Source organism: Poecilia mexicana, unplaced genomic scaffold (genome assembly GCF_051168715.1).
Source record: "Poecilia mexicana isolate PSO_F unplaced genomic scaffold, ASM5116871v1 scaffold_17, whole genome shotgun sequence".
Taxonomy (NCBI): domain Eukaryota; kingdom Metazoa; phylum Chordata; class Actinopteri; order Cyprinodontiformes; family Poeciliidae; genus Poecilia; species Poecilia mexicana.
The window spans coordinates 16,145,788-16,201,797 of NW_028263386.1; the positions used below are offsets into that span (position 1 = coordinate 16,145,788).

Consider the following 56,010-nt stretch of genomic DNA (forward strand, 5'->3'; position numbering starts at 1 on the left):
AATCAGCTGAAAAGGTTGTGTTTTCCAATCCTAAAAATACTACTGGCCTCAAAACAGATAATTTGTTTTCTCCCATCCAGCCCTGTTCTAAAAGCCAGGACTAGATTTTTTTTTTTTTTTTTTTTTCATTTGACATTTAAACAGAAATGAATGAAACAAATATGAAATGTCAGGGGTCAAGCAGGACAATTGCGTCATCATACAAATGTATAAAAATAAAAGGGACAAACACTATCCAGGGCGAGCATAATGAATAGCAAAAATTTGAGTTATAGGCTTGCCTGTTTTCATGTCCATCATTTCACATCTCTATGTCAGAGACTATCACTCACAAAAAGACACGGTTAAAGTGTCTTTACATGGCTCACAGCCACTAACATCTAAAATATTTTCATCTTAGCCCTAATGAGAAGTAAATGAACTATTAAATGATAAAAGCAGTTCTGCTTCAACCCTTAACACAAAAATGTGATCCATCCAACCGAGGCAGTGCATTGTGTCTCACTACTTCCGCTTGAAACGATTCAGTCTTACACTGACACCTGGTGGACAGGATTTGAACTTCCTTTATTTATTTATTTTTCACCTTTTACTTTACAAGCGTAGATACATTAGAGGTTTTGTCTGCCACATTATGTAATAAACATATGATGATTGTGGGATTTGTGAGATTAACACTTGAGACACAGATACAGCTTGAGTTCAAAATGGTTTATTTTTCTTGAAAGAATGCACATATTTGTGATATCACAACTAGAAAAAATAAGAAAACATACTGACCTTGATTTATATGCATAAAGCTTATGGAATATTTAACACAAATTTTCAATATAATCACAAAGGTTGGGATTTTTATGTTAACCTGTAGATTACATTTGAAGGAAAAATATATAAAAAAGACAACAAAACAATAGTGCAAGTAAATAGGAGTCTCAAACAAAAAAAAACAAGCAAAAACACATCTAAATGAGTCATTTAAAACCCAAATTAAGACAGAAAAAGTGTTGTAATAATAATGTCAAAAGGCTTTCAGTTGACCCTTAGATTATCAGGCAGACAGAAGCTGTAAACTTTGTTCCCTTTAAATCACAAATGTATATATCACAAATCACATGTTTTCTGTGACTCGTCTATTTTCATTGGTCCTGACACTATGTTTACAAGTCCGGCTTGTTGCTAAGGTTAGGGTTCATTTTACGACATGCAAATAGTCATGTGGAAGTATCACTTCCTGCACGGGGTTCATCTGACCTGAAACTGATACTATTACATCATACCAAAACATTTCCCCCAGAGCATATGCAGAGGAGAAAGGGAAAATATATATGTAAATAATTATGTAATAATAAGTAATAGATAAAAATGCATTTTAAAATGTGGTGGGACTAAGATAAACTCAACCAGACAGATTATGTGTAATATTGGTCAATATACTATTAAGCAACAAGTCATCAAATGACAAAGCATGCCTCCTGATAATAGTTAACCCTTCCTCCACATCACCCATCATTGATTTTGAGTTGTTAGTTATTCAGATCTGCAGGCTTTATGTGTTATAGACATACAAGTGAACAAATGTGTAATCTCTCTGTATCAGTCAAACCTGAGATTTTCTTTGAGCATTGATAAGCCATACTCTGAAGAGAGACAATCAGACATATCACAGAAAACCAATACGAGATGTGCACACATGATGGAGGAGGAACACCGATGCCAGAACACTTTGACAAATATTCAAGAGAGCAGATTGCTGTAGGTATGAAGATGGTGGGCACGTTTTTGTCCAAACAGTGCCAATAGGTTTCAGTGTGCTGGACATCATTGAATGTTGAAGTTTCTTGCTTACCAAGCGGCATAAAACGATGACATTTTTTGCTTTGAAAAATCTAAATTATATCATTTATGTTAAAACTTTGAACACTGTCACAAAAATTATTTTTTAAAAGAACATTTTACAAAAAATTTATGAAAGCTAATATTTGAAATCTGTTTTAGGAGGCAATAAAATGAGAATACTTTAGTGACCCCCAGTGGGGAAAGGAGCACACTGCAGTTGGTCCAACTTGGACATAGCTTGAGTCCAAACATGCCGGGTTTGCCTTTTATTACGGTACACACTTTCAGGACACAGCAGCTACTGTTTTATTATTGAACCATCCCACTTTTAGGGTTGTTAGCCGCTCCAGGAGGGCAAAAGAGGTAGACCAACATTTTATTATTCCCTATATGGCAGTTTGTAGGGGCTCTCCTGAGACTTGCTTCCTGTATCTGCAGTGTTGTTCTGAGTTTAGGAGGAGAAATGCCACCAGTCGTTTCTGTCGGTCAGGTGAGGACTCCAGCAGCACAACAACTTTATTACAAAACAGAAGCTTAATACTTTCACCAGCATTTTATATCTGCATTTCTGTAGCTTCTTTTTAACGACACACATATCTTAATCGTTGCCCAGACATGTGCAACATTTTCCACTCTGCAGCAGAGGGATGGTAGAGATTAACAAACGAAGAGACAGCAAGAATAAGAGCATTGTGTGACTTGCAAAAGTGCGTTGTTTGAAGTCCAGTTAAATCCAAAAGAGAATATAAATGTATTCTTCTTCCACTTCATATACTCGAAATTTATTATTCCATATCTTTCCAACAGATTACCTTGATCTCAGACTGTAAGTTTACTGATCCTAGAGTTTCTGAAAGAAGAATGGAAGAGAGATCTTTTAGTATTCAGGCTCCTTTATGATCAGCTTCCAGGGATTGTCAGACAAGCCCTGGACAGGGTCCCACCTCAAACCGGCTCCTCAATGCTGACTGACAGACAAACTTTGATAGTTACACTGGTTTAGGTTACTAAGTTATCAGTGCATGCTGCTGTAGGATTAGGTTACTAAAGAACAAGCTCACCACTTCCCTCACTCTGCTACAGTCTCCTGTTACACTACAGCATTCATCGCAGTGACTGTTAATATGAACTTTATTGTCTCTGTGTTTCCTTTCCTAGATAAGATGTCTGACCTGGAGATCTTGTGTTTTACAATGTTTTTTTCCTAATCAAACCAACGAAACACTGCTGTAACTAACTCTATGGGTTTTCTTGTTTTCTTGTTTCTTGTATATTTATGAAATCAGTAATTCCATGTTCAGGTCGGTTTCTCTCCTAGAGAAAGTCACTAACAGATCGGCTGCTGCTGTACTCTCTGTATGTGTACTCAGTTTTTCTATCTTAAAAAAAAAAGCAAAACATCCACTCAAACTGAACAGGTTCTGCTGAAGATTTTTTTTTACTTTACCAGAGAGTAGTTACAGAGAGTAGACTGCTTCCTTTGATGCAGTAGCTTTTCCAGATAGACTATTTTACAAGCGAGAGAACAGGACTATATTATTATATTGGTGCAAAGCAAAAAACAATAAACTATACATTTCACTGCCTGGCTTGTCAGTCACATTTTAATCCTGTAACCAGCACACACAAAGAACCACAACAAGCAGGAAGTGTATGGATGCTGACAGTTAAATTGAAACATCTCTCTGTCAGAATGCAATGACTTGTAATTGTTTTCAGCTCCAAAGAGTTCAGGCAGCAGAATGAGAAGCGAGAGGAGAAAAGAACAGGGGGAAAAAAGAATGACCTTTCCACCCACTGGCAGCGAGAAGCGTAAGGAGGCTAATATTAGGCGGTCTGTTTTGAAAACTGGTGGACGAGTCTTTGCATTTGCTCTGTCTCTCCCTCAGTCTCATTTTCCTCCTGCCCACTTGCCCTCCCTCCACCCCCAGCTGCGTTACCCCCTTTCCCCCTCTTGCCTCTCCCCTCCCTGGGAAAACAGGGACAACAAATTAGCCTTCTTTTCTCGGCCAGGCCCAGGGAGGAGGACACTTGGACGGGCCTCAGAGTGTCCGCCTGGAGTTCCCATGGACCCCTCTTGCCCCTTCCCCTTTCAGCCGCCGAGGAAGCAGTCATTGTGCCAGCACCTGTCTCTGAGGAAATTGGTAAAAGTGATGGCTTTGTTAGCCATCTCCATGGCAACCAGGAGAAAAGAGCGGGGGCCTGGTTAGCCGGGATCCGGGCAGTGACTGTGGTGGGGAGAGGAAAAACAGTGGAAAAGGGAGGGAGGTTGAGGGGGATACAGAATGCAGTAGGCAGTTGCAATGCCTTGGCCTTGCCAAGCCTCTATCTGTGGATGGGGTGGTGGATATGGTGTGTGTATATCTGCAGATGAATGTGTATGTGCCTATAGTTTCCTTCTCTATTGTGGGTGACACTGTAACATCCACCTGGCAACGCTTGACTGTGACACGCTTGAAAGCAGCTAAAGCCAATTAAATCATATCTGATGCTGCAGCATCCACCCTCGGAGCAACAGATAAATATTTTTAATCATCAACCGGAAACTTTCAAGACAAGTAGAAGATTGCATGATGTCCATCTACACGGCATATTAGTTAAGGGTGCAATTGGCTGCAGTAAGTGAATGAAACCAAATTCTTGCTGACCTGAGCATTGGTCTACTTTAAAACTCAAGACAAAGTGTGAATAAATTCTGTGTAGTTCAGCACAAACATTGGTGTGCTATTAAACGTTTTTAAATGGTTAAGCAGCCATTTAATCATGAATCAAATTGTTATCTGTGTCAAAAATGAAGTCGAATATAAAAATACATTGGCACACATTTAGTAAGCCAAGAGTAATACATGTTTCTGACCAGCAGATGGTGCTGATTCACTGGTTCTTGATTATTAAAGCTTTTTTGGCACATTTTCCCTAGTTCTGGCTCAGGGTTTTGTACAACTAATTTCCTTGTTCTTTAAATGTAAATATAAGAAAAATATATGCTCACCAAACGATGGGTGTGGAAAAGAAAGAAACACTAAACAACCAACCTACTGTGCAATATGGTGAAAGATCTGAAGATATACATTATGCTCAACAGCCACTATAAGTTACACCTTTTGAAAAGCTTGTTAACACAAAATAGTGAATCAGTCAATTACAAAGCAACACTGAATTTAGACATATAGATGTAGTGAAGATGATTCCTGAAGTTCAAACTGAGGGTCGGAAAACTGGAGGGAAAGGAACTTAATGTGACTTTTAACATGGAACAGTTGTTGCTACAAGGTTTGAATATTGAAAAAAAAAAAAAAAAAAAAAAAAACGCTGAACCACTGTAGTTTTTGCCTATTACCATCTCTTGAGTTTACAGAAAATGTTCCTTACTGTTTCTGTTATGCAAGTCACCTGTATCCTGTACAAAAACCCCTTAATTTTGTCTCATTTTAAATGTTAAGGTATTTATAGAGTCTGGGTAGCATGTGAAACTCAGTTATCTTTCAAATAGTAAAAGACATATGTTGCTTATTAAATTCTTTTTAACAAAATCAGTTTTTGTCTTTTTTTCTTTTCTTTTTTTTTTTTTTGCAATTTATTATGAAGCCAAGAAGCTTTGTAAGGACAGCTTTTGATGAAAATAATAATTTTGTCGTGAACTTTCCACCTCATAGAGACTGATAAATATAATATGTAGGCTTATGCATGTACAAACCAAATGATGTATGACCGATGTTGGTTTCTGATTCCCATGTGGGGCGTCTGCTGTTTCGCTGCAGCCTCATTTGATCACAATAGTCTCATCAATCCATAACCTTAGAAGGACCAACAGGACACTCAAAGCCTACCTGATTGTTCAAACTGGTTTATGTAGTTAAAATATTTCTCATTTTAGCTGGTTACCAAAACAAATAACACAAAATAATTTTAAAAAATTGTGTAACCATAGATTCAGCACTAAAGTGCATTGACTCAGTATGTATGTGTGTGGTCCTTTGTGCTCCTGGAAATGTCCACATTTAGGTGCTTTTCTTGCTCAGTTGAGTTGTATAATTGTGCCTAAATGCAAACAACTGTTATTTTATAGAGCCTGGCAGAACAGAAATGCCAGGAGAAGCGTGATTGCTGTTTTTTTTATAGAAGAGGTTTACAGTTTATGAAGTTGAGTTACTACTTTTACGGTTACTTCGGGTTATAATTGTTTCATAATACTAACAGTGGTCTGAGATATGTAGTTTATAAGTGACTTTCTTGCTTCAGGTTCTTGGTTGGCAAAAGTTTAATGTCATCACACAGGTGTGTGATAATATGGTTCACTCTGGACTTATTGTTAATCTGCTGCAGGATAAAGCATCCAATAAAAAAGAAAGAAAAAACCTGAGAGAAAATTTGCACCTAGTTCATGGTGATCTATGTGACGGACTGGAGACCTGTCCAGGGTGTAACCTGCCTCTCAACCAGTGAATGCTGGGATACCACAACCCCTGTGCTGACCTTGAACAAGAGAAACCGACTCGAGTGCAAAAAAAAAAAAGAAAAAATGGACGCATATAGTTCATGTTGAACTCTTTTCACCTTATGTTTGACTTGAGGAACCTGGCAGCGAGCCCAAAGAAACACTGAAGAGTTCAGAAAACTCCACAATGTAAGCAGACTGCAGTAAAAGATATATTGGATGTGAGAAGGCTATCATTAAGTCGGTTCTTTTTAATTTTCTTAAAAATTCTTGGTATCAGTTTTGCTCTTGGAATCACACATTCCTGCAGGCATTTCAAAACAATGACAGTTTTATGACCAAAAGTGAAAAAGTGAGTTTTTTTTTTTTTTTTTAAGTCCAGATAGCACTTAGTGCTGAATTATTGGCAGCAATATACATTAGACTCTAGGTAAATGTTTAGCAGCATGATTTCTATTTATATTATGTGATTATTTTTGTTCAAATTAAGGCCTGTGTGATGTCACTACTCCTGATGTTACGCTATTGTGAAATGGTGTTTAAATAACATAAGGTGTATACTTTGCATTACTTACACTAGAAGAAACTTGCACCTAGATGTGTAATTTTTTTTTCAAAACATATAATTTGTGTTGAAATGATGGATGCTCACATTAATGAAAAATGCCACATAAATCCAATTGAAGACAACAATACTTTCCTGAAAATTTAGTAATTTACTGTTGTTTGCCATTTCCCTCATGTTAACTGTAAATAGGTCCTTTTTTAAAAAACGCTATTTAATTTCACCACACAATCACTTGGTCTGATTGCTACCAGACCCGTAGAATCAAGAAAACACATAAAGAATCTGCTTGACAACATGAAATACGCTAAAAGATCTTTTATTATTATTATCTTTTAAAAAGCGACACATCATGTTCCAGAAACCAGCAAATTTATAAAGGAAACCATCAAATTTGAAAAGCTGTGCTCCAATCAAATCCTAGGCCTGCTGCAAAGGTGTTTTCCCACATTGGACACCATAAACTATGAATAAGCAAGAATAAAGACAAACACATTGATAAAATGGTAAAACCATGAGAACTGCAACATGAGTGAGTGAAGCACCCACTTTGGTAGGACAAGGTGTGATGTGGAGAGTTTTCTGAGTTTTATCTTTCATTTACTAAAAGAGGGAAATAAGATTTGAAGAGTCTTCATTACTTACAGGTTTTATTAGCATTTTTAATGTGGTACATTTGATACAGACAAGACTCCTGTTCAGAAGTCATTTTGAATTCAAAGCAGTTTCCTGGCCTTTTGGCTTCACGGCAACTCATTAAATTGCAGCATCTAGCACATTTAGTAATTTACTGGATCAAGTTAATTACCCCTGAAATACTTACTCTTCCTTTATTCTCTTTGTTCCACTCTTTTATTCAGTGAACTTTCAGGAGTAAACATGGATAAATTCACACACACACACACACACACACACACACACATGGAGAGACAGCATGGACACTGACATGCTCACAAGCCAGCAGAAAAACACCTTAACCTCAAACCACATGCTAGGTGCAGACAGGACCACACATACTGTCTCGCACACAAAATGTTTGGAATGCTGTAAACATTTATTTCGGTTGAAAAGAACATTTTTGTGTGCGTGCGTGCTTGCGCGTGAGTGCGTGCGTGTGTGTGTGTGTGTGTGTGTGCATGCATGCATGTGTGTGTCTGTATATACAATGTGTTATTCAAAAGGAAAGGAAAGTATTTCTCCACATGTGGGCCACCAGATAGAGATCAAACAGCGACATGATTTAAGCTTGTTGTGCACAAAATTGGATAAGTTTATGTAGGAAAAGGAGCAAAGTCATCGCTTGTCAATGAAATTACCAAACCATCTGAGATTTGGTAATCTCAGATTACAGACAATAATCTGTAATTATTACAGACTCTGTAAGAGTTTTTTTTTTTTCAGAAAAAAAAAAACTCTTATGTTTCTCAGTTTTAGAGACCATAAAAAAACCCATAAAAACCTTTCTGTTTTGTAGACTGAGGTCCAAAATGTGTTTTAATGACTATGCGATAATATCAACTTTTGGTCTGATGTTGTTCTCACCTTTTCAACGATTTTACTTGAAATAAACACTAAAGACACAAGTAAGTTGTGAAAAATACTTACACCATGTTTTAGTGTTGTGTGTTTATTAAATACCAAGACAGTGTCTGTGCATGTTTGCTCTGTGCGGTTCGGGGACCTCCCTGACAGTCTGTCAAGCTCAATCTGGCCAAGGAAGGACACACAGATAGCTTCCTGGGGGTGAAACATGTGGTCAAACTCTGTCTTGTCTCCCTCAGGTTTTCCCTTTTTTTATACCTCCCCATGCATGATCCTTAAAGGAAAAATAAATACCATATAATTATCTTTCTGTAGTGCAGTCCCCATATAACGTTCCTTGCACAAGTATTTATTCCCTTTGATGAGAGACCAACACAAGGAAGAGCATTGCTTAGGCTATAAAACAATTTCCCCAGCTTTGAACATCCCACAGATGAATATTTAATTTGTAACTCCAAAATGGAAGCAGCATGGCAAAACTGTAAATCTACCAAGTCATGGTCAACAGAACAGAAGACCATGATATCCCAGGAAGAGCTGCAGAGACCTACAGCTCAGACAGGTGAATTGCTTAACTGGACAATTATTAGTTGTGGATCTTTTTGAAAGAGAAAAAGACATTACTGAAAGAAAGCCATAAGTAGTGAAATATAACATTTGTTACAAGCACCATCACCATCATCATTACTCATCACCACTGTCAACAACTCTTGCAATGAAAACTTGCTGAACATGAGTTACAATTACGTCGGGTTTCCCTTTGGGATTAATAAAGTACTTTTGAATTTAATTTGAGACACGTGGAAGAAGGCGCTTTGATCGGATGAAGCCGACTTTGAACTTTCTGACCTACATGCAAAAACAACTGAAGAGGCAGAAAATTAAAACTGAACATGACCCTGAATACCCACAGCGAAACATGGTGGCATCTTTTTCTGCTTAAGATTTTCTCCAGCAAGGACAGGGCAGTTAAGATCATGAATGAAGTTAAACACAAGGTAGTTCTGTTTTTATTTGCTGTTGTTTTTTTTTTAAACTATTATAGGGTGCATAAGACCTGAGACTGTGGGGTGGAGAGTCACTTTCCTGCAGAACAACCCAAAAACACACAGCTTTTAACTAGTATACAATGATTTAAGTCAAAGCATGTGTTAGAGTGGCAAGTCTTGAAAATTGCTGTTCACATGCACTCCCTCCATCCAATCCAACCGAGATTAAACTACTTTGCAAATACAAATGTGCCAGCATTTTGGGTTTTAGGTGTGGTAAACCATTAGAAACATACCCCAGAAGACTTGCAACTTTAATTGCAGCACAGTTGGCTTCTGCAAAGTGGAAGGGCTGAATACAAATACACATCTCCAGACTTTTACTTATCAAACAAAAAAAACCAAAAAAAACCTGAAAACCATGTATCATTCCCCCCCCCCCCATTTCAATTATTGAATACTCTGTGTTTGTCTGTCATATCCCCCTAAAAACATTGAAGTTAGTGTTTGTAGCATAATAAAATGTGAAATTAAAGAGACACTGTATCTGTGATACAGTAGAACTGTAATTTAGCCAAAACGTGGCAGTTTTGTTCTTGGCAAGAAAACTTTGAAGTCCCGTTCATTTGTAATAATAACTAAGCAGTAAGTAAATCATGTCTCTAATGTAATAAGTTTTTACTGTAAAAAAAAGAAGTAGTGAAGATTTTAACCTCTAAACTGCAACAAAGGACTCATTTTTTGACTCAGAGAGCAGGCCGTTTTGGTTTCCATGGCAGAGGTTACTGTCTGACAGAGCTCTGACGTGGAACAAGGCCTAAGCACAATCCTTGGTATGCTTATTTGTTTGGCTGCACATACACATTTGAGTGTCTAGGTGTTGCAATGCCCACCTCAGGAAGCTGGAGCAAGCCTTCAAACACACATACACACACCCATGAACACACACTGACTCATGCACACTTTGGCTCCGCACTCATCCTGGGTGGTCTGCGCTGCAAATGTTTATGATCCAAACCCAGCTAATCTAACTGGCTTCTTTCAGTGAGTTGAGAATGATTTACAAGATGCAGCAGCAGGACAGAGGAGGCAGAGGAAATCGTGGGGAGATCTCAAGGCTCCATTTCAAGTCACTCTGTGATTAGACCTGTTCCAGTGTCTGGAAGTCTGATGGCACACCCTTTTCTTTGATCCCGACAAGCATTTCAGCAGTCTTTTATGAGTTTTTCCTTTGCCTGTACTACACAGATCTGTGTTGTTGGTTATCACTGACGGACTGTTGTAACATAAATTTGTAATCCATCCATTTTTCATAAATGAATACTACTGTCTTTCTAAATAAGACTGACTGTTCACATCAAGCACATGGAGTGGCATATTATTGTCTTGTTTTGCTTTTTATTTATTACCAATATAATCATGAATAATAAAGCACATTTTAGGTATATTTTTTTGAAAGATTCAGTTCAGACCCACTTTTGCTTTTTCCACTGCCTTAAATGTTTCTGGTATAGATTCAATAAGTTGTTGCAAATTTCCCTCTGACAGATTGGTCCAGAATGACATCATAGTATGATGCAGTTCCACCACATTAGAATCAAAATAGTTTTATTGGCCAAGCTTGTGTCCACAAGCAAGGAATTTTACTTTGATTTGCAGGGACTCAGACTGAAGAAGCATTAAGTATAAATAGATACATTTTAAGGAAAACAAATTTTTTAAGCTGTATTTTACATATCCCGCAAATGATGCTTAGACATTTTTAAATCAAAGTTGAATTTTAACTTAAATTTAACTTTTTTATATAAACTTGCGTTCTTTAATGTGTATCTTAAATTAGTTTCTCTAATGTCCAGTGGCTGTAGAACAAATGCATAGTATTACTCCTATTATCCTGAAGAAACGCACAGCATTAGCTTTTTCAGGAGCAGGACTTTCTGCTGTCATCATAGCATCAATTTCATTGTTTTTGGACAAATAATAGAGTCAAACTACTTTTTCCCCCTTTTTACGTCCCCTTTTGCCCACCTGGTTATGAGCAAGTAATAATGAGCAGTCAAGCTCATCTCCTTTCCAGAGCAAACAAAACCAAAGCTACATTCCCCAAGCTCAATTTGCTGTTACGTCTCAGCTCTATGCATTGGGAGCTCTCAGTCATGAAGTCTGGAGAAATGGCCATGCGGCGTCTGTCTGCAAAAGTTCTCATACCACTTTTCAAGTAGATTTGCATGAAAACATGCTAAGTACAGTGTCAAAACAGTATTAACAGATTTTGCTAGCTGCCACTGTTATTTGTTTGACCACTGATGAAAATGTGTTTTTTTTTATTATTCAAATTACGACTTGGCTGGGCAATACATGACTATGATTATTTAAAAATCATGAAGGAATTTTTTTTTTTATTTGTGTTATTTAATGTATTTTTAAATGTTCAACTTATTGCAATAAGGTTGTATCAAGTTACACTATAATATTGTTGACTAAGCTGAAATAAAAAAAACACAAACAATATATTATTATTATTATTATTATTATTATTATTATTATTATTATTATTATTATTATTATTATTATTATTATTATTATTATTATTATATCTAAAATGTTTAGACGCCTGTAATGTGGTTCGAAGGAACCACATTACAGAGGGAGTAGGTTTCCTTACGGACATGTTTCACTGAACGCTCCCATATGTCATCATTCAATGCTATCCGATAGCTTGTTTCACATTCTTCTTCTAAAATAATTAAGGACATTGTTTATATTTTTTCTCACCGTAGCACAGTTAATCTACTGTTTAAGTCTGGAGAGACAAATTCTGTCGCATTTACACTGTCTATAGAGCAATGCTGTTTTGCAAATCGATGCTTTGTTAGTTAGCTAAGTGCTGACTGCTACGCTGACATCAAGAAACTTACATGCGTCTGCCACCGCTGTCATCCAGAGACAGCAGATCATCTTGGATCAAGAACACTGACACAGGTAGGCATCGTTTACTTAGTCGATTTTAGATACTTTATTTTCTTCTGAGTACCTCTTTAATGATATATTCGTTCACTCATCAACGTAGAAGACCAGTTACTGCCTGTTGAAATCATAATTGCCTGTATGTGCATGATGTGTCAATGCTTAAATATTTGATTGAAAGTGGCTGATTTACATCGTGTTCGTTCTTGGCACGTATTAGAGTCCCATCAAATAAGTTTAATCGAACAGTTTTTGCAAGTTGCGACAAATGTTAAAATAGTTTGTCCATCCTTGCAGTATTGAAGTCTACTTTGCGCAGCTCAGGGTCACAGCGTGCTGAGTCTTTTCCAGCTGTTGACACAAATCTATTTTTGGTCCTAATGCCAATAAATCGTAAATATTTGACTACTTTTATTATGTTGCGTAGTTTGGGCATTTATTCCACTAATTTTAAACATAAACATAAAGATGACAGATATGTATGTTCTACTCATCCAAACATGATATATAAGTGAAAGATGACTCACCCTATGAAGGCAGGGAAAGGCTCAGCTCCAATGGAAACATTCAAGCTCAATTATCCATATAAAACTGACCTTATATGATCATTTTTCCTTGTTTTGTGCCCACTGAGCAAAATACCTTCACATCTTTATCAAAAGTCTCAAAAAATATAACTTATCTCAAGATTTTAGGTTAGTTTTGACTTTTTTTTAATCAATTGTTTGTAAAACTTTGTGTTATTTCTCTATGAGCCATTAGTGTCGTTTGGTTTGTAATGTGCTACACCAGTGGTTCTCACATAAACATGGAGTTATATGGAGAAATGCTTCACTAAATATCATTTAGTGAAATGCTTCAATAAATGATATTTAATGGCACCTTAATGACTTTAAACCATATGCCAGATTAGAAAAGAATTGTTTGAAAGATTTTTTCAAAACATGCCATCAGGGTTTCCCCTAGTGTATTATAAGCCTGGCGGGCGCCAGGCTTTACTTGTTCCCCCGTCATTTGCTTTTTGTTTTTATTTAAAAGAAAAAACCCTGACAGCATCAGATTGCAGATATGGTAACAAAACAACCTAACTATGAAGGTTGTTCTGTAAACTCATTCGAAGTAAACTTGAAAATTGCATTTCTTTAAAATCTTAAATTTAAATGTTAATTTAAAATCTTTTAATTTAGCTATGCTGAAACCATTAAATTGCTGCCTTCAATTTTGCAGCATTGATATTTTCTTGGTTCATTTATGCCTTAGGTCGTTTCTAAATGTGATCAACATTACATCGCACTTTTAGATCCACTAACTGATGACTTAATTTTGATTTAACAGAAGTGCAAATGATTGATATTTATTTCAGTTGTATTCTTTTTTTTTTTTTTTTTTTTTTTTGATTAGTTGTTTTTAAGATTCTATTGTGGGTTTAAGTATTGTCGGCTACGTCTTCCAATAACGTAATTACCCAGCAATATTTTACATTTCCTGTCAACTTAACATATTTTAATACAAAAACACGGTGGACCGCCTCGGTTCCCTGACCACCGGGCTTAGCAAGTGTTCTGTGGTAAACCCTGCATGCTAATGTTTAAAATTAATTTGGACAGATAAAGGTCATTTTAGATCACCGTAAAAATTATTGACAGGATCGATTCATTGGCAGTAAACAGATCCTGCTGCATATTTCTGTTACTGTCAGTGCAGATTTTTTCAACAGTGAAATCTTCAATAAAACTTGGGACCTAGGGGTGGGTGAATTGTATTGTTTATCATTCATCATGAAAAAGTTCTTATAAGAATTTCTATTTATCACTGTCTCAATAAATTTCAATTCATGATAAATAAAAACAATATTATAATAAAATGTTATTTTTACTATTTTCTCCACAGTTTGTTCCATAGTAGCATCAGTAAATATCAGCAAATTCGAAAGTATGATTAATTGTAGTAATTGTGTGCAATTTAATTACATAAACCACACTACCTGAAGTAAGTGAACAAAGTGACGTCCTGAAGAAGCTTTTTTCCTGGCAATGTTTTTTAGAACAGTATTTGTAGAAAACCTGATAACCTTTGTTGTAAGGGTGTGAAGGCAGTTCACCAGCAGCCCACCGTGTTTTTGTGCTAAAAATGTTAAAAGCTACAAAAATTCAGAAGTGCATGAGGTGCATGAGCAGGCTTCATAATAATAGCATGTGAGGTAGATGCAGGAACGGCACGGGTGATGTGCAACCTCTTGTGCTCAGTTCATTGCGTCAACTAATAAACCTAGCTTAGTCTGTCTTTGCTGTTACTGGTGTATAAAAAACCCTATTTAGCAAAAAAAAAAAACAAACACCAGAGGCATCAGGCAAGTAAAGCCTGGTGGCCCACCAGGCTTATAATTCACTACTTGAAACTTTGATTTGTTTGTTTTATCGTTATTACAATAGTCCCACCAAATATTGCACTAAAATTGTAAGTCCGTGTCGCCCTCCCGTACCTGGAGCCACATGCTTTGTTTACCATCTAAAAACAAACAAAAACTACCTTTGTGTTTGATTTTTGCAAAGTCATAAATTATGTTGACAATATATGATCTTATTGCTCAACACTTATGGCTTTTAGTTTGTGTTCTTTAAAAATGTCCATGACATATAATTTTTTTTTGTTTGTTTGTTTCTTCTAGCCTTTTCCTGCAGACACCATGGAGCTCCAGGCGGTGCTGATGGCGGCTGGGGGTGGATCACGTATGACAGATCTGACATACAACACCCCCAAACCCATGCTGCCTGTAGGCAACAAACCACTGATGTGGTATCCCCTGAACCTGCTCGAGAGAGTGGGCTTTGAAGGTGAGAAGTAGGGTCAAACATTACATGTGGTCCCCACCCATTAACCTACTTTTACTACACCTTTTAACGTCTGAGATTCTAAATAACTTTCATCAACATTCATCTTGATTTAAAAAGTCTACGATGACATTGCAAGCACAAATAATCTGGCATCCAATTTAAGCTGCATAAAATACGGTTCCAGCAAGCTGTGTCTAATCCAACACACTCTATCAAACCTGGTGTCAGGAGCTCCGTGTGAGCTGTGTGCCCCGCTGTCAGATTAAATGTCTTTGTGGCAGGAGCTGGGGTTGTTACAGGGAGCTCATTCTTGGTTTCCATATAAAATGTAAAGAAACAAAATGCTGCAAGTTGGTTTATGTGGCCCACATGAGAAGTCTGGAGCATAGAGTGGAAAAACCTACCTTGAAGAAAAAAAAACTTTACCTCTCACTTACACATAAGGAATTTAACGTGTGTGTGTGTGTGTGTGTGTGTGTGTGTGTGTGTGTGTGTGTGTGTGTGTGCGTGTGTGTGGAGGTTTAGCTTTACTGTTGCTGTGAAATCCATGTTTTAAATCCTGAGTAAAAAACAAACAAACAAAAAAAACAATAAGATCAATGTTTCTGAAACATAAAAAGATAAAACACAACACAGCTTTTTAATACACTAATCTAGATGTCCCTTGATTGAATTGCACAAGAAAATTTTTAGTTGCTTGAGAGCTTCCTTTGAGTTTTCTCCTTAGAAATCTTAACTGTAACCAGAAGGGATCAGGTTTGAGTTATGTTGGCCTTGTTTCTCTAAAATAATTAGTTCGGTGAAATCAAGCAAATCGCACCCATTCCTTGTCCCCTATAAGCATTCAGAAATAATATTTATGTTCTCAATAATAATAATAATAATAATAAAAGTCATCGTTTAGCTTAAAGTCTGGCACATTCCTCATCTTGTTGTGATTCAGTATTTACAGTGATATGTTCGATAGAGAATGATCAGTGAGGTTTGAGAAGGACATGCACCATATTTGTCCAGATTAAGCTTTATATGTACGTCTAAGCTGGCAATTGAAATCTCCTCTGGTCGAAAGGCAGCTAGGATTAAACAAGAGGAAATTTTGCTTGGATAATTCAGTTTATTAGATAAATAAAATGTTGCAAATAAAAATTTTAAACAAAACCGATAAGAATTCAGGATTCTGCAGACGTCAGGATTCTGCTATCTCAGTGCAGTGTCATTTTCATGCCTTTTAAAATGTTGCACTAATTACTGGTGAATATACAGCATGTGCAGATTTATTGGCACCCCAGTAAAGATGTGCAAATCTTATTTTAGTTTAATATTTCAAAGTAAACTAATCCATCTTCTACTCTGATTACATCTCTTCAGAATAAAATCCTACATTGTTATGTTTACAAAAAGGAAAACACCTTTTTTCAGTCAATGTGTTTTTAAAATGCTTTGACATTTGGATGTTTACTACCAGTTCAACGACATTCAAATATTTTGTTAGTTTAACAAAACAAAAGTTAAGGGAAATTTCTATAAAGTGTAATAATCACTCTCACCTAAAATTACTATAATCACACCTAGACATAATATATCAGGTGGACACCTTGAAAACATTATTTAGCTATTACTCAGACATTAAGCAAGAAGATTGCAGCGGTTTACGAGTGTTTAAAGAGGTCTCAACAGAATTAAAAATCAGCAATTTATAATGTGCAGGAAGTAGTCTAAGAGTGGATGACGTTGAAAACCACTACACAAGTGCCGAAGCAAATTTACCCTCAGAGTTGTCCGCAAGTTGCTTAAAATAGTCTCTGAAAATTATAAAATATCATCACAGATGGGACTTATAAACAGGCTGTGGCTGCTGTTAAAGTAAAACCACATCTCAGAAAAAAAACAAAAAAACAACACATTTGCCTTTCATGGGAGTTATGCAAGGAGGAAACCTTTTCTTTCTAATTAACACACAAAGGTCGATTTAACAGAGACAATGGTTTGACATGTTTAATGGTTTAATGATCCTATTTAGAGAGATGCGTCTAAAATTTAATCACTGGGCGTTTCATGCATAAAAGAGTAAACAGGTTTCACACAAACACTTGTTTTTTTGTGCTTGCACACGGTTTAAACACAAGGCCTCTGGTCACTAGAACATACGTCAAATACAACATTCCAGGAAACGGGTCAAAAATCACCTGTGAAACAGGGAGGTGGAAGTATCATGATTTATCATCCTTTGTAGCACAAGACCTGGACAGCTCACCATCAGAGAATCCTCCATGTATCCTACAGTGTCCAGAAGGTGCTTGAGAAAAATGGACATAAACGCACAAAGCTTTATTCTGCAACGTAACACTGACCCATGTAAGTAAATTGCTGTAGATTATAAAAACTCCTGGAATAAGTCAAAGCCCAAACTTTGATCTGGTTGAGATCCTATAGAGTGACCGACAAGCTGAAAATTCAAACATCCCACAGCAGAAAGTGGTGGGGCCGTGTGTCTAAGTGAGATAGTTTTATACCCGACCTCAGGATTTTATGACAAAAAGCTGCATCACGAGACATAAAGCCGTAGCGTTTTAAGCAATGGTAGAATTGAACTGCTTAGGCACCATTGAACCAAAAGGGTCAGCACTGAGACGGTTTTAGGCAAAAATAATGCAGAACTAAACAAATTTACATGAAAATTTCAAAATTCACCCAAAAGCACAAAGATAGAACCATAAACAAATTATTTATACAGTTTATGAGATGAAAAAATTGATTTGGGGTTATTTGTCCCAGGAGGATAGCACTATTAGGATGTTCAAACGTTTTCCTTCGCTTCAAATTAGATTTTTGCTACATTTTCAAACATTTTTAAGTACAAATACACATTGTTTCTAGTGACAAGGAAAAGATTAAACATCAATTTGTGACCATTTCTTAAAGATCTGGATATTTAATAAGGTGTCCTAACTTTTCCAAGACTGTAGATGATAGATTGTTCTTTATAAAATGACACGTCAAAATTATTGGCACCCCTAACAATCCCTTTGAAGTACAAGTATCTGAAGCATGTTTGAAATGGTGAATGTGCCTGAAGTTTTGATTATCCGTTCACAACTTCCAATCAAGTCTGAAACCACGTGATCGGACTCGATTTCTGATCACGTGATTGGATTGGGACGTACCAAACTAGAATTATGCCAAACAAGAACTCAGGTTTTTAAACACGCACAGAGAGTAGGAGGTAAAATACAAGGTAAAAAACATCTCTGAAGCTCACTGTGATAAATTTTAAAATATTAAAATGATAATAAAGAAATTAAAAACATGGATTTGAATGACACATCTGCTGGGTAATCACCTTGGTTATTTCAAATATTTAGTGTTTATTTACTAAAAGAATAAGTGCTATTTCAGCAGATGTGTTAGAATAGATATGAAGAAATAAATATTCAGTTTCTCAATTCTCCTTGTTAAGAATAATGACTCTGTAGATGCTGCATGTTGTGAAACCAAATATTTATGAGTTCGTCTGTGCCTTGTGAGCATTGTGCAGTCAGGTGTGTTTTTCCCTTCTGGACTTAAAGGGCAGATTTCTGCCTTTTTACGCTGTTGCAGGTTCACAAGCCCAGCCTGATTAAGGAAAACCTTCTATTTTCCAGACTTGACAATAAACTGGACTGTTCATTACCTGTAGTTTGGTATTCCTCTAAAAGAAAGTTGCTTTCTATAAGTAATCACTCTGTGTGGCCAGCAGTTTACTATGTGCTGCCTCCTAGCCAGAGCGTTGCAATTAGATTTTACTGGGCTGACACAGCTAGTCTGAGCAAATGCCCAGTAGAAACGGCTTAGAGACGATGACTCTTATTAGAACAGGCAGACTCTGCAATCTTTGGATTTATTAAGTAGAGTAGCTTGGTTTCTTGCCACAAAGTCGAAACATTGATTTGAAGCTTGGTGTACTGCCACAGTAATATTTATTTTCTCGGACTTGTCCCTCTATACTCATCTAACAGGGGCTTGCTTTCTCTGGGTTGTGTTTTTAGAGGTTATAGTGATCACCACTAAAGAAGTCCAGAAGATGATGAGTACAGACTCTAGAATGAAGCGGGACATAAAGATGAAGATGGAGGTCGTTTGTGTCCCAGAAGACGGAGACATGGGCACTGCCGATGCGCTCAGACACATTCAGCAGAAGATCAAGGTTTGTTTGCTTCTTTTTAAAACATGCAAACAGAAACTTTTGTTGTGTTATAGTGCTCCTAGCACAATAATTATGTCATTTCCATAGTTAAACATATCACCATTTTGTATCATCCCTATATAAACTTTCAACCAAATGAAAACAGATGGATTAATATTTGGGTTTCTAATTTTGAGTTTATAAAAAAAAAAAAAAAGCAACGTGCTTAGTTGTGATCTCAAGACATTTAAAAAAAAGTTTTTAGATAGAGAGGAGGATAACAGAGAGTGGATGGTAATTTAAGAGGGTGTGTGTTCTGCAGAGTCACCACCAATCCTGTCTGTTCCCTCTCCCCAGTTGGCAGCCAAGGCTGATGCAGTGCTTCATTTTTCCTTCATTTTCAAACACGCACAAACATTCACATTCACCCATATAAACCCCATGCTTGGTTGCTATCCATGACCTCCCAACTTCAATTGCCAGTCCCTGCTCTGCATCCTGCCTGCTGATCCCACCATGCCTCCCCTCATCCAGTTCACTTGAAGCATATGAGCTCATTGTTACGACTCCAGTTCCCTTTGCTGCCAGTGCACCATTCAGTCTCATGCAGGGGATGTGCACATCTGTGCAACATTTGTGTTTGAGTACGTTGGGGTGATTATGCCACGGTTCTGACCTGCCTCCTCTGAACACATTTGTTTGACTGTTTGCGCGTTGCAGAATTGTGGGTTCCTTACAGAATCAGTCGATTTTGTTTTTGAGTTTTATGAAATTGGAAATGCAAATCTTTTAGGTTGGGATACAGAACGTTTACTGAGCTGATTAAAACCGTGTTCATCAGACGTCCATATATTTTTATTTCCGTTTATCAAGACGAAGACACACAGGACAAACAACCATGCACATAGAGGCTCAGTCCTGATGGAAATTTATAGAGGCCACTTCGCAGAGTGAATGTGGGAGAAACACACTACATGGAGAGAACCAATGCATGCACAAGGAGGACCTGCTTACAGCATCAGTCTTCTCATTATTCTCAGTTGTCATTTCAAATGTAAAGGTTGCAAACTACTTTCTTTTTTCTCCTATAAATATGCTTATAACTGCCTATTCTAATAATTTAAGCAACCTAATATACCTTAATATCCTTGTCTTTGTTCTTGGGGATACAACCATTGAAAATTAGTGGTGCTCCTCGATTGGCTGCTCTTCAAAAGCCAGCCAATAGCATGTCAAGTAGCATTCTGCCTTGGCATTTTAAGCTTCCCACACTGCATTTTCTTTAGAGTAACTTAGACATGCTCCAAAAAATAATTTGGGGCTATATTCTACAGAAAACTCTGTAAATAGGTGAAAATGTGAATACTGGACTGTGAATAGGTGAGGGGCCAGTGCACTTAAAGTTAGTGTGTTTCAATTATAGTGACTTTAAGTTGCATAGATGCCAAATTGCAAGGATTTTAAAAAACACCTATATCTCAGTTTTGAATGCAAAAAGCATGAAGCTTATGCTCGATGGCCGTTTCATTTTTGGTTCTTTTCGTTTTTAGATACCAGTAGTACATAGATTTTTTTATTTTTTTTTGTACAGATTCTACATTAATAAAATGTTATACTTCCATTTTATTTTGTAGAGTGTTACACACATTTTCCGATTCTGACATGTCTGTACAGATTCTTGTTACTGCTAAAGATTTCCTTGATCGAAACTTTGTATATCCTCATATAAACACACTTATGCAAAACTAGCCACTGCTTGCTCCTATTGAGAGTCGCTCAGACTCTAATCCTCCAAGCAGTTCACCAGATTAGAGGCATTGAGTTACACACACTCACACTCTGCGAGGTGATGAGTGAAGAAGTGTACCCGTGGCCTGCCAAATCCAAGCAGACAGATCTCCCCATCTGTCAAAGAGATGCATCAGTGCGGCATAGAAACCCCGACACACCTACTTGTGTCTTTTGGCAAACACCGTCCCACGAGGGGATTTGGTTGAATCTAAAAACAAAATACTTACAGGAATCAGTGTACACTTAAGAGCGAGTACAGTGGGTCATTCCTCCTGATTAATGAAAAGAGAGATTACAGGCAGCATATTTTGATTTGTTCACTCTTCAAACACTGAAGTTGCACAAAGGTTGACGGATATGCTGATTAATGCTTGGATCTTTCACAAAAAGCCAAACAAGTGAAAGGAGTACTTAATATGCTCTTTTTCCTTTGTATGCTTAAACCCTCTTTGACATTTATTTTTTATTTTTTTTTATTTTTTTTATTTTTTTTTACGATCATTCAGGTTTAATTATGTTGGAAAATCGGGCCAAAAGAGCCAAATGTGCATTGCGAGCTTTGTTTCAAAGTTCCTCCTTTGGTCCACAAATGTTAGTCAGCTTTTAAGACTCCAGAGAAAAGGTGAAGAAAGACCGGCACAAGAGATGGAGCGGCGAGATACTGCAAACATACAAGACTGAATGTCTGTTTTTATTGTATAGCTCACACCACACCCTCTGGCTTTTGTTTCCTCTTTAGGAATTGTGTGTTTAAGCTACACGGTTGCATTTGAAATTTAAATGGACATCTTTTGATGTGTCGAAAGAAAAATTAAGTCTTTGTCAAGACTTTGCTCTGTATAAATATGGATAAATATGGTAAGCTACATAGCAGTGTAAGACAAAATTGATCTGCTTGTAAGGATAGCTGGTTGCCATGGCAACACTAGCAAACAGTTCATTTGGAAGAGAAGTAATGTATTCATGTTTTTATCGTGTTAGAACGACAAACCTCTATTTATTCCGGATGATTTATTTGTATAAAATAAATCATCATGAAATGGCGAATAACTGTGAATTTTAAAGACATTTTTAAAATCAAGAAAATGCTTCTTGTGCATTTATATGTACCAGAACTACTTTTGCTTCAGTTACATCTGCAGTTCTTTTGTGGTTTGGCTGCACCAGCTTTGCAGAGGTAGTGGCAGAGATTTTTGGCAATTATTCTTTTCAAAATAGCTCAAGCTCATTCAGATCGGGATCTGTGAAAAACAATATTAAACTCTTGCCAAAAATTCTCTTTTAGATTTAGATCTTGGCCTTTCTAACACAGGGATGTGCTTGGATGTAACCAATTTCATTTTGACTCCAGCTGTATGTTTAGGGGAGTTTGCCTACTGTAAAATAAAATTCAGTCCCTTTCCCAAATCTTTTGCCTCAAAGATGTTTTCTTGCAGGATTGCTCTTTCTTCAGTTCCATCTATCTTCATTAGATTACCTCTATTTTTTTAAGCAGAGTATGACATTTTCATGGAGTTAATTAGGCTAAAAAGCTGTATTTTGAACTCATCTGACCAAAGCCACGTCTTTGTCAGACTTGCCGTGTCCCCTATGCCTGTGGAAAACTAAAATCAGGACATTTTATCATCATCTTTTAAATATTAAAAGATTATAAAATCACCAACAGATACTTTCACCTGCGGATCTTTGCAGCTCCTTCAGCTATCATGGTTTTCTTGGCTACTTCTCTGATTAATGCTCTTCTTGCCAGGCCTGTCAGTTCAGGTTCATGGTCGTGTCTTAGTAGGCATATAGTTGTGCTACTGTTTTCATTTTCATATTATGGGTTTAACAAACATTTGGGAATCAGCTTGGGAACCAAACCCTGACTTAAACTTCCTGTGTTCCTGGCACTTCATGATGTTTGTTGTCTAATGTTTTCCGGCGTTAAATTACACAATTTAACACATAATGGACTTCTGAATACAATTTGTATTTCGTACGTAAAGTATTAGAGAAGCTAAATATGTCTGCAAGTCATACTGCCCATGAAAATAAGTTTCATTCCATCTGTTTCCGTCCACTTCACAATTATCCATAACTTTGTGTTGTTCTGTGACAAAGTAATCAAAGTTAAAGAGATGTATGATTGGTTGAAAGTTGAATGTGGTATATTTTTATAGTTTCGCTAGGCACTGTACATCCCAAGTTGTGGCCCAAAAACAGTCTACAAGTTACTTGAAGCTGTTGCAACATGCAAGCAAAGATCTGGCTGGATCCAGCTGGCAGCCTTAATTCATTTTATATTAGCTTATTACTTCAAGTCTCTTTAAACAAAACACAATGTAAGTTTTGAGTTCAATTACTCAACGTAAGTGATAACATAAAGTTTTTGTATATATATATATATATATATATATATATAGTGTCATATTGGAGACACATTTATATTTGGCACAGTGAAAATGTTGTGAACATCATGGCTTTTTCTGTGCGTGGTCAAGATTGTGTACATAGCTCTGAGTTGAAGTCACCTAGCACTTGGATAAGTATGCGTCTGTGTGTGATTTTGTAAGCATCAGTGTGTGTGGTCCTGACCCGTCTGCTGATCCTGGCTGTGGAAAGGCCAAAGTGCCTCTGCCTCTCCAGCTGACTCCACTCTGCTGTCGCCTCTAGAGTGTGTGTCTGGTGTGTGTGTGTGTGTGTGTGTGTGTGTGTGTGTGTGTGTGTGTGTGTGTGTGTGTGTGTGCGCGCGTGTGTGTGTGGCCTCTGTGTAACCACGCTATTATCCATTGGTGTGCGAATGTATGTGCATGCGTGTGCACATGCCTTTGTGCTTTGTTTCTGAACATGTGTGCAAGCTTGTCAGTGTGTGATAGAGAGACAGAGCAGAGTTGAAAGATCGGAGTCTGTAGATCTTCCGCAGACACCTCCCGCTTTAGCCGGGCTGCTTCCTGTCGCGGGGTCCGGATCAAGGTTATGATTGAAGTTAATCTCGGTTGACTTGATGACCCTTAATCCTGCTGATACCGCTCTTACTCAGATACACTTAAAGAACTGCTCTAAACTCTAAATCATCCGGCTGAAATCAGCGTCACAGCCCTGTTGGGAGTTCTGGAACAGGCTTGAATAAGAGTAGACGTTCACAAAAATGTGACGAGAGAAAGCGTCATACGCAACACAAAAAAACAGCAAAATGTAATTTAAGCGAATGTCTAAGTGGGAGCCACAAGTATATCATTTTAGAATAAACAGAAAAGTCATTAATTTTAATTATTTTTTTTTGATGAACTAAGCATAAATAACTGACAAAAAAGATAATCATGAACTATAACTTTGCTAACTACTGAATATTTAAAAACTCATCAGTTATTTCAGAGCCTCGTTCTTATGAAACGGTTTAAGATTAACTCTGATTGCGGTTTGTTAACTTAACTGTTTATTAGAAATAAAGCTCTCCTTAATTTTCTGTTTTCTCAGCAGGGAAGTATTAGCCAGTAATAAATCATTTACTTATGAGGAGGATTTTTAAAAAATGTTATTACTTAGTTATTTATTGGTTAATCAGTGATTTGTTCAGGATTAAGTCGTCATTGTTGGCGTAACTGTGGATCACTATGATGAATAATCAGCTGATGATCCACTTCCAGCTTCTTTCCCCTGGACTGATTTAATTTTCAGTTTATGAATGTGTGAATATGGCTCTACTGCGAAGCACTTTGAGTGACTGTGTTTAATTAGACAATTAAACATTGTCTAATTGCCATTAGACAATGTTTACGTTCAGCTAGTAAGATAATAGTTTGTGATTACTTAACTAGTAGTTGATATATGATTAGTTCATCAAGGTAGTGAATGCTAACTAGCAGTTTTATCATTGGTTCATCATTAGTTATTGTTTAGTAGTTGTTAGTTCAGGATTTATTTATTATTAGTTAATATTAGCTAGTAGTTAAATCAGAATTAATTTGCATAGTGAATGAGCACAGCTTAACAGACAAAACAAGGGTTTAAAATTGTATCATTTGTTGGTGGACTATGGAGGTTTTAATTATACATGATGCAGTCTGCAAAAAAATACGTATATATTAAAAAAAATCTTTGAAATTTCTGGATTTTTTCCTATTTCAACATGCGCTTTTGTGCACTTCTTTTCCTCTCAGTCTGTTTTCTGTGGCAAACAGAGGAACCGTGTCTCTGTCGTTCAGGCTTGTGGTGCTAATGGTGGGATTAGTTGACATGCCGACAGCCTTCATCGTTGGAGACACAAATGGATAACACAGATGCACAAACACAGGCGTGCCCACGTGCAAACGTCTTTCTTATGGCAGAAGATTAGAACGTTGATTGGAATTCACAAGCTTCGTATTTATGTAGATTTTGAAGCATTTGTTTCTTTGAATAACCTTGGTTGAGTTATTGTGTGTGGCTCCTGAGCATAGCAGGAATCCTGGCCCGAGGTGAATATGGAGTGAATACAAAGTCTGTTAGGAGAAAGCTCTTGTCATTTTGAGGTTTGTATAAACGCATCTGCACATGTTTTAAAATAGCAAATAGTAAATTAACTTTAAGTAAAAGAAAAATAGTTTGAAAGTTGCATTTCACTTCATCTGCTTTAATGACGGTATAGAATAGAAAAATTGTTTCGGGCAAAAAAAAAGCCGGATCTGCTGACTGCAAACAAACCGTCGACTGCATTCTCTGTAATAAAAGAAATCTGAAAAACTGGCCACAACTTAATCAGACAAATCGGCCCATTCTGAAGATTCTTCCTTGTGTGAAGTAAGAACAATAAAATTTTCCAAAAGCCGTTCTTAGACAAATACACAATCAGCTCCGTGGAGAGCTTTGTGCTTTTTTTGTAGGAATTTTTCCACTTTATTTTTAGTTGCTTCTGCGTATTTCTGAGATGCTTCATTTGAAAATCAGTATACATGGCCAAATAAGGATTTAATAGCCATTTTGATTTTTAACAATGACGTTTACATATTTATTAGCATTAAATTTGACCATGGTAATCATGAAAACTAGTAAAAAGTAAATGTGCAAAACCACTGGGTAGCAATTGACAGAATTTGCACTATGTGACAAAATCTCTTGCTCAAGCAGACATAACACACTTTTCCTCTGCTACCATTATTAAATCACGCATACTTAGTGTTGCGACGCATTTTTGCATATCTCGTTGAAAAATTTAAGAGATGTTTTGTGACTAGAGTAATAAAACGCATCCAAAGATAGACGCGGTGTGTTGAAGACATTTTTTCTCATTTGACAAAGTCCGTCTTGACTGTTTTTGTCTCCCAACATTTTCCTACAGACTGACATCCTGGTGGTGAGCTGTGACCTTATAACCGACGTGGCTCTTCATGAGGTGGTCGACCTTTTCAGAGCCCACAATGCAACACTGGCCATGCTCATGAGCAAAGCCCATGAGTTCACAGAGACTGTGCCGGGCCAGAAAGGGAAGAAAAGGACAGGTAATGGGATCGTAGCATAATGTCGGCGTTATGTGTAGATACAGAGCAATGTTTTGTTCATTATCTCACAGTGAAACGCATTTGTTAGCTCCTTCTTAGTCGGAGTTTTACATTTATTTATTTACATTTTCTGAAAACATCCTAACTGATTTTTCTGGCATTTAGATAAATTGATACCTAATGTTGAGTTTGAGTTAATGTTAGACAGTGAGAGGAAGCAGCATATATAAACATTGGGCTCAAACGGTTTAATTTGAGCCCAATGTTTACATATTTAATTTATGTCCAACTGGATTTGATAAAAGTGGTCAGTTCTGTGAGACATGATGGATTCGTATTGACGTGTATTGTCATGTGTATTTTTGCCAGCTGAACAGAGGGACTTCGTCGGTGTGGATCAGTCAGGGAAGAGACTGCTCTTTATGGCCAATGAAGCGGATCTGGAAGACGGACTTTCAGTCAGGAAGTCTATTATAAGGAAGTAAGGCCTTCTTTACTACAATTAGGCCTTTTTAAATTCATTCAATGTTCACCTCAAAACATATCAAATACTCCTTATACTTCTTTGGGCAGTTTTAACTACTTAAATAATTAAAAGTACCAGCTGAAGATTGGGTTTAAAGTTATTTAATGTGAAAAGCTCAACCTGCTGGATGTTTCTGTTTTGGGATTTTAATGCCGAGGCTGCCATTTGGTTGGCGTCCACGTAAAAGTAGTAGATAAAGTATGTTCATTCATAAATCTGAGATTATTTTTCTATGTGGATCGATTACCAACATCACTTCATCTCAACACATGAAGAGTTGACCAAACTCTGCCTTTTTTTAATGAAAAGAAGCCAGTCTGTGAGTCTGAAGAGCGCTTCAGAAGCAGAGGCAGCCCTGAGGCTCGAGTGAACTTTGTGACGACTTGCCCCCCTCTGCTAGCCTGGAGGAATCCCAGAAAGCACTTGATTTCACAAAGTTCAGATTCACAGAACCTTCGGTTCTATGCATGTGAAGTGAAATCTTCATAATTTGAAAGTTACATTTACAAGAGTCTTATTTTGTTGATTCTTTCATCATTTTTGCTGCTAGGAGACTTGAGATGTGAACCAGACGTTAAATATGCGCCCTCTTCCCTGACTCTGCTGTATATCGCTACTGTAATAACCGCAAAAGCAAAGCAAGCACCTCTTACAACTTAGAGGCAAAGCTACATAAGGATGAAAACTAAATTGAAAAGCGGATGTTTCTCATTCAAATCTCACACGTCTGACTTTAAATCGCCTGGCATGAGCTTAGCAGTCACAAAAATGCAATATGAATAACTTTGAGACTTTACCCAGATGTTGCCGTTTGTAAACCATTTCTAAACCCTTGTTAAACATCCAGTGTTGTATTTCCATCTGTTTCCCCTATTTAAATCTACTGCATCTGTCACCTGCTATATATAGACACCAAGGTTATTGGAAATTTAAGTGTACAGTACACCAAACAGAGGGATCAGATTTTTCCAGCCTCTGTTTTTATTTAACACTTAGTCCTGGATCGGTTCTGTACATCTAAGTACATTCCATTCAAGATGTCTCCTCGTTTCAGCTGTGGACATTTTTGTCTCGACTTAATTTTAAGGCTCTATTCTTGTTGTGGAGGTATTGTATTTGTCTTTTTTTCTTTTTTTTGGAGTACACTAGGTGGGTTTTCTTTTCTTTTTTTTTTTTTTTTTTTTGTTTCTCAGTCCTAAAATGCGCGTATGTGTGAGAGCGGGTGTTTTGGGAGCTCGTAAATATTTCATGGAGCCAAAGCCACTGTAAATTCTAGCCAACAAAAGAGGGGGCCAGAGCAGCTGCTCGCATGCTTCCCTCACAGGGAACTTTTTGGGCCACACTTGCATATAAACACACACACACACACACACACACTCTGTCTTTTTTCACAAACCAGAAATGCTTACACGAGCGCGCACAGGAATACGTAACACAACGTCAAGGTGGACTCTGATGGAGACAAACCAGCCGCATCTTGTCACAGTGTTATGGAAACACGGTGATCTCACAGATAAACATTTATGGGTTGCAGTTAAAGGCCTAAAACCTTTCAGTCACCTCTGTTCAGGTATATGCTCACATGTCAGACAGCAACAAAAGACAGATAGAAAAAAATGCCCGGTGCAGCAAGGGAAGAAATTCCTGGAGTTCTGTTTGTCTGTAACTCAGCAGTAAGCAGTTTTACAAGATCTTGCTGTTTTCAAGCATTTGCACTGACAGAAGCTAGAACTCGTTTGCACACGTCACCTGAGTGTTTTTCAGTAAACATCATCTGTGATTGTGGAGAGTGTCTTTCACGGCATCTTCGTTTTGTGCTATTTTAGTAAAAATGGCCTCCAGTTCCTTCGTTACGTCAGCCATCTTTTTCCATGTTCTGTACATCCCTCCTCACAAACAGCCATCTGTTTTTTCATCCCTCCATCTTTGCCCAGCCTCAACCTCTGCAATATTTTCCCCCTTCTCTCCTCTATGGTTTCCACATGGCTGTGGTGTCTTCGGTTTAAACGGCCCTGCACATGTGAGTTTGTTTGACCTGGAAATCGCTTAAATGGTGTGAAAGGACTCCAGCCGAGCTTCGCCCGGCACATTACAGCTCCACCTGTCAGAACATCTTGAAGGCAGATATGGAGCAAGGATCAGCATTGCAGTAAAATGCAGATTTCAATTACATCGAATAAGATGGCAAGAATTATTAAGGCAGAACTACTGTTCACTCAGTATTCTTAACTAATCCTTTTTTTATTAAAAACATTTGAATATATATATATTTTTTTATTACCTTGCATAACAGCCACAGACTCACTGGAGCAATCTCACTCTTTGCTGCAGCAGATTGAAGAGAAGTTGTATCAGTTTTCCAAAGCTTAGCAGCTTCCATTATAAAACAAACATACATTTTATAATGGATATACATGCATATGTGCTTCAGATTAGGGCTGTGCAATTGATTTGAATCATAGTTTAGTTTCAGTTTGGGGTCAAATCTAACACAAAAAGTTTACATCCAAAAACGGATGTCACAAAAATTATTTGTATTAAATTTTATTTGCAGGTATACGCCTATGTTTACCATTGAGTGTAATAACGCAGTGTTTTACAAAGTTGAGATAGTAGAAATTTGAGCATCGACCAAATTGTTAATATTTTTTTTTTAGATTGCTGTTTTTTTTATTTTTATGTTGTGAGACAAGTTGTAAAATGTACTTTTTTACAAGGCTTAAGAAGATTAAGGGTTTCCTTAGTTTTTTTTATAGCCTGTTATTTTTTTCCATTTTATAGATGTGATGAACTGAAGTTATGATACCTTCCCATAAAAAGAGATTAGTACAATTAGCACAAACGGCGGTTCGTTAGATCGCACGGCTTCCTCTTTATGGCCATAATAGGTCAAAAAGAAGAGCGACAGAGACAGAGAGAGAGCAGGGAAAAAATCTCATTTAAAAATTGCAAGAGATAAACAGAAGATCTTGAACTGCACTCAGTTCTCTTATAGTTTGTTCAAACTTTGAGCGATTGACAGAGTAATGCAAAGCTCTCATATTCATAATGGGATAAAAACTAACAGCTATGTCAGAACTGTTTTAGTACTTTGAGACATGAGTAATATCAGGATAGATTAAAGTTTACAGTATAATATCCTTTTACAAATAGTGCTGTTTAAAAGAATTGAGTCATCGCTCATGTTTTTATGCTCTGCTTCCAAGGATTGTGATCAGTAATTTAAAGTTTCCTTTAGTGAAGTTGAATGTCCTTATTAACCTGAGAATGGTAGGCCTCTGGCTACAGAAAGCCTACCATCTGTTTAAATTTGTCTTTCTGTGTAATAGCAAATTTTATTTCTCCAGGGTTGAGTCATGTCTCACAAACATTGTAATGCGAGGTCCTTAGGTGCTAGAAAGGTTTAGTTTGAGGTGATTTTCTTATTCTAGTCTATAAAAACCCGACATAATATAGCACTTTTTAACCAACAAAGCCACAAAAGGTCATTGCTAAAGTACTGTATTCCTGGAAGGTTCAGTGGAAGAACGAGCGTGTCAGCAACGGTTTCAAAACAAACAGTGAAACCCTCGGGCCCACTCAACAGTTTTGGGGAGGTCCATAAGATGTGGACTTTTAACTGGGAGTCGGAGCTTGAAGGGCGACCACAAACCGATGGATCCAGAATATGAGTTGCAACTTTCTCATTTCTTGTGTTAAACCACTTCTAAACCAGACACAAGGTGAGAAGTGCTTTACATGAGCTAATGAGAACAAAGAACTGGACTTTTAAATGAAAGTCAGTGTTGCTTTTCATTTAAAAAGAGAGATCCCAGAGTCTGGAGGAAGAGCGGAGAGAAACAGAATTCCAAGTATCTTGTGGTTGAGCGGGACATTTCCACGGTCTGTGATGATTTGGGGGAACCGTGTCATTTGGTGGAGTTTTTCTCTTAGTCACAATTAACAGAATCTGCATTTTCCTGAAATGACGGCAATATTTTGGCTGGCATGGCATTTTTTGGAGACAATGGTAAATGCTCCTCATTCGCATGTTGATTGTACTTTCAAAACCAGACCAATGGAGGTATTCCACAGCCTCGCTGCTGCATCTTAGCCATTGTTCACCGTGTGGTTTCAGTTGTAATTAATTAAGACGTTATGTTTGCTTTGTTTGAGAGCAAGAGAGCTGTGACTCTTCTCTCGCGTTTAGGAGTTAGCCATTAATCCGAGGGGAAGGGTTGCGTCATCCTTGCCTCCAAGCACTCTAAATTCCTGCTGCTGTTGACAGAACTCTGCAACATTCACAGTGCACTGAAACTTTATTAAACAAAGATGATTGTTCAATTTTTGGGGAGGGAAATCCAATCGTTTCTCTTTTTTCTTTCTTAATGACTTCAAAACTGCTTATTAATATGGAGGATTCACTTGAAAAAATAAATCTTGAATATATTTTCCACAAAATAATAAATGTCAATGCATTTCATAACAAAGCTTCTCAGAATCAGTATTTATTCATATTTTAATTTATTCTTTAAAGCATGTGTCAAACTCAAGACGCAGAGACCAAATGTGCCTCATCATAACTATTTATGTGGCTCTCTACACTCTAGAGTAGTGTACCTTCAAGATAATTGTTGTTTGCTTAAATATTAGTTTATCAATCAAAACAAATCAGTTTTTATTTGTATAGTGCCAAATTATATTAATGTCAAAAGATCTCCAATATTTAATTTCACTCATCGAATGCATATACAGCCATTTGATATTATTTTAACAGTTTGGTAATGGGAAGTGTTACCAGTATATTATTTCTACTCTTACTTCCTAAACTGTGAATATTTTTGTCCCTAGTTTACCATATTTTTAAACAGATCTTTTCAAATATTTCACGTTATTTTTGCAGTGTCCTCTTGGCTTTTTGAGCCACCAGTCAGTGCAAATGTGTTTTGGAGAGCATCTAAAACACATTTAGATGCTCTCCCATTTGGCCCAGTCCAAGTATCTTGCCTGCAGGTGCCAAACTGTGTTGTCACACGCTGGGTATTCCCATAAATTTAACTTTATGCTCAATCTCCGCTCACCGAAATGAACACCTGGGAAATGCTTTGCGAATAAATACCCGCGAATAAACTCCCGCAGAGCAGAGCACAGTGCGTGCACCGGCATATGTTTTTATGCTTTTCAAAATACCTTTTACTCAGACACATGTATATTAGATTTGACTTATGGCTTTCTGCATCTGGTTGTGAAATATGTGACCAAGCAGCAATATTCCTAAGCTGCCGTAGTCAGACAAAAGCTGGTGAATTTTACAAAAGTCTGTTGGATCGAGGAGAATGTGGATGGTAGAGATGGACTGTTAAAAAAAAAAAAAATCCATCCATCACTCATCCATCTGTTCATCCATCAGTCCATTTGCAAGTCCATGCTTGCAAACATATATTCATTTGTGTGTCTCTGTCTTTGCACCGGTCCGTTCATCCTTCCACCCATCAGTCCATCTGTTCGTCCATCTGTGCATCAATCTGTCCCAGAGGTCGGCAGTCGCTACAACAAAACGAACCATTTAGGGCTTTGCTCCTTTTAAATAAAAAATGCATTATCATTAGAAGGGAGCTTTTCAAATTGTAGAAAGGCATAAGATGTTTTATTTTGCACTTATTTTGCAAAATGTTTTACGATAGGCACGTGTACAGAGACATAAGTGATCGCAATACATGTTCGATTGGAACAGTTTAGTTGACGTGACTCCAAGTCAAGATTGCTCCGTCCACACAGAAGTATAACTCAGCAAACCTAAACCCAAACTAGCACAGTTTTATGGTGAAGATAGAGAAGGCCACTGCATTATGTGAGATGTTTGGTGAGCCTTTTTATCGAAATGCCAATCCCGCTTTGTGGCATATTGACCAAGTCGATGGTTTTTAATCCACCGTTATCCCCTGCTTCATTTAATGTGAAAAATAAAACGGATTAAACGAAAACTGTGAACAGCAAGCATCGTGTCTGCTTTTGATTTTTGCCAAAGCCATGTTGTTGTTCTGTGATAAGTCCCAGGCTTTGTTTTGATTTTTACGAAAGTCTAAATCAATACAGCATGCTTTGAAAAATCCCCAGCAGTTACATGGATATGTTTCCTCAGTGGCGAAGGGGCATAATAAACATGCAAAGGCCGGTCGGTTCTTTCAGTAACAACACTCCCCTCACCATCATTACATAATGACTGAGAAGATCAGGAGGAGGAGTACAGGAAATCAAGAGAGGGCGAACGAGTGAAGATGGATTTGTCTCCTGAAACCTGGAGGATGGTGTGGTTTTCTTTGCCTCTCGCTTTATAAATGCCACATTTTAACTAGAGCCACACTGTCTCCGCGTGGGGAAGAAATGTGTGAATGAGCAAATGCACAGTAGGGTGTCTGTGTGTGTGAGAGGCGCCTCAGTCAATATAAACCTGTCTGACTGGCAGCTGTCTCATGGCACCAGCTTTGTGAATCCACATCAGTTGTAGCTGACATTGTATAGTATGCAGATGTCCTCCGTCTGTGACGTTTATGTCGGTAAAATGACTGTTTCTGGTTTTCTGTAAGCAACTCCTATCTGAATGAAGAGAGAACCTCATGAATAAAACAAAAATAAAGCGTCGTCCAGGTCGCACCGCGGAGGTCCAGAAGTAGCACAGCACAAACCAGCAAGAGCAAAAGCCGTATTTAATTTGCTCAGTGTCTCAATAACAGAATGAAAATAGAAACAGAAATATGTAATTAAACTGATTTGGAATTTATCATTTGGAATAAAAATGTAATTATTTCACCAAGTATTTTATTATTTTTAAGTAGTAATGAAATCGTGATACCATCATATTATTATTTTCACTTATGCTTAGTGTATTTTAGTGTCATTATTTTTCAAATATTTTAATCGTGTAACATTGTCAGTTTTATGTAATGCTTCCTAAATTATCCATGTCCCCCTTGGAACAGAGTTTGTTTAGTCTTAATGAGACATTGACTGGTTAAATAAATAACAATAATGGCATATTTAGCTAACTTTAAATTATTCAGTTTGTTTCTGTACAGTTGTCATTTAAATAGGAAATGCATAACATATAATTTAATTCATTATTTTTGTCACGAAGCATTTTAACTTAAATGTATTCATTTCAAAGTTCTGTTGTTTTTTTGTTTTTTTTGTTATTGTGTTGACAAACCTTATAAAGCTGAAAAATTACCTTTTGGAAATAACTTAATTGATTTTTGTTTTCAGACATCCCAGAATGCACATCAAAACGGGCCTGGTGGACGCTCACCTCTACTGTCTGAAAAAAGCAGTTGTTGACTTTCTCACGGAAAACAAGTAAGTATTGTACTTGTGTCGACTTTCAAAGATGAAGGAAAACTTTCTCACCCTGTGTTCCCCCCCATGCAGAGGTCGTTTACCGACACGCATGTGCTCATGTAGACATAAGGTACATGCATATATACTCACACGTTCACATCAGCTTGAACCCTCAATCACTTCCTAATCTGTTTCAACTGTTAAACGCGGTTCCACGCCTTGGAAGGCTTTGAAAGCGTCTGCGAGCGGGGTATTCTAGCTAGGTGTTAATTTGTTTTACTATGTGCCACTGAGACAGGCTGTTAGGCCTTTAGCCTCCGGAGCAAAGCAGTGCGACACTGGCCTTCTGTTGCAGCCTGGAGTTTATACTCACCAGATGGAGGATCTACCCGATATCAACATGTCGTAAATTTAGGTGGTTTGTGGAAAATGGTGGTCCACGAAGAAAAATGTCCCGCGTATTAAAGTGATGCGCAGATAAAACCCAATAATTGTGGTCCTGCTTTCGTGTCTTACAGTAGAGACAAATGTTCAGCTCTTAAGAGTACAGGTCAAAAGTTTACATCATATTAAAGAATGACATGTTAATGTTTGGCTTTTAATGGCACATTTCAACAAAATGTATAAGGGTAGAACAAAGATGGCGCATTTAACTTCATTGAGTTGAAAACAAGAATTATGTGCATAATTTATGAATTTATTGTGGATTTTCTCTAATCCAGTCCAATCTAATCTCTAATCTGCTGTTTTTTGGAATTAGTGTCATGTTGACAAATGTAACTCTGTCCAAGTTCCTAGGCTGTAGCTGTTGTTTTTTTTTTGTTTTTTTTTACTTTATTTGTCAATTTTCACAGCATATTCTTTACAGCATTTAAGTTTCATACAGCGCTGTCCACTTTAACATATAAAACCCTTACATGAAGCATACAAAAAAAATCATACACAAAATAAAAGCTTAAAAATACACGCACAAACACAAAGAAATTAAAGACAAATGAAAACGCAAGAATCTGTTCACTTTACAGCTAACTAAAAGTAGCAGTAGTTTAGTTACAACGGAGTACTCATCTTGAATGTTTCCATGTATTGTAAAAATGGCTGCCATGCCTTGACAAATTTAGCAGTTGAACCTGCCAATGTACATCTCATCTTTTCTAAATGCAAAAACCTCAGGAGCTCTGCAAGCCACTGTTCATGTGTAGGAGGGGCCTCCTGTTTCCACCTCAGAAGTACCAAACGTCTCGCAATCAATGTAGCAAAAGCTACTATATTTGGAAAGTAAAATATTTGGAGGTATGACTCCAAAAATTGCAGCTGGAGCAGAAGGGTCAAATTTAACATTGTATATTTCTGAGAATGTATTGAATATAGATGTCCAATAGATATGAAGCTTTGAACACGCCCAGAAAGTGTGAATAAGGGAACCAACCGACTTCTGACTTGCATCGGTTACACAAGGGATCAGTCCCGGGATAAAACTTAGCTAGCTTTTCTTTAGAGATATGCAACCGGTGCAGAACTTTGAACTGAAGGAGCCCATGTCTAGCGCATATAGAAGAGGAGTGTGTAGCTGTAGTTTTAAGGTGAAATCGAAACATTTGAAATTACTGAATGTTCCTCAGATAGTGAAATATACACTCAGCAGGACTCACCAATTTTTTTTATTTTTATTTTGTTTGATTGTCATTATCACTGCTTTATTACAAAATAAGAGGAAAATTTAGGCATATGTTAATAAAACAGTTATAAAAACCATCAAGCTTGCTTAATTATGCCTTGAACAGATAGATTCAACATGTCCAAACTTGTACATTTAAGACCTTCGTTCTGCCTAAAAATATTAAAGAAGAGTATTGATTACTTCTTACTGGACTTGCGTATTATCTGCATATATCTCTGCTTGTATTAAAAGCATAGAACTCCTTTCATTGAAATCTGATATTGTCAAGTTAGTTTTTTTCCCCATTTTTAAACTGAGATAAACTATATTTCCTGTTCAGTACCTTCAAACAAGTTCCATTAATATTTTGAATTAAAGAGATGTAGATCTAAATCTTACATCAATCATTGCATCACCAGTGCCCCCTCGCCCACCACCACATATCGTCTCTCTTGTTAGGTGACTCATTCCTTTCTCCGGCTTCTTTCTTGGACTCTCTTTTCAGCCGCTCCTCTCGGACTCTCCTCCTTCCTCCTCCGTGTTCTTTCTCTGTCCTCTGCTCGAGGACAGAAATAGACAAAGTAACTGTTGTTTTTCTCCTGTCATTCAAATGGAAATTCTAATCTCCCTTTAAAAGAAAGTAGGTGGCGGGGGCCTGGGGTTGCGAGTTGGTGGAGAGGAACACCGAAGCGAAGTCCAGAGATGAGCAAACAGATGAAAATGATCTGAAGTGAGAAATGAGGGGGGGATGAGAAGAGTTTCATCCCTGATTTTGGTTTAAAAGTAATAACAGGAACTTATTATGCTTGTTGTTTCACACAGAGATTGCTATTAAACAATAAAGATCTACACACACTGTTATTGTGGCTTCATTTAATGCTGGCGTTAGAGTTTTGACTACTTTAAATACCCTTATTCCATTCCCTGCGCCTGCTTTAGCTCACGACGGTTGCCAATCTTTCATAGGATATGAATATGTCTCTGCTTTGCTTCATAAGTTCATATTAAATGAACTTTTTTTTTTCTTTCTTAGGTCCATTTCATCAATCCGAGGAGAGTTGGTACCGTATTTGGTGCGCAAACAATTTTCCAAAACCGCCAACAGTCAGAAGGTGAAAGAAGATTTGGAGGATCAGACCCAGAAAAAGAATGACTGCTCTACAAACCATGGTTGGTGATTTCACTGAAATACCACATCAGAATTAGATCAGAATAACATTTAACAGCCTCCGTGTCATAGCAGATTTAAAAAGGGGGGGGGGGGGGGGAATGAACCAAAGGAGTTGAGTTTTATTTTTTCCCCTGGCTCCTCTTAGAGCTGCTCATCTCATCGCGGGACGAGCCTCTGCTCCAGCTGGCCCAGGAGCGGTCCTGTTGGAACGACCACCGCGGCGACATGAGTGAGGCCTACCACGGAGGAAAGCTCCGCTGCTACGTTCACATTATGGAGCAGGGTCTGTGCTACCGTGTTAACACTCTTGCTGCCTACATAGAGGCAAACAGGCAGGTGAGTCAGAGAGTCGGCCTGCTCATCTGGTGTCCACATTCCTAAAGAATTCGCTCTACTATGTTTGATTCATTCCACTGACCACTGACTTGGTGGCAAAGTTTCCGTCTCTCTCCCATCTCTGAAGTTTTGACATTTCAGTACCGATTTTATCCGACGCTGATTTCGATTTTAAGAACTTTTTAAGAAGGTATAAGAGCAGCATTTAAAAATTTGAAGTACGTTAAATTTTAAATTAGGAGCTGAGGCAGTATTGAGCTATTGTGACACAAGAGTAGCCACAACAATATAATTAGGGAGGTGACATTTCAAATTGACTTTAGGGTCTTCTATTAGCAGTTAGCACTGCTAACTAGCATTTCTAAATAACTGTAACCCCAGAAAATACTTTTCTTAGAAAACAGCATTTTCCAGGAAAGAGAATAATTTAGTGCCTTGAAAATGTAGATCCTTACTTTAACTGTAACATTTGCAAAAGACAATCAACATTTCCAAATCAAGCTTGTTCACTTTAAGATGGAGGTTTAAGCTCAAAAGTATAAAACAGAGAAACTTTGCTGTACTCAGTTTAGCCTTTCTGTTATCTCTTGCGAGTGTCTCTGTTGCTTGCTCTCTCTGAACCCTCGGTGAACTATAGTGAACTCTAGACATGCCACAGAAAATACATTTTCATTTTAAACAGCTTCCGATACAACTGTTCTTCTGCTTCTTTAACACCTTGCTGGTATTGAAATAGCAAATATGTATTCTTCTGACAGTGACAGTATCCTCACTGAAGAGTGTTGCTGTTACAGTGACCTGGTTACATTTTTGTTTCCAGTCACATTTCAGGCCAAATCAAGTTAACAGTGTCTGATTAGAGTCTTTTTTTTTATTTATTTACCATTAGATCTTGTTGAACTTTGGTATTCAGTTTCTAGATGTTTTCTGCTATTTCATGTTTTTTTTCATATTGGTGTTTTTTTTTCTTCTTATAATTAGGCCCCAAAGCTTTTTGAGGAGCCACCAGTTCACCCGTCTGCTGTCATTTCTGACAGATGTCAGGTAAATGTTATGCTCCTGTTTCCAAATTTTAGTTGTTTGAGTCCAATTTTGTGCTTCACATCAATGTCTGTGTTGTGTTTTATTAGGTGTGCTTAAAAATAGATTAACTGTCTGGGCTCTTCCTGCAGGTGGGGTCAGACAGCATCATCGGGGAACGGTGTCAGCTAGCAGAAAAGACTTCCATAAAAAGATCAACTATTGGAATATCCAGCAACGTGAAAGAGAAGGTCAAAGTCACCAACTCCATTGTTATGCATTCGGTCACCATAGAAGAAGGGTGAGAAAACACACACTCCTTTCCACTGGTTCTTTCATCCATCTATGTAGCTGCTGTTTTTTTGAAGAAGCCAGGTTCCACAGCCTGATCACAGTCAAGCTGCAGTGGATTTTGGACTAGAAAGAGGGTACAAACTCTATTTAAACCTGTTTAGAATTATTTATTAATTATGTTACACTATATATATTATTATGTCTAATTTCTCTTTCATTGCACATTTTGCTACAAGTTGTGTGTTTGAGTATTATACAGATGCTAAAGTGCATAGTGACCAAATTTTAAAAATTAAACATTATTTATTATTTATTTTTGTCACAATTTAAAGTAAACTGGATATACATGAACTTAAATGTTTATAAATGCATCCATGATTCTGTCAAAATGTCAATAAATCCATAATCAAGGCTCACAGTAGATTTAATCGCAGTTCTCATCACAGATTGATTCTAGATTTGAAATGCTACTAAGAAACCGGCAGTAAAAGGACATCTAGTAATCACATTGTTTGTACATTTTCTGTGCGGTCCCTCAGGAGTCTGTGTGGGGTCCAAAACTATTTATATATATATATATGAGCGATATGTGCAACGTATGAAATATAATTAGATTTGTTGGGCAGATTCCATGGCAACATCGGTTCTGACAGTGAGATATATTTCACTGAAATTGAATTTAGTTGAGAAGGACCCGACTTATTTGGAGAACATGAATTTCTACCCAACTCTAATTCATTACAAGATTGTAATATGGGCTAACTTCCATCGTAAGTCTATTTCAAACCGATTTGTTTGACTGGAGTAGAGTTAGCCCCACCCACCAGCTCTCTTGGTTAAACCTTCGCAGATAATATAACTTCCTTGTGCTGCCTACTTTTTTTTTTCCCCCCAGACATTGTTAACTTCTTAAAAAGTATTAACTTTATTATGTAAATTTGAAGGACTCCAAAGCAAGACTGACGCTCTGTGACAAGCCACATTTTTAAACCTCAAAAAGTCGCCTCAGCTTTGGAAATTACAAGAAGGAAGTGCCGCCGTACAGAGAGCAACAGTAGCTACAGTAGAATTAGCATGTAGATTGATCTGTTCAGTCTCTTAGCCAGGAACCTTTTTGGAAGGAGAACTCAACTTGGCCTCTATTCCGGATTTTAATGCACTCATTCACAAGGTCTTTTCCTTTTATCTCGATTTCTTACTCCTCCTCCCTTTCTTTTCACCGCGGCCCCGACGCCATCTCCCTTCTCTTTCTGTCTCCAACCATCCCTCCTTAAGCTCTCTCAGGGAGCCCGGCCAGCCAGCGCGGCGACCCTCATCACGCCCGTGTAGGTGCACGCACGAGGCCATAAAAGAATGAGAGACAGGAGAGAAGGGAAGAAAGGAGCGAAGGGGGAAAGCAAGCTAGTAGCACGCAAGAAAGAAAATTGCAATTCTTTCTTTTCTTGCTTTGAGGACATAAGAAGGACGGAGAAAGAGGGAAAGAAAGAGCCAGTATGAGGGGATTAGCAGACCCCAGCCATGTCGCTGAAACCCCTTGCATTTCTGATTTCTTTGTTTGGAGTTGACCAGAGCTTGTTGACAAAGCACTGCGTGTTTGGCAGTGGGGCAGGCGGGGGGGGAATAGTAGGGGTCAACTTTATAGGATGGGGGCACAGGAGGTGGAGGTTGATGTGTGTACGTGTTTGTGTGTGTGTGTGTGTGTGTTTGTGTAATAGGGAGGGAGGATATGGGGGTCATGACAAGGAGGAGCCCTGGTGTTAGTAATTAGTGGTGTTTCAGCTCCGAAGCTTCTTTGGTGGTCTCCCCTTCTCTGTAATGTTACAAAACTCTGAATGTTGTAATCTCCCATCACCAACTACCACCGCTACCTCCTAGGTAGTCCCTTATGCGCACACACACCCCAACACACGCACGCGCACACACAAGCATTTCTCCTGTTCCCATCCTGGTCTAACCACCTGAATAAAATGGGCCAATACAAACCTGTCTGTGTGTGAGGTACGGGCAGCCAAGTGTGTGTGCGTCACTGCCCGGGCGAGACCCACGTGTGTTCTCCACTTGGCTCCCATGGCCTCTGAAACACACACACACGCACACACACACCTTCTGTATCTCACACGCTTGCACATACACGCCCTTTATGGTTAGCCGGGCGCTGGACACACAGGCACCGTCTGTGCGTCGCTCCAAGAATTTTATGGTGATGGTTTGGCTGAATGAGAGCACGCACGGCGGGTTGGCACGGCCCGCTCAGGTGGAACTGCAGCACAAGATCTTTAACACGGGCAAACACACACGCGCGCTCTCACACAGCACACGCCGTTGTTGTCACAGTAGCTGACATCAATGCTAATGTCATGTCATTAAGCCCAGTTGATTGGATATTTCAGAGTTTTCATAGCAGGTGTGGAGGTGCTTGACGACGAGGGGGGAAAAAACTCTGAGGTCTGTCCGCTCGGTTCGCCCTGCAGCTGTGGAAAGAAAGCTGCGGATAAAGGCTCTCCGATGTTTGCAGAGAACATGCAGCCGAGTTTGAAAAGTATTTCAGCGCTAACAGGACATTGACTCGCTTCTTGCAGGTGCTACGTAAGCGAAATTTATAAGCGGATTTAGCTTTATAACTCTCAAGTTACTTCTTACGGGGTTCCTGTTCAATCTTGAAAAGTCTGGAGAAGTATGAAATTTGATTTTTATCACTTCCCACATCTGTGTAAGGATGGAGGGGGGGGATGGAGTATGGAAAATCACTTGATTTTCAAACTGCTTTCACTGTTATGTGATCTGAAAGATAAATCTGAGTCACTTAAAGGCTTTTATATGCAAATGTTCTTTATCTTTGCTTTGCCATAATCGCGCCTTAAACTTTCAACGATCCCTTTGACCATTTTCGTTGTAAGTGACTGACTGACAGAGCTGTGACATATTTAGATAAGAAAAACTGAACAGGAGAAATATTTCAAACCTAGAAACTTAGAAATTTAAGCCCGGAAAAGTAGGAATTTCTGGTGGAAATATCTGAAACAGGAGGAAATCTTTAAACCTTTAAAGATGTTTTTCGCCACACTTGTTATTAAGGCAGAGTATTGCAGAATATACTAACTCAGCTGTGACCAATCACAACCAAAAGTCTTCATCTATTTTTTTTTTTCTCCGCCAAATCCCTTTAAACATCTGTTTCCACTTCTCTGCCTTCCTACCTGACGCAGTTCTGACCTGTCGGTGTTCGCTGTCTCCTGTGCCCGGACGCTCACCTCTAAACACTGCAATTTATTCATGTATGAATCCAGCAACCGTCCAATTAACAACAATGTGTGTGTTTGATTTCCAGATGCAATATCCAAGGCAGCGTAATCTGCAGTAATGCAATCATTGGCAGGGGAGCCGACCTCAAATATTGTTTGGTTGGAAGTGGACAACGAATTGAGCCAGAAGGTGAGACGCAACAGCATGAACACACCCAAAGTTTAAAAAAAAAAAAAAAAAAAAAAAAACAGGCTCTGAATAGGTTCCTTCTTATTCCATTTCTTACTTACCCCGTGTTGTTTTAGGCTTGTTTTCAAATTCTTTATTTAGCAGCGTATTATTACGCCCTGCATCAAAAGGCACTTTTGTGACATGAAATAGTGATGAAGCAGTTTCCACTGGATGCTCTTCACTGAGTGTGATAAATTGAATTAGAACAAGCCAACGTTTTAGTTGTGGAATACCAAGAGTTCCTCATAGCATTTTTGCAAAAATAAGTAGATTTTTTTATTTTTTTTTGTAACATGTCTTTCACAGCCAAAAAAAAAATATTATTTTTCCACTTTGTTGTTGCAATTGTCATGAGATCCAAGAGTGGGTGGAAATTAGAGATGTGCCCATCAGGCTTTTCTTGGTGAAAAGATTAGTCGCACTTATTCATTGAAATATATGTCATTCAACTTGTAATTGTAAGTGTACACAAAAGAGTATATTATTTGTAGACGTGTTTGTTGACAAGTTTTAATTATTCTTAGATTTAGAATTATTAGTTTTGATGCATTTAGTTAAATTAATAGTGTTTTTCTGTAATTGGTCTGGTCACCAATTTGAGCCTAATAAAGGGAATATTGGCCAATACCGAAATCCGATAGACTAATTGGTGCTTCTACAGTTGAAGTGTATTTGAGTGGCTAAAATAGAGCCACTAAAGATGAATATAAAATTGATAAAATACCAATAATAACTAACAGTATAAAATTTGATTCACGCCAGTGGATTGACGGAGATAAATGTGTCAACCAACAGGATGTCCTACATACTCATGTAGTTTTTTTTTATTTATGTAATATGCTTTGATGCATAAATGAGGATCGCTTTGTATGTCATTCATTTTTAGTCGCTTTCAAAACTCTTGTCTATCAAAGTGCCTGTAACGCATTTTTTTCACTAATATTAATTATTGCCCTTCACATGGAAAAAAGAAAATCAAAATCAGCAGGTCAGTCAAAGAAAACTGAAAGTTGTTATAGCGTCTAGGAAAATCCCGATCAGTTAATTTCTGTAAATGTAAAAAATCAAAATTAAAATGTATTTGACCTTCCAATATACTCTTTTTTTTCTAAATACTGCCTGGTTGCTAACGCCCTGTGCGTCCCTCTGGCTGACTCAGATAAGGTGTTAATGTATGTGTGTGGCATCCATTTATAGGTGCCAAGTATTAGAGCCAGTAAGGAAAGTCTCTTCTTTCTTTAAGTCTGATTTGTCAAAGTTTTTTTTTTTTTTTTTAATCCTCTTGTCCCGAGAGTTAGCGCTGTGTGCGTGTGTGTGTGTGTTTGTGTTTGTGTTTCTCTATATATGCGTGTGTGTGTGTGTGTGTGTGTGTGTTACATTGATGGAGAGGTTAGAGAGCACGGCCAGAACAGGACCACCCGGAATTCAACAGCAGCAGCCTGCAGCCACATACACACACTCACACACACACACTCTCACACACACATACACACACTTTTAACTCGTGAACACTTTAGAAAGAGTGAACAAGCTACAGGCTACCAGACTATGAAGCCTAATTGAGTGAACAACAGGGGGCTCTGAGCAGCAACAGTTTGAATTTGAGCTAAAATCTCCCTGAAATGAAACAGTTGAGAGCGCTCTGAAACAGACGGCGCGATTGCTCTGCGACAAAGTTTATCTCACTTCAGCTTTTTTTTTTTTTTTTTTTTTTTCTGTTGTTTTGTTTTTGTGTAAATGGTTTTGACAACATTTACTTCGAAAGTTCAGTCGCGGAAAAAATCTATATTTTTCTTTTAAAAGTGCCTTTTGATCTTGTTGATTTTTTTTTTTTATGTTGCTTTATGGTGAATATAAGCCTTCATACGAAAGTGAAATTTATTCCAAGAACTCAAAAACTGCAGTCAGCATACAAACATTGATTTATAAAATTACGGATTAATTTAAATCCGTTGGTGCCTGTTTTAGTCATCTTTGGTATCAGTTTCTAAAGATTCGGTCTTCCATTAGATAACTTTATATAAAAGTTAAAATAGCACATAAAGCTTCCGTCTCCTTTTCTCTGTATTGTTGTAATGTTTGAATAAAAGATTGCTCCTTGTTGCCAATCTAGCTGTCTGACCGCAGGCTGTTAAAGACATTATACACCCACCCTACTGCTGAAGCTGTTAGCAGCCAAAGACCACCATGACAGCCTGACACAGACACACACACATACGTTGCATTCACAATCGTTTATCGGCTGTTGATTTTTCTTTTTCTTCTTTTTTTTTTTTTCCTTTTTCAAAGCTGAATACCTCATCTCTTTGTGCTTTGATGCACATTTTTACCAACACCATGAAGAAGACAGAATCCCTTTCATGTCTTTTTATCCTCAGTTTAATGTGGCGCAAATCTGTTTAAAATAAAGTCCCGACCGTCAATATTCGAGTAGATGTAAAACAGCCGAGCATCTTCTCTGCTTCCCATCCCTCCTTCGGCTGGAGAAATATGTAAACACAAACTATATCGGCCACTGGAGGCTTGTCTGGCTCAAACAGCATATACTTTTCCTCTTTTACACTGCAGTCACTCCACACCTTTCCTTCCCTTCCTTCTCCTGCAGTCCCATGCTCCATTTGTCCTCTCCTTTCACACAACAGTGGCTAAGCTCATTCTGAGCAAAAGATTCCTTCACACTAAAACCTGTCTGTGTGGATGGAACATTGCTCCCTGCCACCATTTGTTTTGGATCAGCACTGGTACTCGGTGGCGGAGGGGGCTGGAGGTAGGAGAGAGAGGGCGCCGACCCAAGGAGGAATTGTGACTGCACTCCACGTGTTGGAGAAGTTGAAGGTTAAAAGAGATCATCACACATTTTTTTTTAGTGCAGCAGTTAAAGTTGAGATATCGGGACTGAATGGAAGTTGTAGGATTGCACGCAGTGGACTTGCTAGCTCTAATCCACTGTGAAGATTTCTCTTGATTTCATCGTGTCGAAATAAATTCATTCAAATATTTATCGTGCTTGTTAGGACTGCAGTAAAACAGCTTTGTGAGTAGAACTCATCATATTTGGCAATGTTTGTATCACAGCCAGTTTTCATATTATGCTGGTCTAAAGCTAAATTATGAATTGGTTATGGAGCAAGATTGCTGCTTTTGTGCTCCTGGACAGAGTTTTTCATGTTGTGTTTTTATGCCGAGGTCTGACCCTTTTGTTGTTTGAATCTGCAAATTACAATACAGAAATCTGTCATCAATATTAATTATTCTGTTATTGGTGACTGCTACCAAAACATAGGGGTGACCAAGCTTTCACCACGGGTTCCCCAAACTTTTGGAGTAGCTCACCACCAAATATCTGAAGGAATCTAACTGCATGTTCATTTTCTTTATTTATTCGAGCTATTTTCTATATTTGAAAGTTATTTTAGGCATTTTAATTTTATTCCACCTAATTACTTACTATTTATTCTTTTGTTTGACTGAATTGTCAATTTCGTTGACCAACCTTTGTGGGTTTTTTTAATTGTGCTACGACATAAATTTTACATTGACGTACTAATTGATTCTTTGGCTATCTGCAACTTGCATCAAGAAAATTGAGCTGTAAATATCTTCAAAGGCTTAGTTTCAGTCATTTGTTTGCAAGATGCTTGATCTTGTGCCATCTATTCATGCAGTAGTTTGAACTTGCAGGTGTAAGGAATGAGAGAAGGCACAAAACCTAACTGAAGTTTTTTTTCCTCATGTGTTAAGAGAGCAGAGGGTAAATATGTTTCTACTGTCATGTTTGCTCATGTTTAAAAGAAAAGAATGGACAAATCTAATAAAAAAAGTAGTGTAAGAAAGGTAATTTTAGAAAGCAAAGCAGACAAAGGAAATGAAGATGAATAAGTAGCTGAAAATCAATATCATGCACTGCTTTAAATTGATATATATATATATATATATATATATATATATAATTACAAGATAACTTACACGATGGTTGAAATAAGGATTTTTGAGAGTTGGGAAAAATATTCCCAACAAAACATCTTTCTCACTAAAGCACAGCAGAGATTTGAAATATTTTTCGTTTTCTGACTGTGTAGTTGAAAATAAATGTGACTGACTCACAAATGGCTCAGAGTATAATGCATATTGTCGCAGTGGTCATTTGTGGTGTGTTTACTCTCTCATCCCCCCCCCCCCACCAGATAAATCTCTGTAAACATCACGGCATGTACTTATTTTTACCTTTCACTTGTAATCTTCTTCTCAGCTGAACGGACAAATGAGGTGATTGTCGGAACGGACCAACTGATGGAGATCTAGCTTCGTCGCAGAAAAGCCGAAACCTCACCTGTTGACCTGAGAGCAGCAAACCTGATAGAGTAACTGACTCCAGCTGACTGTCCAATCAGAAGCCTGGAAGCTGCTCGATAGTCTGATGTTTTTTTCTTTTTTCTTTTCTTAACAATAAGTCTGAATAAAGACAAGTTGACTTGAGTGCATGGATTTGTGTGTTGTCTTTTTTGTTTTTTCACTCTCCTCTAACACCATGAACAGCTAATGACCAACATTAACTGGCATATCTTGGCCATCCTGTCAGCACTCCTAGCCGTCGTCAGATCATTTCTGTCTCCTCATAGCAGCTCTCAATTACTCGGTTTACAGTGTTCCAGAGGGAGGAGCGTGTGCGCGCACTCACACCACCGCGTCCGTGCGTTAAGGTGTTTACACACGCACGCTGTGCAGCTGTGAGCGCCAGAGATGGGGAGAAAAGGGCAGTGGGAGGGGTGACCACAATGGTGTGTGTGTGTGTGGTGGGGGAGGGGGGTTAAGTTTATTTGTACACAAAAATGGTGTATGTGTCAGGCCTGGACCACCCAGCTCGATCGCGTATCAGTTAACACCGATGCCCCACCCTGACGCACACTCGCTAGCCCGGCGCAGGAGGAAACTGACTCACGGCTGATGCTTTTTTTTTTTTTTTCTTATTCTTGTCTTCCCCATCTGAAACTCTGTCGACAGATTTATCGCATTCCATTGGTGAAGTTTTTTTTTTTTTTCCTAAATTACAGATTAGAAGTTTCTTAAGTCTTCTAGGAAGGAGATGAGAACAGGGATGTCAGTGTGTCTGATTTACTCTCCCCTATTTCCTATTGTGTCTGTGGCCTTGCTTGAGTCACTTAGTCTCTCTTCATGCCTGGAAGCAAGATGTATGAGAGAGATGTCTTTTACCTCATACCAAATAATGTGAGAAATAAGCTCTACTTTTTTTTTTCTTGATTTAGACATAAGGATGTGCAGTGCAATATTGATATTGTCAACAAAATGCAGTTAATTATAACTAAAATATGATTAAACTTCTCTAATGATTTGAGAAGATTAAACTGAGACATATTTCATTGGCTAATGACAGAAGAGCAAATATTTGGTTTAGTGTGGCAGGGAGTGTTTAACAAAGTATAATTTAAATTGATGTATTTCAAATTGTATATGTTGAAGATGCAAAGTGCAACACAAAGTAATAAAATCAGTCTCTCCTTCACTTGTATCCTGATGCAGCTTTGACAGCTGTGGATCAGTTTGCCTCTTTGCTATGGCGTGATATTTGTCTGGACCTAAGGAACCATAATCACATTAAGCTTTGCACAAAAAAAAATAAACATCTGAGATTAGTCTCTCTTTTTTTCATTACTACAAAAATTTCTTGGCAATTCAAACCATCCCAGTTCAGTATGTGGGCTGTGCTCATAAAAAAAAACAAAAAAACTGTCCTTTCTGCTAATACCAAACATCTTTTGGTGGATATAGTTTGATGGTGTAGGGCAGCTTCTCTCATCCTGGAAAAAAGAGGTTCATCATCAGTGGAGACGGTCTAATTTCAGAAAGAGACAAGGACCATCATATTACTTCTCACTTAGCAACCAAACTCTGTCCTCCCCCCCAGCTGGTCCAACTTGTCCCCACAGAGTGGGGTTTTAATGGAAACTACCTTCTGAATTTCAGAGTGGAGAGGACGGAATAGGCAGCCTGCACTAAACATTAACTAACACATTCACTAACACAACCACACCTACTTGCAACAAATTCATTAAGGAGTAGGGTGGTGTCCCACATCAGTGTGTGACCAGACTTTACTTTGTGAATGTTTGCAGTTCTGCCTCTCTCTCTACCTTAGGGCCCTCTTTGTTTATTAAATAAGTAACATTTAAAATTGCTAATATGTCTCGTTTCCTCAAACATCACTTATCCAATCCAATAAACAAAACCCAAATAAGACTCAGCAGAAGAATAAGCCGTCTTGCTTTGGCAGAGAGGTCTGGTTTTCCAGCTCTGCTGTTTAGCCTGAAAATGTCAAATGTCACATTTTAGTCGTATAGCACAAAACTGAAATTGCGTCAAGAGCTTCATAGTTTCAGAAAATCATAATAAAACAGCACATAGAATAAAGCTTTGATAAATAAGTTTTGGATTAAAGGAGAACAAAGAGTTTATTCAGCAGTGTAAAATTGAGTCAATATATTGCGTTTTAGTTTATATTTCTAATGACTCATAAAGATAATCAAATAAGCGCTCAAATCTCACATTTAATTCCACTGATTGCGATTCAAAACCAGTTGATTTTTATCAAATACGAGAGACTGTGACCTGAGTGACCTTGTGCTGGTAGAAAATATGTTGAGTTGATTTTAGAAAAGCGTTTTAATCTTTGAATGTACAGATTCACATGAATAAAGTTTATACCCTAAAAATAGTTTGGAACAAAAGGCAAAACAAAAACGGCAGAAGTACAACATGGTGTCAGAGCGAAACAACCAGTGCCCAACTTTGACAGAAAACTGAGCTTAATGTGGTTTTAGGTCTTACCACAGATTTATGTCCATGTTGTATAAGTGACTAAAATCCCATAAATAAAACACTTAGGAGTTCAGTTCTTTTGGACGACCACTCTGTAATTTCAGATTTTATGCATTCATTGATGTTCAAAAATTTCTTTTAGTCATTTTCTTTTTCAAGGAAACCTTTTCTTTTTTTTTTATGGCTGGAGTATTCGCTTTTTTTTTTTTCTTACTTCACAGCTGTGCCACCAACTTTGCGTTGCCACCAGTTCCCCTGCCAGGTTTTTATTTTTTTCAAAACAGACATTGAAGTTGCCACTGCCTTTCATCTCCAAGAAAAACCGAATGTACCAGCGAAAGAAAACATTTCCTACCTGAGCCTTAAATTCACAAAGAAAACAACAGTCAGGATTCACTTTATCTCAGCTGGATTGACTTTTTCTATTTAAGCAATGAACCTCTCTGACCTCTCTTGTTGACCACATGATGAGAACTACACAGCTGGGTGTGTTTGGGTAGAAGTGTGTATATTTGTACAAAAACCACAGAGTCCCTTCTGTACTACGCCATCAGGGCTGAACCTGTTTCTGCGATCGCGTTTAATCTGCTGCTTAGCAGACACCTGTAAGATGACGAGACCGTGCTGACGCGTGGAGACAAATACAAATCTCCTTTTTTTGCTAGGTTCACTTACAAAACCTCTGAAGTTGTACGTTCAGTGTTGGCATCCACAACATAAACACATGATTTGACTTGCTCAAGTGCATTTCCCGGTTTGTGTCATGTCTTCTTTTTGCTTTGTCGTTGCGAGCGAAACAGCAATGTTTTGTGGGAGCTGATGGAAACTGCAAGTATGGGAAAATGGAAAACTTACAAGAGAGGGATATTTCAGATTTAAATGCAAATCCAGTAGCTGACACTTTTTGGTAAGCTGAGCGGGGAACTGGGTTTTATTATCTTCACTGAAACTGCATGTTTAAAAACAAAATGCCACCCACTGGTTTGGCTGCACTTTAATGGAGCAGCTCATTTCCTACAGTTGGTTTGCTGCACAGACCTTTTAAGATTCGTTTTAGTCTAACGAGACAAGTCAGGGATGGTGTTGGAATGCAAGAGTCAACACTCTACTTTACTAGCACAACCTCAAAGACACAACTAAGCAGAACTAAATTACGTTGCACAAGTCCACATAAGAACATATAAAAAAAACAAAAAACTTTAGTTCAGTTTAAAAAAGAAACAGACATGATAAATAAACAAATATAAAATCAATCGTAGGTGTTATAAAACAGCACAGGTCACTATATACGATAGCGTTACTGTAAATTCTGTTTGGTAAAATTTGCTCCCAGACAAAATGGAGATGAGAACATCCAGCTGGTTGGTTTGTAGTTTTAAAAGAATAGTTCATACGAGACAGTAAAAATATCTTACATTTTGTTTACGGGGCTTTTAAGATTCAGCTTTAATAATTATTATAATAATGAATATAATTTAGGAGTGCATTTTCCGACACTACGACATTACAACACACAAAAAAAACATGGGTCAACAAAAATTTGCATAATGGACTTTTTACTATACAAATGTGTCATGAAAGACTGGAAAAAAACACAGAATAGAGTTTGTTTTACATATTTTGGATCAAGAATCGGATGAGCTGTTATGCTATTCCTCTTGGCAGTGATTGATTTTAAACTCAGCCATTAATGAATATGAGTCTAAATATTTAAACTGAAATATTCTGAACAAGCGTTCCTTCGCCGACGAAATAAAAACCTCACTGAGTCAGGAAGGAAAAGAACTAGACATTAGGAAGTCGTTAAAGCGACTCCTCATGTCTTGGTCTCTGACGCTTCATGTGCCCCATGCATGAAATGCAGTCTGCGTGATTTCCTGCAAGTGTGGAAATATAGAATAAAGAAGCTCAGTTGCACGATGGACACGGTGGCCCGATGAAAGGAGACAAAATGTGTGACGCACAGACATCCACACAGACGCGCAGAGGTAGGGTGGAGTTTGAGTTCTGCTACGGGGTTTGGTGGGTGGGGGTGGGGGGGTTATTGCCTGAGTAGATGGGTGGCTTCATTGCTTGAGGGTTGATTGTGGGTGAGCAAGAGACACACTCACACAGGGCGAGCGATCAGGCCACCCAAGTGGTAGTCAGTCAGAAACCTGCGTGTGTTTGCTGCTGACCCCTACACATTAGCACAACACTTCCTCAATTTGTCTTCTGTGTTCTTGGACCACAAATGAATTTCCTCCTTCGTCTTTTTTTTTTTTTCTTTTTTCAACACGCTACCTTTCAGGATGCTTACATCCTCCTTCACTGGCATCTCCACCAGACCCACCCCATCTCCAACCTAAACTTCTGAATGCACACACACACACACACGCACACACACACACACCCCCACACACACACACACACACACACACACACACACACACACATACAGAGAGAGAGAGACGCTCTTTTGACAAACTTCACTTGCTTATGTTACTTGGCCAACAAAGAGAATGCATGAAGATAACAAGCTCATTGAAATGCCACAGAAACCCTCACCGGCGTCCCCTAAGCCAGATACTGCTGCCTGTCGCTGCAGAGCCCCCAGTTTGCTAATTAAGTCAGCACTGAGCCTCTGTTTGATTGGAATCAAGCCTTTTGAAGTGAAATTGCAGTAAGTCGCAAAAGATTGACCTGCTTGACACCCACAAGGTTCTTATTTCTTTCTAATCTGATTAGCACAAGTGTTGAGGCAGAACTCTGGAGGCACCGGTTGTTTTAAATTATTTGAAATGGACGCCCCCCCCCCCTCCCTTTTTTTATTTCTTTTTTTTTTGTCTTCACCAACATCTGATTCAATCTCTCGCTCTGTTTATAATCTCACATCGGTTACTGTTCTTTAAAATCCCCATATTCTGTTTTAATTCAAACAATGCTAAACAAAATCCTGATTATTGAACGCGGATAGATGGATAAGTGGGTAGACGGATAGATGTGAAGCTCTGTGCTTTCTTTTAAAATCCACAGGTCCAAAGTTTGCATTGCCACCTGCCAGTTGCGTCTGACAATACCCTCGGTTACAACCGTCCCAAACAAAGACTTAAAGAAAGTGTGTTTCTCTGTTTCTTTCTGTGTTCTGTGTGTTTTGCCCCCAGAAAGGCAACCATTCATTACGATGACAAAGGGGTAAAGAAATGCATTATCATAATTAATCTTGTGTGAGACCGTGGGTGGCAGCTTCGATTCTGCTTCTGACTCTGAAGGAGAGTCTCAGTGCGGATTGCCTCCTTCTGCCGCTGAGCAGATTTTTTTTTTTTTTGTCTTTAAATTTGACCAACTATTTAATTTGACTCTTGTCTGTCTCACAGGTTCATATTTTGAAAGGCAACCTCATAAAATAAACTAAATAGCAACTAAGATGTCTCTATTAAAGTTATTTCGCTCCAGGACTGGGTGTTAGTGTGATAAATATATTGTACTTTATGTTTTCTTGTTGAAAAAAAATTAAATAAAAATCATGATCTTTTCAAAGGAACACAAAAATAGACTTTTTTCAGTTTTTGTAATTGTATAAATGACTGGTTGGAACTTAAAAGTTGAGCATGTACATATACTGAACACATATTGTTACTTTTCTACTTTATTCCTTTTCCTCCAAAGTTTAGATATTTATACTGTGAGAGCTTGAATTTTTCAAATCTTAAATATCATCAACTCTTTTTTTTATGGTGGGTTTGATGATGTTTTTTTTTTCTAATATTCTAAGATCAACTTTTTTTGTAAATGAATTTTTCTACAATATTCTTACTAGGCTATAAATTTCGTACTTTTACATGATTTCTGTGGAAGATCAAAATCCCAACAACGTTCCCTGAGACTTCCTTGGTTATGAGTTGCCTTCATGTAAAAACTTCCCCCCCCCTATTGCATAGCTCTTCTGAAATCAATAGAAGAAATGCAGTCGTGAGCGATCTCGCTGCTTCTGTGTTAAATAAACACTTTCTGGGCCTGAACAATCAGCAACTCGGCCGCTGGGAGACGGCTGAGTGCCAAAGCGGGTCCGTAACTCTGCTTACAGTGAATACAAAACCCGCGACGGACAGCAGCTCAAGCATGGATGAGTGACTGGATCGGTGGGTTCACTGGGGAGAGATGAAATGGAGAAATGGAGATTGTGCGGAGGGAGAGGGAACAACGGGGTAGCAGAACGAGGCAAAAAGAGAGATGAGCATGATAGGAAAGGTTCGAATGCAAAATAAGAAGAGAAAAATAGAAAAGGATGAGGCAGGGGAGGGGATAAATGGAGGAAGTTGGGAGAGAGAGAGAGAGGACATATGGGACAAAGGATGTGGAGAGGTGAAGGAGGGATTAAGGGTTTGTGTTTGGAGGCTAGGGAGGTGTGATGGCAGATATCTACACAGCGCATGGTCATCTCCCATGGTTTATTTATCCAAGGCCTCTAGACCAGGCCTCGGACCTCCCTGAGTTTGTTAGGCTTCAAGGGGCCCCTTACCACACAGTCCAATTCCTCACATTCCACATTAGCTCCCATTTCCAGCTGCCTGTTTGCCTCTACCACTCAACCTGACCCAACCCAGTCCAAGAGAAGCCGGTCCGCAGGCTGGTCAGCGCCACACTGGAAAATCCAGAGGGTCTAGAGACGAAGGGCGTATTTGTAGACGCGTGGCAGTGACTGACAACGAGGAGTTGTTGGGCAGCAAATAATATCTGACATTAAATTTAGATGTATTGTATTAACTTTAATAATAAAACACAATGTAATGATGGCAAATAAAAATGTTGGACTTGCTAAGACAGTTAGAATTTAGAAATTACAATAATCATAGGATAATGTTCTAAAACTGTCCTTTTTCTTACAAAGCCACCTTAACAACAACGAGCTAAATGTCTCCTAACTGCAATAAGATACATAAAGTGAAGCACTTTATCAGTTGACAGTGACGGTCTTAGATGTCAGCAATGTGGCTTTCTGCCCAGGGCATCACAGCATAATGGGAGAAAAAGGTTGAAATATTAGTTCATCCCTTTCATTATTTTAGAGTTATTATAAAAATAGCGCTTAGTATTATCTGCCAATTTTGTATGAGCAAGGATCATATTTTCTGCAAATGTTTCTTATCAGTGAGAACAAATTTCCTGTGGTTGTTCTCTCCGCTAGTAACCGCAGTAGGCTTATCTGGAAGTGGGCCCCCAAATCAAGCTGTACCCAGGGCCACATTCAATCTTGCTCTGGCCCTTTGTGTAAATGAAGGGAACGGCAGCAAATGAAGCATTATTCAGACCCGTCCCCATATTTTCAGTGATTATTGACGCTGGTTTGCGCACCAGGATTTTTTAAAATTAAATGTGACTAATGAATGGACGCTGCAACTTTTTCAGTGGGGACAAAAGAAATTTAACCACAGTTGAATATGTTTTGATTAAGCTCATAAAAAAAATGGAAAACCTGAAAGGGATCGTGTTGGAATTAGTTTGTTCTGATTTTATACCTCTTTTTCATCACTATTTGTTGGAGATATGTTACATTTTAGCATTAAGTAAACTCTCATTTCATTTCATTTACAGGTGTTCACATATTTATTCTTCAGCAAAATTGCCTATGGGAAATTTGTTACTTGTAGACTTATATTTTTATAGTTTTTTGATAATGAGACTTTACAAAAAAGTATCATCCCATGCTTGCAGATTTATCTCATATTATTTCAATCAGAATCAGTCTTGAGGTCAAATTCTGATTTGACAGCATTCAGTTTAGTTGGATCAAAATCACAATAATGAGTTGATTATAAAATGCCAGTTGGTGAGAAGCTATACATTTAAGCATTGTTTGCAATCATAATGTAAAATGCTTTTTCAGAAACGCTTTTTGTCAGGTAAATAACTATGCAATTAAACTTAAAAATAGCAAAATCTGGATAAAATACAGGTGAAAACTTAACATTTTCCGGTGCCTCTGTGAAACACTGTGCCAAGTATAGTGGAAACAGAAATAATAATAAATAATAAGTCAGCATAATCTTATTTAAATGTATATCCGCCTCATTTCACCACACTGAAGCCTGTGTTATTTTATTTTGCAAAATAGTGATGATGGAACCAGGAGTTCGACATCAAACGGCAACATTGAACTTACAAGCACCTTCATCGCTGTCGGCAAAAAACCCGGCTTCTCACAGCGTCACCTGCGTATGCAACAAATCGCTTCAATTTGAGCTCAGATTGTTTTACTGGCACCTAAAAGGCTCCACATTAGCACCAGCCGCCTGACAAATGTTCCTCACGCCGGCTCAGAATGATGTTTAGGTAGAGAATGACTCTAATCGGGTTGTGTTTGTTCTTCACCCCCATACAGTCATGAGTGGGGCCAATGAGGGCTCGTATTAGCAGAGCACTAAAAATTAAGTCAGGTTTGGGAATGCTTTCTTTTTTTTTTTCTTTACTCTCTCTCTCTTTCTTTCTCTCTTCTTGTTCCTCACTTTACTTTCTTTCTTTCTTTCTTTCTTTCTTTCTTTCTTTCTTTCTTTCTTTCTTTCTTTCTTTCTTTCTTTCTTTCTTCCTCTCCTCCTTCCTTTGCTCATTTCTTTCTTTACTTATTTTCTCTCTGCTCTCTGCTTTCTGAACCTATGAAGTCATGCATGGTGAGACATGGACGTTTTCCAAAAACCTGCTTGGAGATACGACTGTCACACTGAACCAGGCAGCGGTGTTGACAAAAAGGATGTGTGTGTAGAAAAATTACACACACATTTTGCTTACTTTTTTGTTGTCATTTTACCGGAGAGAACGGTT

The 56,010-nt window shown here is 38.0% G+C and overlaps 1 protein-coding gene across 1 annotated transcript; it reads left to right on the forward strand.

Moving 5' to 3' along the window:
• The first annotated feature begins 12,033 nt into the window (after nucleotides 1-12,033).
• eif2b3 (eukaryotic translation initiation factor 2B, subunit 3 gamma) lies at nucleotides 12,034-46,859 on the forward strand. Its single transcript, XM_015000141.2, has 12 exons — nucleotides 12,034-12,352; nucleotides 15,006-15,171; nucleotides 19,197-19,354; nucleotides 26,424-26,583; nucleotides 26,953-27,064; nucleotides 34,352-34,441; nucleotides 37,117-37,253; nucleotides 37,400-37,590; nucleotides 38,572-38,634; nucleotides 38,763-38,911; nucleotides 42,233-42,336; nucleotides 46,628-46,859. The coding sequence occupies exons 2-12, from the start codon at nucleotides 15,024-15,026 to the stop codon at nucleotides 46,678-46,680; spliced, it is 1,365 nt and encodes a 454-aa protein (XP_014855627.1). The 5' UTR covers nucleotides 12,034-12,352; nucleotides 15,006-15,023; the 3' UTR covers nucleotides 46,681-46,859.
• Nucleotides 46,860-56,010: the final 9,151 nt, after the last annotated feature.

Excerpts from the sequence above, each read along its gene's own strand:
- eif2b3 (XM_015000141.2), top strand. The coding sequence starts at position 15,024 with ATGGAGCTCCAGGCGGTGCTGATGGCGGCTGGGGGTGGATCACGTATG. Across the intron at positions 26,584-26,952 it reads GAAAGGGAAGAAAAGGACAG|CTGAACAGAGGGACTTCGTC; the intron begins GTAATGGGATCG and ends TATTTTTGCCAG. Across the intron at positions 37,591-38,571 it reads ACATAGAGGCAAACAGGCAG|GCCCCAAAGCTTTTTGAGGA; the intron begins GTGAGTCAGAGA and ends TCTTATAATTAG.